The 70,396-nt window shown below is 47.7% G+C and overlaps 3 protein-coding genes across 8 annotated transcripts; 2 read left to right on the top strand and 1 right to left on the bottom strand.

The window, feature by feature from the left end:
- The first annotated feature begins 34,410 nt into the window (after positions 1 to 34,410).
- LOC136465793 (probable helicase MAGATAMA 3) lies at positions 34,411 to 57,250 on the top strand. 5 transcript variants are annotated; one of them, XM_066464480.1, is made up of 29 exons: positions 34,411 to 34,887; positions 34,985 to 35,056; positions 35,452 to 35,636; positions 39,248 to 39,312; positions 39,579 to 39,642; positions 39,743 to 39,993; positions 40,106 to 40,144; positions 40,853 to 40,970; positions 44,958 to 45,065; positions 45,944 to 46,074; positions 46,171 to 46,306; positions 46,433 to 46,572; positions 46,950 to 47,147; positions 47,253 to 47,450; positions 47,550 to 47,585; positions 47,792 to 47,877; positions 48,051 to 48,098; positions 53,410 to 53,518; positions 53,607 to 53,712; positions 53,897 to 53,994; positions 54,065 to 54,169; positions 54,246 to 54,338; positions 54,462 to 54,515; positions 54,878 to 54,936; positions 55,016 to 55,100; positions 55,178 to 55,537; positions 55,689 to 55,811; positions 56,488 to 56,574; positions 56,659 to 57,250. In XM_066464480.1, exons 10-29 carry the CDS (start codon positions 45,967 to 45,969, stop codon positions 56,878 to 56,880), a joined length of 2,451 nt encoding a protein of 816 aa, XP_066320577.1. In that variant the 5' UTR covers positions 34,411 to 34,887; positions 34,985 to 35,056; positions 35,452 to 35,636; positions 39,248 to 39,312; positions 39,579 to 39,642; positions 39,743 to 39,993; positions 40,106 to 40,144; positions 40,853 to 40,970; positions 44,958 to 45,065; positions 45,944 to 45,966; the 3' UTR covers positions 56,881 to 57,250. The 5 variants fall into 5 exon arrangements, 4 of the variants coding, with proteins under 4 accessions (XP_066320577.1, XP_066320508.1, XP_066320545.1 ...); XM_066464411.1 differs by lacking the exon at positions 39,248 to 39,312; XM_066464448.1 differs by having other exon boundaries at positions 39,579 to 39,993.
- On the top strand, positions 34,842 to 40,332 carry LOC136453532 (PHD finger protein ING2-like). The gene is made up of 7 exons (XM_066454094.1): positions 34,842 to 34,887; positions 34,985 to 35,056; positions 35,452 to 35,606; positions 39,579 to 39,642; positions 39,743 to 39,993; positions 40,106 to 40,144; positions 40,324 to 40,332. The coding sequence occupies exons 1-7, from the start codon at positions 34,842 to 34,844 to the stop codon at positions 40,330 to 40,332; spliced, it is 636 nt and encodes a 211-aa protein (XP_066310191.1).
- Positions 57,251 to 57,356: 106 nt separating the features above from the next.
- On the bottom strand, positions 57,357 to 59,655 carry LOC136466330 (protein NDH-DEPENDENT CYCLIC ELECTRON FLOW 5-like). Of its 2 annotated transcripts, XM_066464790.1 has the most exons (5): positions 59,635 to 59,655; positions 58,470 to 59,051; positions 57,922 to 58,377; positions 57,629 to 57,819; positions 57,357 to 57,595 (listed from the first exon to the last, which is right to left on the bottom strand). In XM_066464790.1, coding segments are annotated over exons 1-5 (1,236 nt in total). In that variant the 5' UTR covers positions 59,641 to 59,655; the 3' UTR covers positions 57,357 to 57,594. The 2 variants fall into 2 exon arrangements, with proteins under 2 accessions (XP_066320887.1, XP_066320822.1); XM_066464725.1 differs by having other exon boundaries at positions 57,357 to 57,819.
- Between the last annotated feature and the right edge of the window lie 10,741 nt (positions 59,656 to 70,396).

The following is a 70,396-nucleotide window of genomic DNA, read 5'->3' as shown; positions in this document are numbered from 1 at the left end:
AATGTGCAAGAGTTACCCCTTGAGCCAGCCATGGGGCTATAAATAGAGCCCCCATCAAATAGAGCCGTTATACCCCTTCACTAGGCAAATCACGGGCCGACCAGACGCTGCAGTCCAACTGACCGGACGCGCCGGTCGTGAATACCGGACGTGTCTGGTCGGCATACCGGACATGTCTGGTAGCCTCAGACTACCACGTGTTCGGTTCAAATCATCATAGCCGTTGCCGCGCATACTGTCGATGACCGGACGCTCACACCGGACGCAGACACTCAATTGACCGAACGCTCCACCGTCGAGTCCGGTCGAGTCTAGTAAGCCACCAGGGCCAACCGGACACGTCTAGTAGACACTGACCGGACACTGAGCCTCAGCATCCAGTCGAGTACAGTAAGCACCCATGGACGACCGGACACGTCCGGTCACACCGGACCAGACGCTGCCAGCGTCCGATCGACTTCACTACGGAACACTGTTTTTCTGAGTCATACCAGACGTGTCCGGTGTGGCGACCGGACGTGTCCGGTCATCATACTGGACACGTTCGGTCACTCTGTAACCAGCGCGACTACCTCCTCTTTGACTCTATCTTTTTCACCCTTGCTCAAATATGCCAACCACCAAGTGCATCACCATGTGCACATGTGTTAGCATATTTTCACAAACATTTTCAAGGGTGTTAGCACTCCACTAGATCCTAAATGCATATGCAATGAATTAGAGCATCTAGTGGTACTTTGATAACCGCATTTCGATACGAGTTTCACTCCTCTTAATAGTACAGCTATCTATCCTAAATGTGATCACACTCACTAAGTGTCTTGATCACTAAAACAAAATGGCTCCTACATTTTATACCTTTGCCTTGAGCCTTTTGTTTTTCTCTTTCTTCTTTTCCAAGTTCAAGCATTTGATCATCACCATGCCATCACCTTTGTCATGATCTTCGTCATTGCTTCATCACTTGGAGTAGTGCTACCTATCTCATAATCACTTTGATAAACTAGGTTAGCACTTAGGGTTTCATCAATTAACCAAAACCAAACTAGAGCTTTCAATCTCCCCTTTTTTGGTAATTGATGACAACCCTTATACAAAGATATGAATTAAGGTTCATTTGAATCCATGTTGCTTGCCCAAGCATATTTACCATGTGTAAAAGAATATGGACAAGTTTCATGAACTCCAAATGGTAGTAATTGCTCACCCTACATATGTGCTAAGAGTTTGAATTGTAGCTTGCACATATGCCTAGATTGGACATATAGGAGTCAATTTCTACCAAATGATGCTAAGGTATAAGAGATGGACCTTTGAAGCGTGATACCAATCGGAGTGCACCAATATACCATCCTTAGCACCATTAGTAGCTAGACATTCACAAAAACTAGAATACCCTGTGAGATCAATATTAAAAACAAGGGTCTAGTTTTCATAATGTGAGCATGAGTCTAGTTACTTTAGCCTATGCATGCTAGTTTTTCATTTCAACATTCAAACCTACAACTAGCATACATCACACAAACATGGATATTAAAAATTTATGCCATGCAAGCAACCATATGAGTTCATGAGCTTGCTCCCCCTATTTAATTGATCCCCTTCCTTTGTCATAATTATTTCTTCCCTTTGTTTCACTATCTTTGTACACTATTTCTCCCCCTTTGTCACCAATGACCACAAAGGCTTAAAGTATAGATAGGGTAGGATTATTAATGTCAACAATTTGCCCAAAAGGTGACCTCAAATTTTGGATATGTTGGGGTGAAACCATGTGAAATGAGGACCATTTTCTCAATTTGGATCAATCTAGATTACTTGCAAAAGATATTTAACACGGTTTGATCCAAGGACAAGCTTCGTCACACCTCCAAATAAGGGTTATCTTGTACCATGTTGAGTTAAACACTTATAGCTCATTTTCTAAATCAAACACTAGGTTTACAAGCCCACAAACATGTCATATGCTACCACTAGATCATTTCAATCATACAAGCAATAGTGGTACCATATAAGCATCAAATTCATTTGTTTTTCATGAATGAGCCTATTTAAATGTGAAATATGTCTAGATGCTCTAATCATGTCCTTAGCAATGGATGGATGACATGTCAATCAACTTTACCTTGCTTTGCTCGAAGGAGAGGCATGTCATATAGTGGGGGTGCATCAACACATATTGGAGAAGTCAAGTATGTTCAATTTATTCCTTAGCTTGCAAAACCTTTTCTCATCAAATGGCTTGGTGAATATGTCGGCAAGTTGATCTTCGGTGCCCACACTCTCAATGCAAATGTCCCCTTTTTATTGGTGATCTCTTATGAAGTGATGACGGACATCTATATGCTTTGTTCTTGAGTGTTGAACCGGGTTGTTGGTGAGCTTTACGGCACTTTCATTGTCACATAGCAATGGCACTTGCTTGAACTTGATTCCAAAGTCACTCAAGGTAGCCTTCATCCAAAGTAATTGAGCACAACAACTACCGGCTAAAATGTACTCCGCTTCGGCGATTGAAAGTGCAACACTATTTTGCTTCTTTGATGACCAAGACACAAGTGATCTTCCCAATAGTTGACATGTGCCCGATGTTCTCTTTCTCTCAACTTTGGATCCCGCATAATCAGAATTCGAATATCCAATCAACTCAAATCTTGCTCCTTTGGGATACCATAATCCAACATGTTGTGTATGCTTCAAGTACCTCAATATTCTCTTTGTTGCCTTCAAATGACTTTCTCTTGGTGAGGCTTGAAATCTTGCACACATGCATACACTAAACATCACATCCGGCCTTGATGCGGTCATATAGAGTAGACTTCCAATCATGGACCGATACATCTTTTGATCCATCATGTTGCCACTAGCATCACTATCTAAGTTTCCACTTGTCCCCATTGGTGTGCTAATAGCTTTACTCTCATCCATTTCAAATTTCTTGAGCATGTCCTTAATATACTTGCCTTGACTCATAAATGTGCCATTCTTCATTTGCTTGATTTGAAGACCAAGGAAGTAACTAAGTTCTCCAATCATAGACATCTCAAACTCACTTGCCATCATCTTGCCAAACTCCTCACAAAATTCTTGATTTGTTGATCCAAAAATGATGTCATCAACATAGATTTGCATTACAAACAAGTCATTTCCAAGCTTCTTGGTGAAGAGAGTGGTGTCAACTTTTCCCATCTTGAATCCCTTAGAGAGTAGGAAATCCCTTAATCTCTCATACCATGCTCTAGGTGCTTGTTTCAATCCATACAAAGCCTTTCTCAACTTATAGACATGGTTGGGTTTCTTTTCATCTTCAAAACCAGGAGGTTGCTCAACATACACAAGCTCATTGATGTACCCATTTAGAAATGCACTTTTCACATCCATTTGGTACAACTTAATGTTGTGGGCACAAGCATAAGCTAGCAAGATCCTAATTGCTTTGAATCTTGCAACCAGGGCATATGTTTCTCCAAAGTCAAGGCCTTCAACTTGAGTGTAACCTTGAGCCACTAATCTTACTTTGTTCCTTATTACTATCCCTTCTTGATCTTGCTTGTTCCGAAAGACCCACTTAGTTCCAATCATATTATGATCCTTAGGCCTCTCAACTAAATCCCATACATAATTTCTTGTGAAGTTGTTTAGCTCTTCATGCATAGCATTGATCCAATCAACATCCTTCAAAGCTTCATCTATCTTCTTTGGTTCAATGGATGACACAAATGAGAAATGCTCACAAAATAAGGCCAATCTTGATCTTGTTTGCACACCTCTTGAAATATCACCAATGATAGTGTCCAATGGATGATCTCTTGCAACATTGGTTGGTTGAAGCACTTGCACTTGATTGCTTGCATTAGATTGATCACTTGGTTGAGATGATGAACTAGCCATTTGTTGATCTTGCACATTGCCATTACTAGTGCTTGCTTGGATTTGATCATGAGAACCACTAGATTCCATATTTGAGTTAGAGAGCACTTGATCCTTGTCATCTTCACCATCAATCACCTCTCTAGGCCTTAACTCACCAATGTCCATGTTCTTCATTGCATTGACCAACTGAGTGCCTCTTACATCATTTAGATTCTCATCTTCCTCTTGGGAACCATTTGTTTCATCAAACTCCACATCATGAACCTCTTCAAGAGTACCACTAGCCAAATTCCAAACTCTATAAGCTTTGCTAGTAGTGGAGTAACCAAGCAAGAAACCTTCATCACATTTCTTTTCAAACTTGCTCAATCTAGTGCCTTTCTTCAATATATAGCATTTACAACCAAAGACCCGGAAGTATGCTATGTTGGGCTTTCTTTCATTCAATAGCTCATAAGGTGTCTTCTCCATCATGGGGTGACAATAGAGTCGGTTGCTATAGTAGCAAGCCGTGTTGATTGCTTCGGCCCAAAATGAATGACTCACATTGTACTCACTCAACATTGATCTTGCCATATCAATTAAGGTTCTATTCTTTCTTTCAACTAGCCCATTTGATTGAGGAGTATACTTGGCCAAGAATTGATGTCTAATTCCAAATTCATCACATAACTCATCAACTCTAGTGTTCTTGAATTCACTACCATTGTCACTTCTAACTTTCTTTATTGTTGTTTCAAACTCATTGTGAATGCCTTTGACAAATGATTTGAATGTAGCAAACACATCACTCTTATCAACAAGAAAGAACACCCATGTGTATCTAGTGAAATCATCTATAATCACAAATCCATATTTGTTTCCACCAATGCTAGTGTATGTGGTTGGTCCAAACAAGTCCATGTGCATCAACTCAAATGCCTTAGATGTGCTCATCATGCTCTTCTTAGGATGTGTGTTACCAACTTGCTTTCTGGCTTGACATGCACTACATAGTTTATCTTTCTTAAAAGTGACACCTTTCAAGCCTCTAACTAAGTCATGCTTGATTAACTTGTTTAATTGTTTCATTCCAACATGAGTACATGACCAAGCCTTCTATGCCATAACCAACCCATGCTAGACTTAGTGATCAAACATGTTGACAATTGAGCTTCTCTAGCATTGAAATCAACTAAGTATAGATTCTCATATCTAAATCCTTTGAATATCAAGTTAGAGCCATCTACACTTATGATCTCTACATCATCCACACCAAATATGCACTTAAAACCAAGATCACATAATTAAGCTACCGACAATAGGTTGAAGTTCAAGCTCTCTACTAGTAGCACATTGGAAATGCTCAAATCATTGGATATTGCAATCTTACCAAGCCCTTTGACCTTGCCTTTGCCATTGTCACCAAAAGTGATACTATCAATCCCATTGCTCTTGCTTTCATTGATTGAATTGAACATTCTTGGATCACCGGCCATGTGTTGTGTGCACCCACTATCAATCACCCAATGCCTTCCTCTGGCTTTATAATTTACCTACAAAAGAAGATCAATTCTTTTTAGGTACCCAAACTTGCTTGGGTCCTTGTAGGTTAGTCACCAAGGTCTTTGGTACCCAAATGGCCTTCTTCTTTGGGCCCACAAGTGGTGTACCAATGAACTTAGCCTTCACATCATTAGCACCCTTATAAAGCATGTAACAAGAATCAAATTTGATTGAGGATACATTAGGTAGCTTGTTCTTGTTAGTCTTGCAATTTTGCTCTATATGCCCAACTTGCTTGCATCTATTGCAAAACCGACCATTGCCCTTCACAAAGCTAGCTTTGGGAGTGACAAAGGCCGCCTTGCCTTTCTTGGGGGTATAGCCTAATCCCTCTTTGTTGAGAGAAAATCTTTGGCTACCCAAGCACTTTAGCAAGTGGGCTTCTCCACCATAGGCATTGCCTAAGGCACGAGTGAGCTCGTTTACCTCCTTCTGAAGGTTCTCATTTTCCATCATTAGTGAAGTATCATTCATAGGTGGAGTAGAGGTGGTAGTGCTACAAGAAGAGTTAGTGGGAGCAACTATAGTGGGCATACAAGAATCATCAATAATATCACATGTTAGTCCCACATCACATGTAATCATCACTTGCTCCTTCTTGGCCTCCTCCTTCTTGACTTCTTCCACTTTGACTTGCTCAATGAGAGAGGAGTGAGCTTTTTCAAGCTTAGAGTGAGTTTTGCCAAGCTTCTCATGGGCTTCCATTAGCCTCTCATGAGTAGCATTTAGCTCATCAAAGGATTGCTCAAGAGATTTTAATTTCTTGCGCAATTCTTTGCACTCCTTTCTCTTCATCTCATTGCAAGCATGCACTTGCTCACACATGTCCAAGATCTCCTCCTTGGAGTACTCCTCATCATCATCATCACTCCTACAAGCATCACTTTCGCATTCATCATCATCACTCACATCATATTTTACCTTGGTAGGTTTTGCCATGAGGCACGTCGATGGAGTGTCGAAGATGGAGGGCTTGTTGTTGATGGCGATGCTTGCTAGTGCTCTCTTGATAGATTTCTTGTCATCATCACTAGAGCTGTCACTATCCGAAGAGCCATCACTATCCCATGTGACTACATAGCCTCCACCCTTCTTCTTTTGGAAGGTCATTCTCTTTTCCTTCTTCTCCTTCTTTTCTTTCTTATCCTCCTTGTGCTTCTTCTTCTCATCCTCATCATTGTCACTATTGTATGGACAATTTGCTACTACATGATCGGGGCTCTTGCAATTGTAGCATCTTCTCACATACTCTTTCTTCTTGGTGTGATCTCTTCTCTTTCTTGCACCATAGCCCTTCTTCTTCATGAACTTGCCCATCTTGCACACAAAGAGAGCCATAGCCTCATCATCAATATCACTTGGATCTTCATCATCACTTGATTCTTTCTTGGACTTGCCCTTGTTTTTGTATGATGATGAACTAGCCTTGAATGCTATGCTTTTCTTCTTCTTGTCCTATTCTTCCTTCTTGTCCTCCTTGTCATCCCCCTCCCTTTCCACACGGTATGTCTCTTGTGTCATGACATCACCTAGTACTTGGTTGGGGGTAATGTCCTTCAATCCTCCTCTTATGATGAGCAATCTTAACATCTCAAATCTTGGAGGTAAGCACATCAAGAATCGATGGGAGACATCATCATCCTTGATCTTCTCTCCCAATACCTTCAAGTCATTGACAATGACTTGCAATCGATGGAACATCTCCGGGATGCTCTCATCATCCTTTATCTTAAAACTTGTCAACTTGTCCTTGAGGATGTACAACTTGGCACTCTTCACCACCAGTGTGCCCTCATATGTTTCCTCCAATCTCTTCCACACCTCATTTGCTCTATCACAATCCTTGATTTGCTCAAATACCTTGGAATCAATGGCATTGTATATGGTGTTGAGAGCCATTGTATTGCATTGCTTGTTGATCTTATCTTGATTTGTTGGATCATCGGGATCAATGATAGCATAGTCATTCTCGGTCACTTCCCAAACTTGATCATTGATTAAACCTAGATACATTCTCATCTTTCTCTTCCAATAACCATAGCATGTGCCATCAAAGAATGGTGGTTTGCCCCCCACATAGTTGAACACTACTTGAGCCATAATTTGACACCGAGGTTGTTAAGCCTTTAATCAAATGGTGACCACGGCTCTGATACCACTTGAAAGGTCCTAGTATGGCTAGAGGGGGAGTGAATAGCCTATTTAAAAATCTACAAATCAACTAGAGCAATTTGATTAGTATGACAAATAGCATAATGCAAACTTGCTCTAGCTCTATAAGGGTTGCAAGCCACATATCCAATAGTTCTAGTTGCAATGATTACTTAGGCATACAAACTTACTACTCTAAAGATCTCAACTAGATGAATGTAAACAATAAAGCAAGCTCTCAATTCTAATTACTCTAAAGAGCTTGTATCAACTAGTTTGCAAGAATGTAATCAAGTAAGTAGGGTGATTATACCGCCGTGTAGGGGATGAACCAATCACAAGATGAAGATCAAGCCAATCACCGGGAGAATGCAAATGACAAGAGACAATCGATTTTCTCCCGAGGTTCACATGCTTGCCAACACGCTACGTCCCCGTTGTATCGACCAACACTTGGTGGTTCGGTGGCTAAGAGGTGTTTCACAAACCTCGTCCACACGATAGGACACCGCAAGAATCGACCCACAAGTGAGGTAACTCAATGACACGAGCAATTTACTAGAGTTACCTTTTGACACTCCACCGGGGAAGGTACAACTCCCCTCACAATCACCGAAGGCAGCCACGAACAATCACCAACTCATGCCGATCCTCCACCGCTGCTCCAACCGTCTAGGTGGCGGCAACCACCAAGAGTAACAAGTGAAATCCACAGCGCAACACGAATACCAAGTGCCACTAGATGCAATCACTCAAGCAATGTACTTGGATTCTCTCCCAATCTCACAACGATGATGGATCAATGATGGAGATGAGTGGGAGTGCTTTGGCTAAGCTCACAAGGTTGCTATGTCAATGAAAAATGTGCAAGAGTTACCCCTTGAGCCGACCATGGGGCTATAAATAGAGCCCCCATCAAATTGAGTCGTTATACCCCTTCACTAGGCAAATCGCGGGCCAATCAGACGTTGTAGTCCAACTGACCGGATGCAGCACCGGACGCGCCGGTCGTGAATACCGGATGTGTCCGGTCGGCATACCGAACATGTCCGGTAGCCTTAGACTGCCACGTGTCCAGTTCAAATCATCATAGCCGTTGCCGCGCATACTACCAATGACCGGACGCTCACATCGGACGCAGACACTCAATTGACCGGACGCTCCACTGTCGAGTCCGGTCGAGTCCAGTAAGCCACCAGGGCCGACCGGATGCGTCTGGTAGAGACTGACCGGACGCTGAGCCTCAGCGTCCGGTCGAGTACAGTAAGCACCCATGGACGACCAGACGTGTCCGGTCACACCGGACCGGACGCTACCAGCGTCCGATCGACTTCACTACGGAACACTATTTTTCTGAGTCATACCGGACGTGTCTGATGTGGCGACCGGACGCATCCGGTCGCTCAGTCTGCCGCCAAATACCGGACGTGTCTGGTCATCATACCGAACGCGTCCGGTCACTCTGTAACCAGCGCGACTACCTCCTCTTTGACTCTATCTTTTTCACCCTTGCTCAAATGTGCCAACCACCAAGTGTATCACCATGTGCACATGTGTTAGCATATTTTCACAAATATTTTCAAGGTTGTTAGCACTCCACTAGATCCTGAATGCATATGCAATGAATTAGAGCATCTAGTGGTACTTTGATAACCGCATTTCGATACGAGTTTCACTCTTAATAGTATGGCTATCTATCCTAAATGTGATCACACTCACTAAGTGTCTTGATCACTAAAACAAAATGGCTCCTACATTTTATACCTTTGCCTTGAGCCTTTTGTTTTTCTCTTTCTTCTTTTCCAAGTTCAAGCATTTGATCATCACCATGCCATCACCTTTGTCATGATCTTTGTCATTGCTTCATCACTTGGAGTAGTGCTACCTATCTCATAATCACTTTGATAAACTAGGTTAGCACTTATGGTTTCATCAATTAACCAAAACCAAACTAGAGCTTTCCATCGGCTAGCGGTCTAGAGACGCACTCCAGGAGTACTAGAGGGCTTCTCTAGTGGGTGCCGGGGCCATTTGATGGGCCTCGGTGGCTTGGTGCCTCCCTACGGTGGGATCCCATTCGGAGACTTCCCTACCGGTCTCGGACACGACTTAGGGCATCACAAGCGTTTCGCTTGCTTGGGCCTCGGCCCCGTATGAGCTCGCCCATAGTCGTCCCTGACTCTGTTGCCCTAGGGCAGCTGTCAAAACCCTCGGGGACCCAGCCTTCGAACCCCTGGACCGTAACAGGCTCGGCGCCCAGTTCCTTCGTCTGAAAGGAATCGGGTGGGGGATATCCCCCCCCATCGGCTTGACAACAGCGGGCGCGCCTTTTGAGGTGATTTTCTCAGGGAGGCAGAACGGCGCCTGCCACTGCTGTGGTCAGACACGACGCTCTGTCAGCGGATGGGACATAACTATTCACGCATAAAATATGGAAAAGGTGGGTGCATGGGCGGTTAAATCGGGTCTGGATTAACTATGCTGGATCTAAGGGAAACTTTCCTGATTTCGTCGCTCGCCCATTTCGCCTTCTTCCTACATAAATACACAATGAGCCTCGCCCCTCCCCTCCTTACTTTGCCTACATTTGCCTTTGTCACCCTCGAGCTGTTGCTAGGAACAGAGAGCGTCGGGGAGAAGAAGGGAGAAGGGCGAGGTAGAGAGAGAAAATGAGGGAGGCTTACCGCCGTAGTCGTATTCTCCACGGCACTCATGGCTGGCACTGTTGTCATCGAGGCGAATGCTTTGGGTTGGTCCGACGTATCCGTGGAGATGCTCCAGTCACTCATCGACGACGGCCTTCTCCGTCCGGTTACCGACCCCAACAGGCCGGAGTGGATTGCTCCGTCGGGCGAGCCAGAGCCGAGGCCATGCGATGGCTACATTGTGAGCTTCATGTCCTTCCACGAGCGTGGTCTCGGCCTGCCAGTAGACCGGTTCATGCGGGCGCTCCCGCACTACTATGGCGTGGAGCTCCACAACTTCAACCCCAACTCCATCGTGCAGGCGGCCATCTTCGTTGCTGTCTGCAAGGGGTATCTGGGGATTGTCCCCCACTAGGAGCTGCGGCTCCACCTCTTCCAAGCAGGGCATACCACCAAGTCGACGTGCATGACGGGCATTAGGAAGGCGGTGAGGGCCGGCGGTTGCACTCTCCAAGTGCGCCAGGACCGTCAGCACCTTTACATCCCGGCCCAGCTCGCGTGACTTCCCCCCTACACCAAGCGGATCGTGGAGAGCTCTCTAGAGAAGTGGAGGTATGGCGTCCCAAAGGAGGATCAGCCCAAGCTGTAGCCACTCCTAGAGGGACTAGAGAGGCTGCACGGCCGTGGCCTCACCGTGGCTTTGGTTGTGGCGGCCTTCCACCGCCAGAGGGTGCTACCGCTGATGGCTCGGTGGCGGCGCCTATTTGAGATGAGACCAGATGAGCTGATCAAGGGCATCTGTTTGTCCACCTCCGCCCTCTCCGATGAGGAGATTCTTCGTCGGGAGAGAGAGACGGTGGAGGGGCGGCTAAAAATCAGTGGTCTGACCCCGTTCGCGATACGCCCATTGCAGGGGTACCTTTCTTTGGTAAGTCATGCGCTGCTGTGGCCCCCGAGGCCTCCTCGTTCCTTCCTATTTTTTGGTCCCTTATTTGCGTTCGCCGTTCCTATAGGGGATGAGAGACGTGCGAGCCTCCCCGATGCCCGTTCCCGAGGACGAAGCGCGACGGGTGGTGAACCGGGCGCACGCCGAGGCGTAGAAGAGGTGAAAGGACACCAAGGAGGCAAAGCGCATGAGGAAGATCCTTGCGCGCGAGGGACTGGAGAAGCGTCGCCGGTAGTAGAGGCAGGACAGTCTCCCGGTGGAGTTGTCTTCGTCGCCGTCACTGTCGACGGATGCTTCGGATGGAGATGATAAGAGCGAGATGGGGCGGGGTCCCCTAGACCATCTCCCTGACGTCGGGGAGACAGTGCTCGGGGCGTCAGTGAGCAGCCCGGCGCTTCCAGGAGGAGGAGGAGAGGACGCCTCGGGGCCGGCGATCGCCCGCCCCGGGGCCGAGGCCGACACACCCGAGGCTCGGGCGTTAGGAAAACGCGTCGTTAGCCCAGTGGGCTCGACGGCAGAGGTGGAGCAGGTGGCGGTGGGGGCGACGCAACTGCCCCCGTAGAGGACCGAGGGGGTACCAAAGCCCGACAAGGGCCGGCCGGCACCAGCGGATACGGAGGACGTGCCACCGCTGCCGCCATCGCCATTGTAGAGGCGGGTCGTAGTGCTAAAGCGGTTGCACCCCCGCTTGAGGTGAGTGTTTTTCAGCAGAGTCCGTATCGTTTCTCGCTTGCTTTATGGTCATATGCTGACCAAGTGGGTGTTTTTCCTTTAGCCGAAAGCATAAGGCGGAGGTGCCTGCCCTAGTGCCGCGTAAGTCGCTCAAGGTGAGCACGGGCTCCGCCGCTCAACAGGTGGTGGAGGTGCAGGCCGTCGTACAGCGTGGCGGGGCATCGGCGAGGGCCGACCCGAAGGAGCTGGTCGCCCAGGGGGAGGTTACCTGGGCGGCCATGGAGCGAGCGGGGGAGGAAACGCCTATGCCCTGCGAGGCCGAGGCCCGCAAGTCAGATGGGGCCAAGACGCCCTCAGTTGCCGAGGCCACCGAGGGAGAGACAGAGGTCCCCCAGACTTCCAAGGCTGAGGCGATAGAGGCCGGGGCGCCCAGAACTGCCGAGGCCGAAGTGGCGGGGGACCGGAGCCCCCGAGACCACCGAGGCCTTGGTGGCGGGGACTGGAGACCCTGAGACCACCGAGGCTAGGGTGGCAGGAGTCGGCATGAGTGCGGTGAAGCCGGTGGCCTAGGAAGTGGAGGCGGAGGCAGGGCAAGCCTCAATACCGCCGCCGGTCCAAGGCCCACCGCCATTGCAGGAGAGCGCCTGGGAAGTGGAGGTCCATTCGATCTCCTTCGACGATACTTCCCAGGTGAAGGAGGTGGTCGATGTCGAGGCGGCCGGCACAATGGAGCAGCCGGCTCCGACCTCAAGCGAGGGAAGCTCGGCCCTCGTGCGGGTACGACCCGAGCCCCGCGGGTGGGATCACCCACGTGTCTTGTGGCAGAGCCGAGATGACCCTGAGGGGGAGCCTCTGTTCGCCCTCGAGGATGCGGCCGAGGGGGGGCGCTGGGACACCTTCGAGCAATACTGCCAGCTGGCGAAGCAGTCACTGCGGACAGTGCTGTCCGTCATGGCCGACGATCTGCCCGGGGTCGCCTAGGTTCGCGCCATCTTTTCTCATGTGGTGTCGTCTTTTTTTGAGTTTTCTCATAGTGAATGACCCCTGTTTTGCCTATCTAGGAGCTCGAGACCCGGTCCCTCGGGAAGTCATTGTTCCTCCAATGGGAGAGGGACATCTAGGACTAGTTCCAGCGGCAGAAGGACTTGCTCGCTGACGCCAATGAGCTTCTGTCAGCGTGGAGCACGGAGGTGGAGGACCTCCGCCTTCGCTGTGCCGATATGAAGGCTAAGGCGGCCATGGCTTAGGAGCAGGTCGCCCCTTTGGCGGCGCGGGTCAAGGAGCTGGAGGAGGAGCTAACCCGGGTGGCCGGCGATCGGGACGCCTTTTGGTCTCAGGCTGAAGAAGCGATGGCCTCTGCCAAGGCCCTCGCTGGGCAGCTAGGGGTGGAGCAGGGTGCGCACCTGCTGACGAAAGGCTCCCTGGCAGAGGCCCTCAAGATGGCCGAGGCCTCCTGGACCGAGGCTGTGGTCTAGAAGGGAAAGGTCGAGGGTGAGTCCTGTTCCCCTTGTTTTATTTGTTTTTCTTGTGTTTGACCCCTAACTCCCTGGTGTGATGCAGAGCTAGAGAGAGAGGCTTCCAGGGTGGCCGAGGCTTCTCAGGTCGAGGTCTAGGGCTAGAAGGAGAAAGCCGAGGCCTCTCGGGTCGAGGCCCAGTGCTGGAAGGAGAAAGCTAAGGCCTCTCGGGTCGAGGCCCAGCGCTGGGAGGAGAAAGCCGAGGGTGAGTCCCGTAGGCCTCCGCCCCTATTTGGCTTGTTTTCCTTTGCGCTTAACCCCATTCCATTTCTTTTGGCACAGAGTTGGAGAAGGAGGTCACCCAGGTAGCCGAGGCCTCTGTCGTAGTGCAGGCGGTGCGCGAGGCCGAGATCAAGGAGCACAACGTGCTGTAGAGTGCCGCTCGTACCGTGTGCGAGGCCCTAGAGGTTGAGGGGGCCCAGTCGGGTAGCTCCCTTAGGAGCCACTTGGTCGCGTTGAGCAGTCAAGTGCGCGAGCGACTTCGGGGGGCGCTGCACATGGGCGTCAAGCACGCCCTGGCCGTCATCTCCTCGCACTACGTCAGCATCGACCTCGAGGCCGTCAGTGACGGCTACATCTTGTCGGAGGCCGACGAGGAGGTCGCGAAGCTGATGGAGGCAGCTGAGGGCCCTAGCACGGTGCTGGCCAAGCTATTTGAAGAGGAGGTGGTCCCTCCCCCGCCGTCCACCGATGCTGGAGACCCTAAGCCCTGACCTAGGCCCAAAAGGCCATGTAAATAAATTAGGGATTACGTTACTGTATCATAACGCTGGTGGCCTATCGAGGTCTTTTTGAAATACTTATGCGTCTACGCTTCTTAATCATTTTTCTTTATTGTATTTCTGAGCCTCTGCCCTCTGTCTTGTTTCTGAACATATCATTCGCAAAAAACTTCCTCGGAGCCTAAGTTGTCCCTAGGGCAAAAAGGTGGTGAGGGAGTGCCATAGCCCGAAGGCGTAGGCCGTCTCGCGACTCGTCCGGCCTTTTGGCCCTGAGACAGACTTTTGGTCCTTAGGTTCTTTACAATTGATTTGTCAGAGCGTGCTAGAGGGTTTGGCATGGAATTTTTTTCGAAAAACGACTAAAATGGTGCGTGGGACTTAGGGGGAGTCCCCCCTTCTAGCCCCCGAGGGAGGCTCGGTTCTATAGAGGCAGAGCCGTGTCTCCCTAATGGAGTTATCGTATCGCTGAGGCCCTTGATGGGCCCGGGGGTTTCTCGAAAGATTAGAACAACTAAAGAACGTTTCTTAATTGTATTTTGAGAAACAATATATACAATGCTTGGAAATTTAAGGGTAAAAGTGACGTAGCTGTTCTATGTTCCAAGCGTTGGTGAGGATTTTGCCCTTCTCGTTAGCTAGCTTGTAGGTTCTGGGCTTCAGCACTTGGGCGATGATGTATGGTTCTTCCCATGGTGGGGTCAGCTTGTGGCGGCCCTTGTTGCTATGCCTTAGCCTCAGCACTAGGTTGCCCACTTTCAGGTCTCGACTTCGAATGCGCTAGGCTTGATAGCATCATAGGGCTTGCTGGTACTTGGCCAAATGTAGAAGCGTAACATCTCGGGCTTCCTCCAGTTGGTCAAGGGCGTCTTCGCGGGCGGTGCGGTTACTTTGCTCATTGTAAGCCTGTAGCCTCGGGGAACCATATTCCAAGTCAGTGGGGAGGATGGCCTCGGCTCCGTAGACCAGGAAGAACGGTGTGAACCCTGTGGCTCGGCTCGGGGTGTTCCTCAGGCTCCAGATGACCGATGGGAGTTTGGCAAGCCATTTCTTGCCAAATTTCTTCAACCGGTTGTATATTCTTGGCTTAAGGCCCTGTAGGATCATGCTGTTGGCACGTTCTACTTGGCCGTTTGTCCTAGGGTGTCCTACGGCCGACCAGGCCACACGGATGTGGTGGTCATCACAGAACGTCAGGAATTTTTGGCCGGTGAATTGTGTCCCATTGTCGGTGATGATGGTGTTCGGAACCCCAAACCTATGGATGATATCAGTGAAGAATAGCACCGCTTGCTCGAACTTGATTCGATTGATCGGACGAGCCTCGATCCACTTGGAGAACTTATCGATTGCTACCAGCAGATGGGTGCAGCCCCTGAGGGCCTTCTACAGAGGCCGAACCATGTCGAGCCCCCACACGGCGAACGGCCATGTGATAGGGATGGTTTGGAGGGCTTGAGCCGGGAGATGTGTCTACCGTGCGTAGTACTGGAATCCTTCGCAGGAGCGTACGAGCTTGGTGGCGTAAGCAACCGCTGTTGGCCAGTAGAACCCTTGGCGGAAGGTGTTTCAGACGAGCGTCCGAGGTGTCGCATGGTGCCCGTAGGCTCCCGCGTGCAAGTCCCAAAGTAGGGCTTGACCTGCCTCGGTAGTGATGCATCATTGAAGGAGGCCAGATGGGCTTCGCTTATACAATTCGCCGTCGCTAAGAATGTAAGTCTTGGCTCATCGAACAAGCCATCGGGCTTTGGTCCTGTCAGTGGGAAGCTCTCCTTGGACGAGGCAATCAAGGAACGGGACTCACTAGTCCGTGCCCTGGTTGGCCTTAGGAGGCTCCGTGTTGACTTCCATGACCTTGGGCTCGGCCGAAGGAGTCTCGGCGATAGAAGGGGCCTCGAGCCCTATGGGGGGCTCGACCGCTGTGCCCTCTTCTGCCACTGAGGCACAGTCGATGGAAGGTTTGAGGAGGTCCCTGGCGAAGACGTTTGGGGGGACCAGGGCCCATGCCGATGCCATCTTTGCCAGTTCGTCTATGGCCTCGTTGAATTTACGCATGATGTGGTTGAGTTCGAGACCGTCGAACTTGTCTTCAAGGCGACGTACCAGCTTGTAGTATGCCTCCATCTTGGGGTCATGGTAGCTCGACTCCTTCATCACCTGATCGACAACGAGCTACGAATCGCCCCATACATCGAGACGCCATACTCCAAGTTCGGTGGCGATCTGCAAGCCGTTGACGAGGGCTTTGTACTCGGCTACGTTATTGGAGGCGGCAAAGTGGAGCCGAATCATGTAGTGCATGTGTACTCCGAGGGGTGAGATGAAGAGTAGACCCACGCCCGCCCCAGTCTTCATCAGGGACCCGTCGAAGTACATGGTCCAGCATTCCGCCTGGACTTGGGTAGGTGGCAATTGGGTGTCGGTCCATTCTGCCACGAAATCGGCCAAGACCTAAGATTTAATTGCTTTCCGAGGTGCAAAGGACAGAGCTTCCCTCATGAGTTCGACAGCCCACTTGGCTATCCTACCCGAGGCCTCCCAGTTATGGATTATCTCCCCCAGGGGGAAAGACGACACCACAGTTACCAGGTGGGATTCGAAGTAGTGACGTAGCTTGCGTCGAGCCAAGACTATGGCGTAGATCAGTTTTTGGATGTGGGGGTAGCGTGTTTTGGTCTCGGAGAGTACTTCGCTGATGAAGTAAACAGGTTGCTGGATGGGTAGAGCATGCCCCTCTTCCTGCCTCTCGACCACTATGGCCTCGCTGACCACTTGGGTCGTTGTGGCAACGTAGAGTAAGAGAGCCTCACCCTTGGTCGGCGGTACTAGGACGGGAGGATTGGTGAGCAATGCCTTGAGTTTGGCAAGGGCTTCTTTGGCCTCGGGGGTCCAAGAAAAGCATTCCAATTTCCTCAAGAGGCGATACAGAGGCAAGCCTTTTTTGCTAAGGCACGAGATGAAGCGGCTCAGGGCCGCAAGGCATCCCATAACCCTCTGTACTCCCTTGAGGTCTCGGACCAGCCCCATGTTGGTCATGGCCGAGACCTTCTCTGGGTTGGCTTCGATGCCGCGTTCCAAGACGATAAATCCTAAAAGCATGCCTCGGGGGACCTCGAAGACACACTTTTCGGGGTTGAGCTTGATGCCCTTTTCCCTAAGGCATCTAAAGGCTATTTCCAAGTCGCTGACGAGATCACTGGCCTTCCTAGACTTGACCACGATGTTGTCCATGTAGGCCTCGATGGTCTTCCCGATGTGCTCACCAAAGACATGGGTCATGCACCGCTGGTATGTGCCCCTGCGTTTCTGAGGCCAAACGACATAGTCACATAGCAGTACATGCCAAATGGTGTGATGAAAGAAGTCGCGAGCTAGTCGGACTCTTTCATCTTGATCTGATGGTAACCGGAATACGCATCAAGGAAGGATTGGGTTTCACATCTCGCAGTGGAGTCGATGATTTGGTCGATTCGGGGTAATGGGAAAGGGACTTTTGGACATGCTTTGTTTAGACCAGTGTAGTCTACACACATTCTCTACTTCCCATTTTTCTTGTTAACTAATACAGGATTAGCTAACCACTCCGGATGGGACACTTCTTTGATGAATCCAGCCACTAAAAGCTTCTGTATCTCCTCGCTGATGGCTCTGCGCTTTTCCTCGTCGAATCAGCGTAGGCGCTGCTTCACCGGCCTAGAGCCGGCCCGGATGTCCAAGGCGTGCTCGGTGACTTCCCTCGGTATGCCCGGCATGTCCGAGGAACTCCACGCAAACATATCGGCATTCGCATGAAGAAAGTCAATGAGCACGGCTTCCTATTTGATGTCGAGGGTGGCACTGATCCTCAGCGCCCGGTCATCCGGGCAGGTGGGGTCGACCGGGACAAGCTTGATGGCCTCCGTGGGCTCGAAAGTCCTGGCGCGACGCTTGGAGTCGGGCGCCTCGCTACCAAGTCGGTCGAGGATGACGATGAGGGTCTTGGCCTCTATGATAGCCTCGGCGTACTCGATGCAATCGATGTCACAGTCATATGCATGCTCGTACGTGGACTCAACAGTGATGACGCCATTGGGGCCCGGCATCCTGAGCTTGAGGTACGTGTAGTTGGGGACCGCCATGAACTTGGCGTAGCATGGCCACCCTAGGATGGCGTGGTAGGTTCCCTTGAACCCAACCACCTCGAAGCTGAGGACCTCCTTGTGGTAGTTGGAGGGAGTACTGAAGTAGATGGGCAGGTCGATGCGCCTGAGGGGCCACATGCGTTTCCCCAGCACAATGCCGTGGAAAGGCGTGGCGTCACCTCAGAGCTGCGACTAGTCAAGCTCCAGGAGCTCTAGGGTGTTGGCGTAGAGGATGTTGAGGCTGCTGCCTCCGTCCATCAATACCTTAGTGAGCCGGGTGTTGCCGATAATGGGGTCAACGATAAGTGGGTATAGCCTGGGGTTCGGGACATAATCGGGATGGTCGTCCTAGTCAAAGGTGATTGCCTCCCGAGACCAGTTGAGGTACCGAGGAGCGGCCACCTTCACCGAGAAGACCTCCCGGCGCTCCCTCTTCCACTGGCGTGCTGTGAGGCACACTGAAGGCCCGCCGAAGATCATGAAGGCATTGTGCACTTCGGGGAATCCGTCATCCTTGTCGTCGTCCTTGTCGCCGGTGCCCCTCCTCTTAGCATCGTCGTCGGGGAGCCCAAGCTTGGCATAGTAACGCCGGAGCATGGTGTACTCTTCGAGGGCATGCTTCACCGAGCCCTGGTGGTAAGGGTAGGGTTTCTTAAGTATATCGTCGAAGAGCCTGGGGCCTCTGGGGCCTTGGGGATTTTTGTGCTCTGTGGCCACGACTAGGCCGGCCTCGAGGTCTTCCTGCTTCCCTTGGTGACCCTTCTTCTTTTTCTTGGGGAGGTGGGGAGCCAAGGCCCCGGGGGCCTCGTCCCTCTGCTTCCCCTTGGCGTCATTGTCGGGGAAGATGGCCCCAACGGACTCTTCACCCGAGGCAAAGTTGGTGGCGATGTCGAGGAGTGCGGCCGCCAAGGTTGGCATGTTCTAGCCCAATTCTCAGACCAGGTCTCGGCAGGTGGTGCCGGAGAGGAAAGCCTGGACGATTTCTGAGTCGCCAACCATTGGCAACTCAGTGCATTTCTTGGAGAAGCGCCGGATGAAGTCTCGGAAAGACTCGTCTGGGCCCTGGCGACAACTTTTGAGGTCCCAGGAGTTCCCAGGGCGCACGTATGTGCCCTAAAAGTTCCCGATGAAGACCCTTACTAAGTCGTGCCAGTCGTGGATCTATGAGGGAGGGAGATGTTCAAGCCAGGCTCGTGTTGAGTTTGATAGGAACAACGGGAGGTTGCGGATGATGAGCAGGTCATCGTCCACATCACCTAGCTGACAAGCCAGGCGGTAATCGGCCAGCCAAAGTTCGGGATTGGTCTCGCCGCTATACCTCGTGAGGTTGGTCGGTTGTCGAAACCAGGCCAGAAAATGAGCAGCGCGGATGGCTCTACTAAAGACTCGAGGATCAAGCGGCTCAGGAGAAGGACTGCAGTCCTCCCCACTGTCATAGCGGCCACCTTGGTGCGGATGGTAGCCCCGGGCGGGCCCCTCATTGTCGTGGCACCGTCGCCTGTTGACCACCTCGTGGTCGCCTTGTGCCTCGCGTCGGTTGCCAAGGCGGTCATGCAGCAAGGGGACCCTGTTGATTGTCGATGCCCGAGCGAGCTCGGGACAAACTGAGGCCTCCCTATCCTGCCGAGGCGGTGCCGTGGGAAGGTCTGAGGCGCCTTCGTGCCGTCGGGAGGCAGAACTCTCGGCCTACTGCACCACGGCGGTCTCGAGGAGATCCCGGAGCTCGCCGCGGACCCATCGCCCCTCCATGGTAGAGGGCTCGATCATCGTTCGGACTAGCATCGCCATAGCCGCGATGTTCTGGCTAGCGCGATTAAAGATTGGGGGTTGCTCACCCCCTTTGTCGTCGTTGATGTGGTGGTGGACGTCGCCGGCCCTCTGCCGGGCTCCTCTACCATCACCGTGACCTTGCTGCTCCTGCTCGAGAGTGTCTCGGAGCTGCTGCAGAAGGAGTCGGTCTTGTTCGACCTTGGCCTAAAGTTCACAGAGCTGCTCCAAGTCTGGGTGTCGAAGTTGTCTGGGGGAAAGGTTCTCGTTCTGCGCTGCCGGTGGGACAACGCATGGAGGTGTGGCGTCGCCTGTTCCCTGGTGAAGCGGGGAACAGTTGCCTATCCCGGCATCCTCATCGCCTATGCTCGGCATCTCGAGTCCGACATGGAAGCACTCGCGGGTGGGATCGTAAGTGCCTTCATCGTCATAGTTGGAGTAGCCGAAGCAGTAGTCGCTCGTGGCTAGGAAGCGGCGCATGGCTTTGGGGTCGTGAAGTCCGGAGAAGTTCGCTCTGGCCCACGCCTCGTCCTCCTCTGAGGAGTCAGCGTGGGTGTGAGTCGAAGTCGTGGTGCCAAAGTTGAGGGCGAAGCGTTGGTGTCGTCCTGAGGGCTCTGCGTGAGCAGAAGCGTAGGCGGAAGCATAGGTGGTGGCGGCATTTCTCAACCCGGAGGGGTACGGGGATGGTGCCATCGCCAGGCTTTGCTCCACCGAAGTCGACTCCTCAGGAGGTGGCGGGGCAGAGCTTGATGATGGGGTGTCGCCGCACGCCACCGGCATCTTTCCCTTGTCCAGGCTCAGGCTAGACAGGTCCCCAACCAGGGACCTTGTGCCAATAGCTGGGTGTGGGATACCGGTGGAGCGCGACGCGTCGCCTCGAGCTTGCGTGGTGTTGGGGTGGTCCTGCCCGTGCCGTGCTTGGCGAGCGTGATGAGAGCGGCGGCCTGGGCGCCGCCTACGCCTAGGCTGCTGGGGCGTGACGTCGTCGACGGTCGGTGGGATTCTAGGTGAGAGGAGTACCATATCGTACTCATGTCCTAGAGACATGAACTCTAGGCTCCCGAACCAGATTATCGTGCCAAGACGCAGTGGTCACACGGGGTCTGCCATCCAGAACTTGTTGGGATGACGAAGATGACACGCAATAGAACCACTACCTGGCATGCCAACTGTCGGTGTTTTGGACCGGCGGACCCTCAACCAACTAGTAAAAATGTACTGCGTGCCCCTAATCCCGGATGGTGATGCAAAGAGACACAAGGTTTATACTGGTTCGGGCTGATGGTGCCCTACGTCCAGTCTGAGAGATCTATCTTGTATTCCTTGCACCAAAATGCTCATAGTAGGGGGTTACAAGCAGGGCGAGGGAGGGAGCTAGTCCTAGGTCTCTGTGTGGAGCGGCGTGGATTGCTTGAGATGTTGATCTCAGGCGGCGGGGAAGCATGCGTGTTACAGAGTATCGAGCGTGTGTTCATCTACCTCATGAACCTGTCTATGCCTGGGTGTGTGCGAGCGTGAGAGTAAGCCTATCCTCGTATATGTGTTCGTCTATCTGGTGCCCTCGGGGTCCCTCCCTTTTATAGTTGAAGGGGGGACAGAGGTGATACATGTGTTAGCTACGTGGCGTCGTGCGAACAGAGGCGGCATGTCCGAGCCCTGTAGCTTGTTACTGTGGCGGCATGGCCGATGGAGTGGTCCTGCCCTTGAAGTGTTGGAGCAATGCGCCGGTCACATCTGATCCTGTGCGACGTGGGAGCTCTAGTGATAGCTTGACGCAGGGCCTGGCGGGCGACGTGCCGGTCGCTGTGTGTTGACCATGTGAAGGGCCAAGGCTCAGTTGGTGCTGAGGCCGAGCCATCGTGGGAGGCTCGGTGGGCGTGAATCCTGAGGTTGCCGAGACCCTGAAGTAGATTATTGAGGCGTGGAGGGAGCAGTTGGTCCTGTACACTGATTCCGAGGCTATAGTAACCCAGACTTGACTCCGCACGTCGCGTTGTTCCTAGAGCAGAGGTTAGGTAGCACAGTGCAGTGCGGGCGCCGGTCGTGGGCACAGTACCAAGCATAGCGGCCAGTAACCCCTGTCCTGCCCTGTCTTGTCTCGGACGGTATGGTGCTGATGCGACTTCCCGTCTCATCGGCTGCTCTGCTGTGTCAAGCCATCGTTCGTCTGACATTGCGGGAGTGGTTGTTCGCATTAATTTGACACGACGCTCTGTTGTGGAGATCGGTCGAGGTAGAGGCGATGGGGTTATTGCCGAGCTGGACTTGAGCGAGACGGAGAACCGGCATCTCGTCCGAGGCTGTACGCGTGGGGCCTCGGGCGAGACGGAGAATCGGTTCCCCGTCCGAGGCCTTTCGTGCGAGGCCTCGAGCGAGGTGGAAAATCGGTAGACCGTCCGAGGCCCCTCGTGCGAGGCCTCGAGCGAGGCGGAAAATCGGTAGGCCGTCCGAGGCCCCTCGTGCGAGGCCTCGAGCAAGGCGGAGAGTCGGTGGCCTCGGACAAGGCCGAGGGTTAGCCAATAGTTTGTCTCTTGGCCTTGGTTTTGACGGGGTCTAAGCGATTTTTTCGGTTGTTGCTTAGGGGACCCCTTCTTATGGTACCCGACACTAACCAAAGGAACTACACTTTCTTAAAAAGAAAACGTATTCTTGGGATACGCTTTGGACCGTGGGTTTGAACTTAGAAAATTGCAAAGGCTCTTTTGCAAAATGGTTGGCCGAATCGGTATTGCGTGATCCGAGCCGTTGGATCGTGACTGGTTGGCTCAGATCAGACAGGAGGGGGAGAGGCTGTCGGCGGTGAGCTAGCAGTGGCGCCATGGCTGGAGACGGGCGACGCACGTAACACGGTCTACGGCTACGATTGGATGAATCGAGGGCACATGTAGAAAGAGCAGAACAAGGCGAATTCAACCAGGCCACTTACAGCGGTCGACGACGAAGGGAAACAGCGTGGCTCGACGGGTGGACGATGATGGCGATTCTAGGGTTCGTTTGGCGCAGCTACTCGGCGCGACGGCTGTGGCTCGGAAGCAAGATAGGGAGGCGGCGCGCGGTGTAGGCCACTATTTATGGCGGCGGGTGGCTTGGGTGGCACGACAAGGGTGATGTGTGGCAGCGGCGGAGTCAGAGGCGGTAGACTCTAGTTCGGTAACGCTGCGGGGAAGAAGACGCTGTCGCATGGGACCAGCTGGTCACCGTCACGTGGGGGAAGAAAGGAGAACGGTGCGGCGACGAGCTGTTCAGCTGGGCCGGCCTACTGCGGAGAGAATGGGCCGCTTGCGGGGAAAGAAGAAACAGGCCGCGCGGAAGGGAAACCGGGCTGCGCGGGAAAGCCTGGAGCGGGCCGCGGCAGGAGAGAAGGCTGAGTTGGGCCAGATCCAAGAGAGGGAGAAGAGAGAAAATAAAATTCCTTTTCTAATTTTGTCAACACAATTTCATATCCAATTTAAATCCAAATTTAAATCCTTTTGCAAATTTTGATCAAACCAAAGCATCACAAATAAAATATGTAGCAGCATGTATGCACATACATATATGTAGACCTTATATTTAATTTTAATTTTAACAAAGTTTTAATTTTTCTAAATTTAAATGCTCACAAAAGGTATAATTAAATCATTTTCTCCTATTTTAAATCATGCAATTTTTAGGGTGTTACACGCCATTTCCCGGACCTGCGCAGCGACCGGGCCCAACAGGCAACGGGCCTGCTCCATCTACGCTCTCTTCTCCATCTCTACACAGCGACAGCCGGCAAATCCCCAACTCCCCACTCACTTCGCTCATCACGGCTCACCGCACTGTCCGCCTGCCCCAAACCGCCTCACTGCCGCGCGGCGCCCCATCCCCGCTGTCGTGCGCCGTGCCTCGTCCCCCGCCGCGTCGAGGTGCCACCGACGCCGCTGTTCCCCTGACCGTTGGAGGAGCTTTCATGTGACGCTGCCCCGCAAGTTATCTGTGCCGCTGCCGGCACCGATGAGCTCCATACGCCGCCGTCGACCTTCGTGCTGGCATCGAGCTCCACAACGATGAGCCTCCATTCCTCCTAGCCGCAAAGTGACATTGCGTTGAAAGCACATGTTACAAGCGTATGTTTCAAGTGTTTCACATGTCTCATCTGGATGTTGCATGTGTTTCATCTGGATGTTGCAAAAATAGATCGAGATGTTGCACATGTTGCACTATTACACGTATGTTGCAAATGTATGTTCCAGATGTTTCATCTGTTTTTCAAACGTATGATGCAAGTGCGTTTATTTGGATGTTACATATGTTGCAAGTGTTTTATCTCGATGTTGCATATGTTTTGCAATGGCTTTTCACGTGTTTTCAGGTGTTTTTGCAAGTGTTTTATCTGTTTACGAACGTATGTTGCAAATATTTCACCTGGGTGTTTCAAAAGTAGTTCGGGTGTTGTACATGTTACAATAACGCTGGTGGCTGGCGAACAGCAGCTTGCCGTAGGGCTTCGGCTCGTACCTCGTGCGGCGCGCCTCGCCCTCTCCTCTCCCTCCCCTCCCTTCCCTTCCCTCCATCTCGCCTCGGCGTTGGCGTTGACGTTGGGGTGGGGGTCGTCGAGGGTTCTACGTTTCGGACATAGGCGCTGGCGTGGGATGGGATGCAGGGTGCGGGGGCGTGGAATGCGATGCGGGCGCAGGTGCGGTAGTAGCGTCCAGACGAGTCCTGCGGGCTGGACATCCGGGCGCTAGCCCCTCCCTTAATTATGTGTAAAACTTTTAATAAATATGTGCTTATATATGTTAGAGATTAGGTTTATGTAGAAGGGATAGGTTGATCGGTAACACACTGAACTGGTTGTCGTTTTACCTTTTCTTCAGGCTCCGCCGCCGCCACTGATCGATATTGTGATTTGTGAGGACTGAGTGACGTGAGGAGACTTCGCTGCTGAATGGATTCCACCATATGAAAGATATAGTCATAATGATATCCGGTCCCTCACGTCGTTACAGCCATATATATGCCCATATATAGGTAAAGTGGCCACTATTTTTATTAGACAATTGATTACTGCATTGGGTGGCCATCATACAGAAAATTAAGCCTCTACTAACAGATTGTGACACTACTACTAACAGATTGTGTTGTGACACGTCGCCGAAGATTAATGTGTGGTGCCGCCGAGCCGTGAGCCCGTCTGCCCATGATAGCTACGTTTGCACGGAACGGAAGTCCACTATTGGCCAGTCGGTGCATGAGACAGCGGTGGTGGAATATACATGCAGCTACTGTGTGCAACTGATAAGGGAGATGGGAGATGGGAGATGGGAGATGGGAGATGCATGAGCCGTGTGAGGTCATGTGGTCGGCTAGAGGCAGCGTATGTATGCAGTGGCCAAGAACTGGCGGTCGAGTGAGTGGCTAGAAGTAGAACTGAACATCCATGGTGGCCGACAAATTAGATCTTCTTCTGGTGTTGCATACAACGGGAGCTTTAGAGGAAAATGGTTGGTCCACGAAATTGCCGTGGGAAAATGTAGCGAGTGATGTAAAATCGTCCTTGCTCATGGCTAAAATTGTTAATCCTCTAGCTCTTTGTTTTTTTCTCATGTGGAGCAAATAAACAGCTCGACTACTGATCATCTCGTTTCAAGCATTGATGTCTAAACAATGAAACAGATCCAGAAGGGAGGCTCGGGTGGTATACCCCAAAAGCCGCCGCCGCCGCCACCCCTTACTACTTATCCCTACTTCCTTCGTGGCCAGAGAAGCCGGTCGGAAGCCCAGCGGACTGCAAGGATGGCGGTGGAGGGGCCATCTCTTCTGGTGGTATCCGGTTCGTGTGATTTGGTGGAGCTTCGCGATGCAAACGTGGCGTTTGAGCCATGCTGGTGGGTGACGTGTGGATCTGGCATGAGCTGGCCAGGGACGTTTAGATCTGATCCGCCAATGACCTTCGGCGACTTGTCTCGCAAGCTGGCAAGTTGGTGTCACAATGGTGGTCCATGTTATAAAACATATTGCCAGCAGTTAGGATCTTCTTCTCTTCGTCTCTCATGATCAATATAGTAGATGAAAATAGTAGAACAAGTAGACATAAGATAGGGAGACTTTTTCTTTATTCCTGTGAAAATTGGTGAGTATAACATAGATGTCCCACGTATATATAGTCCTGCCAAGGCCTAAGAGTTTGGTAAGAGCCCACATACAAATGGATTAGGATTATGATTCCTCCTTCTCCTTTTCTTTTAGATAGAGTCCGAATGTTTGACAACACTCCCCCTCGGGCGATTACCACGATGTGCACATGCCTCATTAAAAACTTCATCCGAAAATCCAGTGGGTAAAAACGGTTCTTGAAGAAAAGAGTACATTGCATTCGTTAATTACATTGCACATGTTGTCTCGTTAAAAACCTTGTGTGAGAAACCTTCAAGTAAAAACTCACATAGGGAAAAAGAGTACAACATTTAACCTTCTTGGTCATGTATATTTCAGAATGTTCTGTTCTTCATGAATAGATTTTTATCTTCATGATCAATGCATAAACTTCAATGTTTTAGCAAAAATGATCTATTTGATCTTTGTAATTCTAGTGGTTTACCTTCAAGGTAGATTTAATAAAAATATGCTCCACCTCATAAAGCCAAAATTTGAACTTCATTGTTCAAACCACACTTTTCATAAATGTGTGCTTAATTAATGGTATGCAGCACCTAGTACTATATCTTTCAAAAAGTTAGCTCATAATTCTTCTATGAATTATATGGGTATAAACAAGAGCAATATGCTTCATGCATAATAACAAATTATTAGTTGTGCAAAACAAATAAATTTTATCCGTCAAGGTAATAAATTCTTTCAGAGGATTATGGGGGTAAATAAGTTAATATTCAATATCTTCTAGATAGTGTATCAAATTTATACAAGAGTTTGAATACTGATAATTCTTTCTTAGTGGATTTTCAAATTATAAGTTCTACAAATCTTCAGGACTTTAATTGTATCACTAAACAATAAATCTAGTCTTGCATTTGGCATTAAGGGGATAATTCAATTGCTAAAATCATCGTTATTCTTATACCTTCTATGGTATTTAGAGGATATCAACACTTCATTGCTAGCTTTCAATATGCACTTTCTGAGTGTTCATATGACAAATTCACGGTGTTTAGGATTCCTCATTTTCTTTCACTCGGGTCTATATTCACTTCAGGGATTAATGGTGTTTATTCAAGAATCAACTGGTAAATCCTTCATGGATTAATTCCTTCAAAGATATTCTCATTTTGATGAATTATATTACTCTTCTATGAGATATATTCTCTATTGCATGAGAGATTATTATGAGATATACACAATGATAGTGTTATTCACTACAAAGTCATTCAATGACTCTATTCCTTCTAGGACATGTCCTTCTTGAGACTTCAATATTCATTCAGGAATATATTCTATCTTAGACTTCTTTAATACTTAGTATGAGATTTAGCCGGGACGTGAGCCTCCTCGCGGAGGTGTAGTACGCCGAGCCGATCGGCGACGAAGTCCAGGCTTCCGAAGAGGAAGGCCTGTGATGGCTCAAAGACGGGTGGAACCCGCACCCAACCGATGGGGGAGGGGCGGGAAGTTTGAGCGAGCCGAAGTGAATCGTATCGCCTGAGCCCGCCACGGCGAGGGTGGCGGAAAAGTGGGCCATCCGATGACTAAAAAGTGTTGAACGTACAGCGTCCTCCCCACGGACGGCGCCAACTGTCGGTGCAAAAAGTGAGCAACACGTAAATATTTGTAGTTTTACCGTACGTTGTGATCGGAGGTAGCCTAGCACTCAATGACACAGGGTTTATACTGGTTCAGGCAACGTGCCCTACGTCCAGTTTGAGTCGGTCGGTGACTTTATTCCTGAGCCCAGGTGCTCGAAGTCTGTAGTGGGGTTATAAACGAGAAGAAGAAAGATGGGGTGTACAAGAGGTCCGGTCGGCTCCGGTCGGAAGGGCCGAGAGCGATAGGAGCTCCACTATGGGCTAAGTGTTCAAGCGTGTGCCTGAGGTCCGAACCTGGCGGTTCTGTGGTTGTGAGCTAGTGAACTTGATCGATCTAGATTAACTTGTATCGATTTGAATCAACTTGGTCTATTGGGAGAGAGCGCATCCCCTTTTATAGATGAAGGGGATGACCTTACAAGTGAGAGGGAGAGAGTATGAATGCTTCTAAGCCTTGTTGCCTACGCCAACGGGTACGGGATGATGGTAGGCGGCCACAATACTGTTGGATGTCAGATGCACATGGGAGGTCCCGTCGTCCTTGTTTGGGTATGGCAGATGTCGAAACCTGTATATACTGTTGATGCCCGGAGGCATGTGAGGAGTTTCACCATGTGCACTCGGTACGGTAAATCTCGACGCCCACAACACTGTCGATGCCCAGAGGCATGTGGGGGGACCTTACCGTATCGGAGTTTAATGGCGCCCACAGTACTGTAGGGAAAATATAGGGGCCTACAACACTATTTATGTCAGGGCGGGTGCAGAGTACTGTTCCGTGCAGGGTACGGTCCCTGGTACCATGGTTTGACTTGTGCGCCTTGCCTTACTTTTCTCCGCACGTCTCCTGGTCCCTACCGAGCGGGCGTCCCCGGTCGGTTGATCCCAGTCGGCTCTGACCGTGCCAGTTGGAGAACAGCGGTGAGCAAGGGCCAGACGTATCCCCGGTCGGAGAGTGCGGGGTCAGAGTCAGAAGCGATGCTTTTGGCCAAGCCTTCCGGTCGAAGAGGCCGTCCGGAGGCGGGTTGGCGACCGAATCGAGCTCGCCGGTCGGAGAGGTGGGCCGGAGTTGGAAAACAGGAGCTATTCCTCCTCGGCCTGACCTTCCGGTCGAAGATTGGATCACTCCTCCGGCATGTCGCTTAGGTATTTGGGCCGGCCCATGAGTTGCGTGCTGTCTGCTTGGGCCAAGCTTTTGCGGGAAAGCCGGTCCGCGAGGGACCCCGGGTTTACGAACCCGACATATGGTCTTTCACTCAATTCCATACTAAACGAGTTAGAGCAAACAAATTGAAGTGCATGGCACGGTCACTGATAAAACTTCAAATTTCTCATGCACATACGAGTTAGAGTGGCAAACGTTCAAGCATATTGTGGATTGTGATTTTAAGATGAATTGAAATGCACGACGTGATCGTCCGTTGCAATGCACCGGCAACAAATTGGAAGGTGAGGTTTTTTTTTGAGGGAATGGGAAGGTGAGGTTGATTTGACATCTGACGGTCGATGACTCGCTGATGGCCTGTTGCAGTGCTGCTTCCCCGAAAACGATTTGTTGGCCCGGTGACTATTGGGCCATGTTCCATGACCTTCAGCCCAGTTCGTGGACTCCTTGCCCCCCAGGGCCATCTTCTCACGTATCGTGACCTCGCGCGGGTAGATTCGCCACCGCCCACAGCCCACTAGGTCGCTGGGGCCTCCCCGCGCCGTCGAGGAATTTTACATATTTACCATTATTAAGATCATCACTCATCCGTTTCTCATCTTTACGATAGCTCTTACAGATTTAGCATCTTTAAAAATTGTGCATCTTCGTTTTATCATATTTGCTCGTCTGGCACGCCATGGCGACATGTCATAGTCAGCAGTGCCCTGCAAAAAGACTTGGCTGCCCCTACCCATTTGCTCGCCCGCTCAAAGACAGCAAAACTGGCCGGCCCAGGTGCTCGCTCGCCCATTCTGTTTCCCCAGGCCTGGAACTGTCATGTTGTCTGTGTTTGAATGAATCATATGGCAATAAAAAAATAAGAACATTTTGGCCATGCTAATTAAGAGAGGCAAATTGTGGCCATCTAAAATAAGAGAGGTACATTGTGTCCATGCAAAGTAATAGAGGCACATTACATAGTATCACATGTGACAACCAAATAAGATAGGCACATCAGCTATGGAAAAATTAAGATCACTACATAAAGTACTTGTTTCTGACAACCAAATAGGGGCACGTTGTGGCCATACATATAGAGTTTTTGGTCTTTGCCCATTACACGCGATAGCATGCTGATAGTTATGCCCATTTGATTACAATAGAAGGCCATGCAAAATAAAAGTTCTGGCCAATTACACATATTATCAAGAGTTCAAGCTCTTAGCAAAATAAAAGCAATGTTCCGGTTCATCTTAAGTTCCCAGTTCATCCTTAGTCCTTCCTCATTTTCTTTGCCAACTTCTTCTTCCTAGGTGTCATTTTCTTGATAAGCTCAATTTGTAGTTCATCTTCTGAGAATAGGTTCCTGTTCAAAACAATAAAAGTCATGGTACAGTAAGGGACATGAACTCCTAGCTGTAGACTCAATAGCATACCTCCTAGCTTTTGTAGTTTCTGGGGCATCAACTTCTAAAGCCAAGGCTTCTAGGACATCTTCCTGTGCATGAGTTGCAGATAACTCATTTCTTGTAGCCTCAATTTCTTCCCTAGCTGCTGCTTCTGCTGCTTGTCCTGCTGCCGCAGCCTTGAGTTCAGCTTCTTCAACATCCCTCCTTGCTTTTGCTACAGCTTCCCTTGCTAGTGCTCTTCTGGTTCTTGGAGTGACTGCTTCATCACCAGCAGCACCTTTGTTTGCTTTCTTCCTCCCAACCTGAGCATTACTCTTCTTAGTTCTTTTCATGCAACAATAACAAAACAAGTTAGTAATTACAACAGCTAGTAAACAAATTAAATACATGAGTTAAGAAATCACCTTTTCTTGGTTCCAGTAAGGGAACATTTCCAGCTACCACCCCTATGACCATACTCATTGCAGTTAGGGCACTTGACTTGCCTAGTAGCTTTTCCACCTGCCTCCCTTGCTAATTTAATCCTATTCTTCCTCAGCCTACATGCTTCTCTTTTTTTGTGCTGGAGGGTACAACTTGAAGCCCTTGTCCACCTTAGGCCATTGATTTCTATCAGTTATGTTAGGAACTATACCTGCATATGCTATCTGAAACTTTTGCACTAAGTAGTAGTGAAACTTTTGCACTAAGTAGTAGTGGTGTACAAATGCTCCCATGTCAGGTTGCCTCATGCTGGTAATCACAGCCAAGGCATGTGGACATGGTTTACCAGTTATCTGCCACTGTCTACATGTGCATATTTTCTGAGATAAATACACAACATGTCTTCGAACTTCTTCATCCTTGTAGACCTCTGTAACCTCAGCTTGATTAGGGTGGCCACTGGAAATGTTCAAGTGTCCTAGACCTCTTGATGCTGCATTAAGTTGATGGATGACAGCATGCAATATACCAGGAGACAGGGCTATAGAAATCTTTCTTCTTTTGGCAAACAAAACCATGATCTTCTCTCTAATAGCATCAGCCATCATATACACAGGCAGGTCCTTGTGTTCTTTGATCCAAGCATTCCAAGATTCTGCTAAATTGTTGTTGATGTAGTCACATTTGATGTCATCACAGAATTTACTTCTTGCCCACAGAAAGGGATGGTGCTCTGTTAGCCATTTCTGCACATCTGGACTGGATACCAAGACCTTGTCAAAAAAGAACTTGAACTTGTGTGCTGAATAAGCTCTTGTTGTAGGCCACATATTCTTCCCATACACATCACCACTGTAGTACTTCTTCATGTTTTTCATTAGGTGCCTAAAACATTCTCTCATCTCAGCCTGTGGAAACACTATTTTAACTGCTGACTCTAACCCCTTGCATGCATCAGTGCAGATAGCAAGCTTTTCCATAGGTCTTATGGATTTTCTAAGTTGTTTCATAAACCAGACCCAGTTATCCTTTGTCTCAGAGTCAAAAAACCAAAGGCCACAGAAAACATCAGTTGTGGCCATCTAATGCTAATGCTGCAGGCATGTGGCCATTCCACATGCCATTCAAAGCTGTGGAGTCTACACTGATATAAGGCCTACAGCCATTCACAAATCCATCTATACTAGCTTTGAATGCACAGAAAAATCTGCTAAACCTAACTTTACCATCCTCATCGGTGATAGTGTCTATCTCTACCACAGTACTAGGTGATCTCAATTTTATCTCTGCCTTGAATCTATACAACCAATCGAAAGAATCACTCCACTTACCAAATAGCTTGTCTGATGCTCTCTTTGTCCCATTGTACCAATCGAAAGAATCTATACTTCAACTCCTTTTTTTACCTCTGTAGCCCCCATTGATGGCTTCTTCTTTAGCAATGGAATTGCTCTCTCTGCCACCCAGCTTATAGATGCCATCTTGTTCACAACCCTTTTTGTAGATGAACATTTATGGACCCCCCTTATTGATTTGTATCTGCATTTTGCAAACAGAACAAAACATCAGAACAAAAGAAGGCAGTAAACACAAAAAAGAGTAAAATGCAGAAAGTAACAATTATAAAACAAAAAAACAACAGGTTCATAAACAATTCAGAATTTATACCCTGACACTGCCATCTTGTTGGGTTCTAGCTCTAATAAACCATGGACAGCCCAGAGCAGCACATTTACCCCTAAACCTTTCTTTGTCTGAATGCTCAATATCAAGCTCAAACTCCTTCCTTATAGTAGGCTGCCTGACAGCTAGCCTAAACTCATCCATGCTGGGATAGCATGTGCCAACACTCATATCTAGATTGTCCCTATCCCATTCATACATCGGCTCTGCATCAATTGTGTCATCAACATTGGCAGCTGCTTCATTCATATCTGCTTGCATCTCTGCTGTGATAACTGGAATGGAAACCTCTTTTCTGCTGGCTTCTTGTGCCTCCACTTCCTTGAATCCCATTGCCTCATATACCTGTTCCTCATCAACAAGCTGTGTAGCTAAGCCATCATCATCAGGATTCTCTTGTATGGTTAGTGTATTCCAATCAACTGCTACAGGCTGTTTAGTAGGGAGTGGGGGTGCTGGTGGGGATCTGCAAGTATCACTACACCCCTCAGCATCATCAGGCACATGACTTGGTCCAACATGAGATCCATTGGTGACACCAGAGACACATCTTGCTGTAGAACTGTCTTTGTCTGTACACCCACCTTTGCTCACAACATCTACTGCAATGAAAGCCATCCTCTCATCCCATCTGTCCTTAACCATCTGCTGTAAATGCTCATCCCTCCTAATCTTTCACCCAGACCCAGTATCTTGGTCAAGAACCCACACTGAAAGTGTTTGAGATGACCCCCATATAATCCTAGTGGCTAAATCCTCATAAAACAAAGCCAGGGTATACTCACTGTTCCTGTCAAACCATAAGTTGTGTTGCTGCTCTGCCATCTCGACTAGTCCATACTCACTATTAGCAACATATTTAGCGACTTTAACTAGTCTAAATGCAGAGCTAGGATAGATTCTGGCATAATCAACCACAATGAACGAAATACAGAGTCAGAGAGTATCCAACACACTGCACAGCTTAAGTTGGTAACACTTACCAAAGCGGACAGTCACTGCTTGCCATTGTGACCTCGATTGATTGACGCCATCTACTACATCAGAATCCTAAGAAGCAAAAAATGGATGGAGATAAAGTGAGCAACCATTAGTGGCGGAGCCAGAACCAAAATATGGGGGGATGAAAAGCAGCAGCCAGCTCAGACTTGTTCAGAGCTTATGGCGAGGCAGTGATAGCAGCCATCAGCATATGATTTTTTATCTGTATGTATGTTGATAGATGCTAACTTGCATTTTTTCTGATAGCTCATGAATGGGGGGAAATGTAAAAAAAAAATCAGACACATATTCCTAATGATACATAATATTTTCTGTAATTTACGTATATTTTTTAGCTAACATACGGATCACTAGAAAAATTTGTGAAGTAAATTAAAAAATGAACACGGACGTACACAACCAATCACTAGCTTCTCGTTTCTACGCGGGCAGTAGCCACAAACAGGATTGCGGGCTTGCGGCCGCCGCGTCAAAGGACGCACTCACGTATGCGGCTGAATACGGCCACCCTAGAAGCCCGCGAACGAGGACGCGACGCTTGCGGACGCAGGACGGTCTGCCCGCCATGCGTACACCCATGCACCCTAACCCTAAATGTCGTGGAATGTGGGTGCAAAGGGGGCGGCAGGGGCCACATACCTTCGATCCGTCGCGAGCAGCAGCTGGCGGCCGTGGCTCAGGGACAGCCGGAGGGGAGCAGGCGTGGCGGCGGCGGGCGAGCTAGAGAAGAAGGGGACCGAGAAGAAGCAGGCGGCGACGGTGTTCACGGGGGAAGAAGAGAACGCGTCGGGCATCGACGTTGCCCGCATGAGAAAATAGGCGAGCGAGCGACTGGCCCGGCCCGTTTTCCCTTCTTCCAAATAGCCAGGGGCAGGCAGGTCATTTTGCTGCGCCCTGCTGACTATGTGCCACCGTGTCATGTCGCCGTGACGTGCCAGACGAGTAAATGTGGCAGCACGAAGACGCACGATTTTTAAACATGCTAAATATATAAGAGCCATCGTAAGGATGAGAAACGGATGAGCGAAGATCTTAGGTAAATATGTAAATTCCCGCGCCGTCGTCGTCGTCGGGCGTTCGAGCTTCCCCGTGCGGGTCCGCGCTTCCGCTCCCCAGCGCTTCCCTGAGTCGCTGCCGGCTCGCGTTTCCTCAAGCCAGCGGTCGAAGGTCGATTCAGCGCCCTCACGGGAGCTCGTCCACGCCCCCTTGTCCCTGCGCACCCACACCTTCGCCGGAGACCGCCACGCTGTCCTCGAGTTCGACCTCTCGTGAGACGGCGCTTCACGCCCTGCAAACGGGACGACCCCGTCCCGCATCTACGGTGGATATTCGCCTGTGGGACGAGCCCATCCCACTTCTCCCCTCATCCAAACGCCAGCGAGAAGAGGACCGTCCCGTCCCGTTACGGTTCGTCTCTCCACCCCTAGTTCCCCAAATCGAGGCATCGATCCATCGAACCCTGCCCGGAGACGCGGAATCCGCGAGCCATCATAGACAGGCATGGCGATCGCTCGGACCGGCGTGTACGTCGACGACTACCTCGAGTGTGAGACTTACGCGCCCCTATTTTACGGATTATTGAGTTTGCTACCCCCTCCGATTGTTCGTCCGTACCAGTTTATTTTGTGTTTCGAATTGTGCAGACTCGAGCACCCTGGCTGGCGACCTGCAGAGGATTCTCTCCACCATGCGCGAGCTGGATGACAGGGCACATGGTGATGATTTCTTCCCCATTTCTGTTTTTCTTAGTATATATATATAAGGATACCAGTTCGAAATTTTGCATATCTTATGTTTGCTTATTGTCCAAGACAGACTAATTTAAATTTGACTAAGTTTGTAGAAAATAGTATCAACAGCTGAGCTATGAAAATATGTTACATGATGAATAATGATACCTATTTGATGTCATAAATTTTAGGGATACTAGTTTATTGTACAATTTTTGCTCAATTTAAATATGGTCTGACTTAGAACTGTAGCTAGAATTGCACTCCTTTCGGGACGGAGTATGACAATTTCTTTTAGTGTCAATTGATGCTAAGTTGGCATTTTCGTGATGTGATGATGAGTGGATAATTGTTTTTGCCTATGCGATTTTGTGTTTCAGGCATTATGGGTCAGACCAAAGAACAGATAAAGTATATTCTGGGAGTATCATCCCATGGGTATGACAGGTCAAACATGGATGATGATGAGTCGGAGAGGATGAAGAAGGATATTGAAGCTAGCCAGGACAATGCTCTGAATCTTTGCACCGAGAAAGTCTTACTGGCACGCTAAGCTTATGACCTGGTACTGCATCCTTCCTGTTGTTTCCCTGTGGTCCTAGGTTCAAGAAACTTATGGTATGAGTTCTTTTCAATTTTAAATGCTCACCTAGTGCAACAATATATTTATTCCATATTTAATAACTATCTTAGTTGCTGTTTCTTTCTATTCTACGGTCAGGTCCAACTTTTTTTTTATCTGAAATCCAAAAAGCATTATTGGAGTATGCATTTGTAATGTTATACAAACTTAAACTAATTCTAGGGTCAAGTCTTTGCAGTCATTGATATGTTCTGAGTTATAAGCTGCCGCAAATTCAAATATGAGTACTAACTAGAACTACTGGATAATGGTCACAACAACAACAACAACAACAACAACAACAACAACAACAACAAAGCCTTTAAGTCCCAAATAAGTTGGGGTAGGCTAGAGTTGAAACCCATCAGAAGCAATCAAGGTTCAGGCACGTGAATAGCTGTCTTCCAAGCACTCCTATCTAAGGCTAAGTCTTTGGGTATATTCCATCCTTTCAAGTCTCCTTTTATTGCCTCTACCCAAGTCAACTTCGGTCTTCCTCTGCCTCTCTTCATGTTACTATCCTGACTTAGGATTCCACTACGCACCGGTGTATCTGGAGGTCTCCGTTGCACATATCCAAACCATCTCAACCGGTGTTGGACAAGCTTTTCTTCAATTGGCGCTACCCCTAATCTCTCACGTATATCATCGTTCCGAACTCGATCCCTTCTTGTATGACCGCAAATCCAACGCAACATACGCATTTCCGCGACACTTAGCTGTTGAACATGTCGTCTTTTCGTAGGCCAACATTCTGCACCATACAACATAGCAGGTCTAATCGCCGTCCTATAAAACTTGCCTTTTAGCTTCTGTGGTACCCTTTTGTCACATAGGACACCAGACGCTTGCCGCCACTTCATCCACCCTGCTTTGATTCTATGGCTAACATCTTCATCAATATCCCCGTCCATCTGTAGCATTGATCCTAAATATCGAAATGTATCCTTCCTAGGCACTACTTGACCTTCCAAACTAACATCTTCCTCCTCCCGAGTAGTAGTGCCGAAGTAACATCTCATATACTCAGTTTTAGTTCTACTGAGTCTAAAACCTTTGGACTCCAAAGTCTCCCGCCATAACTCCAGTTTCTGATTCACTCATGTCCGACTTTCATCAACTAGCACTACATCGTCCGCGAAAAGCATACACCAAGGGATGTCCCCTTGTATGTCTCTTGTGACCTCATCCATCACTAAAGCAAACAAATAAGGGCTCAAAGCTGACCCTTGATGTAGTCTTATCCTAATCGGGAAGTCATCCGTGTCTCCATCACTTGTTCGAACTCTAGTCACAACATTGTTATACATGTCCTTAATGAGCCCGACGTACTTCGTTGGGACTTTATGTTTGTCCAAAGCCCACCACATAACATTCCTTGGTATTTTATCATAAGCCTTCTTCAAGTCAATAAAAACCATGTGTAGGTCCTTCTTCTTCTCCCTATACCGCTCCATAACTTGTCTTACCAAGAAAATTGCTTCCATGGTTGACCTTCCGGGCATGAAACCAAATTGGTTCATAGAGACCCGCGTTATTGCTCTCAAGCGATGCTCGATAACTCTCTCCCATAGCTTCATAGTATGGCTCATCAACTTAATTCTCCGGTAATTCGTACAACTTTGAATGTCCCCTTTATTCTTGTAGATCGGTACCAATATACTTCTCCTCCACTCATCAGGCATCTTGTTCGATCGAAAAATATGGTTGAACAACTTGGTTAGCCATACTATAGCTATGTCCCCAAGGCATCTCCACACCTCGATTGGGATACCATCCGGTCCCATCGCCTTACCTCCTTTCATCCTTTTCAACGCCTCTCTGACCTCAGATTCTTGGATTCTCCGCACAAAGCGTCTATTGGTGTCATCAAAAGAGTCATCCAACTGAAAGGTTGTGTCCATATTCTCACCATTGAACAATTTATCAAAATACTCTTGCCATCGATGTCGGATCTCATCCTCCTTCACCAAGAGATGCTCCCTTTCATCCTTAATGCACTTAACTTGGTTGAAGTCCCGTGTCTTTCTCTCACAAACCCTAGCCATCCTATAAATGTCCTTCTCTCATTCCTTCGTACTCAAATGTTGGTAAAGATCCTCGTACGCTCTATCCTTTGCCACACTTACAGCTCGCTTTGCAGTCTTCTTTGCCACCTTGTACTTCTCTATGTTGTCCACACTCCTGTCATGGTACAAGCGTCTATAGCATTCTTTCTTCTCCTTAATAGCCCTTTGGACTTCCTCGTTCCACCACCAAGTATCTTTAGCCTCGCGTCCCCTTCCTTTGGTTACTCCACACACCTCTGAGGCTACCTTCCGAATGTTGGTTGCCATCTTGTCCCACATGTTGTTTATGTCGTCTTCTTCCTTCCAAGAGCCCTCTTTGATAACCCTTTCCCTAAATACCTCTGACGTCTCCCCTTCCAGTTTTCACCGCTTTGTTCTTTCAATCTTAGCTTGTTTATCCCTACGGGCACGCACCTGAAAACGAAAATCTGCCACCAAAAGCTTATGTTGAGAAACAACACACTCCCCTGGTATCACCTTGCAATCCAAGCATGCTTGTTTGTTCTTTCTTCTTGCGAGGACAAAGTCAATCTGGCTACAGTGTTGTCCGCTACTGAAGGTCACTAGATGAGATTCTCTCTTTCTAAAGAAAGTGTTGGCTATCATCAGGTCAAAAGCTACCGCGAAGTCCAGAACTTCCTCCCCCTCCTGATTCCTACTACCATACCCAAAACCTCCATGAACTGCCTCGAAACCTGCGCTTGTAGTACCTACATGCCCATTAAGATCTCCTCCTATAAAAAGCTTCTCACTACTAGGTATAGCTCTAACCAGGCCATCTAAGTCTTCCCAGAACTGTCTCTTAGCACTCTCGTCGAGGCCTACTTGGGGGGCATACGCACTAATTACGTTCAAGACCATATCACCAACGACAAGCTTGACTAAGATAATCCTATCTCCTTGCCTTCTCACTCCCACCACACCATTCTTGAGGCTCTTATCAATCAAAACTCCTACTCCATTTCTATTCGCGACTGTCCCTGTGTACCAAAGCTTGAAACCTGTATTGTCCACCTCCTTCGCCTTCTGACCCTTCCATTTAGTCTCTTGAACGCATAATATATTTACACGCTTCCTAGTCGCGGTATCAACTAATTCTCTTAACTTACCTGTAAGTGACCCTTCATTCCAACTACCTAAACGGATCCTAGTTGGTTCGACTAGCTTCCTTACCCTTCGCACCCGTCGACTCAGATGCGAAGACCCTTGCTCATTTTTCACTACACCCGGGCGTCGATGTAGCACGCCACTAAGGAAGCGACGACCCGATCATTGGTCACTTGACACCATGCCCAGATCACGACACGGCGCGTCACGGGGGTGACGACCGGCCCTTGCCCATTTAACACCATACCCGGATTCCGATATGGCGCGTCGCTAAGAGGGTTACGCCCCAACGATTTTCTTTCGGGTTTCATCTCCATTAAAGTGGCTAAGTTTTTACATTGGCTCGCCACGCCTAACACAACCATCCTCTTTTATCAGGGCTTGGGACCTGCTATGCTGGGACACCAAAGGCGCCCCACCATAGGCGGAGTTACTAGATAATGGTCAGCAAGAAGAAATTGAAGAAATTGAATTTGAATGTGAAGAGCCTGATACGATTTATATTGTTTGATATGCCTCCATATATCTAAGATTAGATGTTTATATTAGAAGCCTAACAGGTGTTACGCCCACTGGAAGTAAAGAGATTTTGGTGAATGTGGATCAATCTAGAAATGAAATACCAACTTCTATAGTCTTACCACTTTATTCAGTGTCACTGGCTTTGCATGGATATCTAATTGCAAGCACCTTGTGCATTATTGTACAGATAGAGAGCCATATAAAACGCCTTGATGAAGACTTGGGCCAGTTTGCAGAAGATTTAAAGCATGGTATTAGCAGTCGTGGCAGATGCTAGGCATTATTGTGGGCTGCCATCCTTAGATCTTTGTCAAACAGATTATTATTATTATTTTTCTATTTTAATTGCAGAAGGGAAGATACCTTCAGATGAACCTACAGTCCTTCCTCTAGTTCCGGTGGTTAGCAGGGATGAGAAAAGGAGGTTTGGTTTTAGTACGCCTCAAGCATCAAAGAAATTTAGAGAGAGGGAATGGGACAGGGAAAGGGGTATGGACTTTGACTTAATGCCCCCTCCAGGTAGCAGCAAGAAAGCAGGTACATCTATGGATGTGGATCAAACAATTGGTCCAAATGAACCGACATACTGTATATGCCACCAGGTCAGTTTTGAAGATATATATGTGTTAATATTTCCTGAAACTTATTTGCATGAAACAATTTTTATGTCGCAATCACTTTCTGAATAAGATTTCTTTGCTATTGCTATTTCAGATTTCATATGGTGACATGATTGCTTGTGACAATGAGAATGTAAGTCATCTTGGTGCCAAATAATCATGCCTCATGAGTTATCTTTCAGAGTAAACTTATAGTTTCCTTTACGTTTTAGTCTAATCAGAGGATAAGCTTTAGATCTTTGCTGTGATTTTAGGATTTTCTTTTTCCCATTTCAAACAACAGAATGTAGCATTCATTATGCTTTGTTGCAGCTTGACTGATAATCTATGATCTTATCTTCAAGTTTGTAGTTTTCTTCTGTTGCCATTGTGCACAGCAAAAAGAAAACCCTGTTCAATTGGTTTGCTTGATACATAGGCCATCTTACGTCGTTGAGCATTGCCAGTATTTGATGTTTGATAAACTGTTATTACTTATTATCAATGTATACACCTTCGAAGAAAGAAAATAGAGAAACAAATAATTCTTTGTAAACCAGTTAAAGAACCTACATGGTGTATCTGAATATTTTTTGTCAACAATTCATGGTCATATGCTTACATGCATGGTGTATGACTCTTTGTGATCATGCTAAAGCCTGCACTATAATAAGTATGATTTCCAAACATCATTACTAAAGAAAAGTTTCTGACGAACAAATGTTATGATTCGAATCCACAGTTGTGTTGAACCATCACATTAGAAACACCAAAGCTTGTTATGTTACAATACAAAATTTCTTTTTTGTGTGAGAGCAACCTCTCTCTTATAGATGCTAACTGTTTCACCTTGATGCTACAGTGTGAAGGAGGTGAATGGTTCCATTACACGTGTGTGGGTCTGACACCAGAAACGAGATTCAAGGGGAAATGGTTTTGCCCAACATGCAGGAATCTTCAGTAAGAGGTTCTCCAAGTAGGTATGATGATGCTAGTAACCACTGTTGATTTCCAGAAATCTGAATTTTATAAAACCAAGTCCTTTGTCAATATAGGACATAGTAATTTTTAAAACCATGTTAAGCCGTTCCTTTTGTACAGCCTTTCCTCATTACAAAAGAAAATTGTCATTTAAATATTAGCTGTTAGCCTACGAAAAGACGACATATTCAACAGCTAAGTGTCGCGGAAATGCGTATGTTGCGTTGGATTTGCGGTCATACAAGAAGGGATCGAGTTCGGAACGATGATATACGTGAGAGATTAGGGGTAACGCCAATTGAAGAAAAACTTGTCCAACACCGGTTGAGATGGTTTGGACATGTGCAACGGAGACCTCCAGATGCACCGGTGCGTAGTGGAATCCTAAGTCAGGATAGTAACGTGAAGAGATGCAGAGGAAGACCGAAGTTGATTTGGGTAGAGGCAATAAAAGGAGACTTGAAAGGATGGAATATACCCAAAGACTTAGCCTTAGATAGGAGTGCTTGGAAGACAGCTATTCACGTGCCTGAACCTTGATTGCTTATGTTGGGTTTCAACTCTAGCCTACCCCAACTTGTTTGGGACTTAAAGGCTTTGTTGTTGTTGTTGATTAACTCCAAAATTTTGTAATAGGTGCTAATGTAAGGTAAGGGGTTGGTCTTGGAGAGGCCTCTTGATCTCTCCTTTTATCCGGTTGAACACATCTTTGCAAAGGCCTCTAAAGATGGTGTTTCGAGCCTTTGCATTCCATTTTTCGTAATTCACCTCATCGCCTTGTAGGTGTGTGGCATCCCGAGGTTTTGAGAAACCTTGTGAGGCGGCTCTAAGTATTCCAACATCTGGAGCTTCTAGATGCGTCTCCATGCGGATTCATCCTCCTTAAAGATAGGAGGTCCATCCCCGTGAGACATCTTTCTCTAGGCGGTTAAGCCTAAAAACGTGAGCACGAGGCTTTGATACCAATTGAAATGATCAAGATGCCCAAGAGGGGGGGTGAATTAGGCTAATTCTAAAATTCTTTGCAATAATTAAACCCTACGGTTAGCCCAATTAACCCCTTGTGTCTAGAAAGTGTTTCTATTGATCTACCGCACAAAAGTTTAGCAACCTATGTTCTAATCCTATTCTAGCATGGCAATTCTATGAATTTAAATGACAAGAATTGAATTGCTCAAAGTAAATGCTCAAAGTAAAGAGAGAAGGAGGAACGCGGCGATATTTTACCGAGGTATCGGAGAGTCGCCACTCCCCACTAATCCTCGTTAGAGCACCCGCGCAAGGGTGTAGCTCCCCCTTGATCCGCGCAAGGATCAAGTGCTCTCCACGGGTTGATTCTTTGACACTCCGTCGCGGTGAATCACCCACAACCGCTCACAACTCGAGTTGGGTCATCCACAAGCTCCGCCGGATGGTCACCAAACTCCCAATCACCACCAAGCCGTCTAGGTGATGGCGATCACCAAGAGTAACAAGCACGAACTCTCACTTGACCACGACAAGCCTAATGAGAAGGGTGGATGCACACTTTGCTACTCTTGCTTTCACTAATGAGGGCTCTCTTTGGGATTCTCAAATCTCAATCACCTCACTAGGACCTTGCTTTTCTTGGCACTCACAAGGGTGTTTCTCAACTGTTGGAATGAGCAAAAATATCTCCTTACACGAATGGAGGAAGTATTTATAACCTTGGTTGAAAAACAAACCGTTATGTGCCTCTGCGGGGTGACCGGACGCTCCGGTCATGTTGACCGGACACTCCGGTCAGTTCTCCCCGAACTCTAGTGATTAATTTGTGACCGGACGCGTCCGGTCACGATTTTCCCTCTCTGGAACCTTACTGGAGTCGACCGAACGCTGAGACTCAGTGTCCGGTCACTCACCTCTCAGCGTCCGGTCGCACCAGACGAAATCACCTTGATCAAATGAACTGACCGGACTCTGCGCCAGCGTCCGGTCACTCCGGAACTAACGTCCGGTCAGCATTTGACCCCCCATTCACTTCCAACTCTCGATCATACGTGAATGAAGTTTGCTCCAATTGATCTAAGGGCTTTTTAGAAGTTACCTAGTGCTAGATTTAGCAAGTGTGCACCACAGCTAACTCACTAGACTCACCTAGGTCAAGCTACCCGTCCATACCCCCCTTAATAGTACGGCCAAAAAAAAAACAAAGTCCTAAATTACTCTAAGTGTCTCTTCAACTCCAATCGACACTTAGAACTAGTCCATCCTTAACTTTGTCGTCCATCCTTTGAAAACCTAAACGATTTCCATCGTAGGGGCATGACCACCATGATTGCCCAATCGATCTCCATTACTATGACCTAACTTAATTGCCTCTGCAAAACACACGTTAGTCATAGTAATCGCGTATTGTCATTAATCACCGAAACCCAACTAGGGGCCTAGATGCTTTCATATATTATTGCCTTCTACCTGTCTTCCTAAAGGCATTTTTTTGGATAATACAAAACACATAAATCAAAACTCTAAGCACTAACTTGCTAAAGGTCTCACCGGACTTCACTTGAGGCCGACAGAGGACAGAGTGATAGCCATAGACTTGAGGAAGGGGTGGGTAGGGAAGGGTGCCAAAATGACGAAGGGTGTGTTTCTCTAGCAAGCTTGGCTAGCAAGCTACTTTGGCAGGTCCAAGTTAATCAACATATACATTTGTTTGGTTGTCATATGCTAGCTAAGCCTGTATTGACTAAATTCTTGTTTGGTTGCTGGTTTATCTGACTGTTACCTCTTCTTTTGCTATGGTGATCTTACCTCAACCACATTCGTCTTGGTTTGTCATCTTTGTCGCTGTCTCGCATGGTCATGCCGTCATCACACGAACTTGCCTCCGTCTCACGCCAACGCGATGCAGACATTCCCCCTCCCCCTCCTGTGTTGACGTGTGCTGTCTCTCGTGTCCTAGCATGAGCCCGCCACTGTCCCGGGCCACCGGCTCATGTCTACTAGCAGATCTAGGTGGTTGTAGGTTGGGGGCGAGGTGGACATTAGCTAGAGAGGGTGGCGTCCCACATCGACGACGTCTGGGTAGGAGCCCTTGTCCTCTGTGGCTGTCATCCTCCTCGTCCTTGTCCTTTGCTTCAATAGATGACGGTATTGAATGAACCAGAGAAAAAGATGAGAAGTTATATCAGCCTAGGCCACTGAATCGCTAGCAACTAGCCAAGCTAAAACGGACCTCCTCTGTTTTTCCTTTAAGGCCCCGTTTAGTTCCGAAATTTTTTGGCTTTTAGCTACTGTAGCACTTTCATTTTTATTTGGCAAAAATTGTCCAATTATGGACTATTTAGGCTTAAAAGATTCGTCTCACGATTTCTCGGCTAACTGTGTAATTAGTTTTTTTTTCGTCTACATTTAGTACTCCATGCATGTGCCGCAAGATTTGATGTGACGGGGAATCTTGAAAATTTTTGGTTTTTGGCTTGGAACTAAACGGGGCCTAAGCCTGGATAGTTACTTCCTTTTATATTACCTACTAGATCTAGCTAGATGACTTGAGTAGCCAACCAAACATGACTCAAACACAATATAGTCATCCAACCACGAAGGGGCCTGTAGCTCAGTGGTTACAAAGAACTTTAGTAACACCTGAGGTCCTGGATTCGACTCCTCATGGAAGTGAATATTTCAAAATTTAATGGCTTTGCTCTGTCAGTGGTAAGCAACGTTCCCGTCGATAGTGAAACGCCTATGGTGACTTCGTCAATCTCGTATCGAGGACTTGTCGGCCCAATCTTCGAAAATGCTCATAGGGGTAGAGATTACGTGCGTGCATTCATAGATGGTGAGTGTGCGTGCATTGTAATCGGCTACGTTATATTGTGTAATTAAAAAAAAAAAGATATACCCACGTGCGTGAAAGGCAAGCACGGCCCCTTTGCCTTAATAAAAAGAAAGAAATATTTGTTTTTGATGAGAAACAGAAAGAAATAAAAATAAAAAATATATACTGTAATGCGTAGAAGGAGAAGGCTGTCCGGTTGCGCTCCTCCTGGGCCGAACAAACCTGCTGGGTTACCGCCAGGTGCCGTCATTCGGTGGTCTCTTCGCCGGCGACGAGCACCCACCAGGTATTCTCACCCCTTCTCTTCCTTGGTTGCTGTGCGAAATTGAGCTTTGGCTATTTGATTCCTACTACCTTCCAACTTTTTGCAAAAACCATCGGGTGTACATGTGTACACCCATGTCCCTTTACTGGGTCCGCCCCCGGCAGCAGCGCTCCGGTCTGATATCGGTAGTTATCTTCTTTTGTGTTGTTTGTTACTATGTGTGTGGTGAATGGTAACTGGCAACATGATCTATGACTATGCCTTTAGCTGAGTTAGCAATTCAGCATTCTTATCTGTAATGTACTTACTGTGGTATTATTAAGTTCTTGAATATCGCTTAGCCGCTGCTACTATTTTATTTGATTTAATTATTATCGCTAAAAGATCCTAGCTATATCCCTGTATCATTTGTGTGTGTGTGTGTGTGTGGAGAATTTGCATATTCGGGTGTCCGTTACACATGACATATCATAAGTATTGAAGCAACATAGCTCTTGTGTCTATCTGGCACTCCGGCTGCCTCTCCTATTTGCCACTTTGGTTTGTAGATATGGGATGAAAATGAGATGTGGAGAAATTTTATGTATTTATGTGAACCACTTGCTGGTTGATGTACAATAGTACAAACTATAGTGTAGAAAAGAAATGCAATGTTAACAAACTGATGTACAGCCGCTCCTCTTTGGTAATTGTTTCAGACTTCATTGTTGATTGCTGATGCTCAGCAGTATACAAATTATATATAGAAGTACAGACTTCAAACTAGTTATTAAATGATTTACTGCCTCCCCTCGTTGGTCTTTGATGCACTGTTGATTGCTGATGCCTTGCGTTTTTTGTATTCGTGGTGTTATTATGTTAAGAGTCTTGGCATGGCATAACCTAAGCTAAAATTCTAGGTACACCAGTGGCCGCCCTTCCAATGACGGTGGAGAAGTCCAGCGGCGGCACGTCAACTTCCTCCACCATGGACCATTTCCAAAAGATTGTCCTAAGCTGGGATTACCTCCGCCTCATCACCGAATCTAAGGTACGCACATCAACCTCACCACACCCACCACCCGCCCGCCATACCATCCATAACAAAATTTTCTAAATCCCTAACCTTCTCCGGCTCGGGGGTCAGGGCGGCAAGCAGGCCAAGGTGCTGCAGCGTGTGAAGAACACATATGACTCGGTGGCCGAGTACCTCGGTGTCTTTGAGCCACTGCTCTTCGAGGTCAAGGCGCAGATCATCCAGGGACGCAGTGATGAGGAGGAAGGTTAGGGCGTGTGCTCCTGTGCTTTGCTTCTTTCTCAACGCAGCATGTTGCTTGCTCTTATTTCGCTGGTGAGTTGCCAATTGGGATTTTTTTAATTTATGTTTTGACCTTGTGTGGTGTGTGTAGAATCTGGGATGGACTGGCGGAGGGGGGCAGTGGGATCTTGCACAGAGTCTGTGGGGTTCCACAAGCTCTCTGTGGCGGTGGAAGACAATTTTCAGGATAATGTGTCAGAGAATGACCTACTGCTTCTCTCCAAGGAGAAAGTAAGTGTTGTGCAAGTAAATTTTGTACTTTAGCTGGTCCTGATATGAAAATACCAAGGTAATGACTGATTGGGACGAAATGTGTAAACTTTTATTTGGTAGGTGGCCATTAGCATAATATTTAATAACCGAAACCCATAAAATATCTAGATGTATTTCCTGAGTTCTTAGTTCTTACATTTTGGACATTTTGTCTAAGAACAGAGCAAAATGTGCCATATAGTTATGGCTGTGATATCATACTTAGATCAGTCTGGCAAGTAGTCTGTAGCCGAGTACATTATGTGATGAACTATTATACTGAAATAAATCAATCTGGCAAGTAGCCTGTAGCCGAGTACATTATGTGATGAACTGATGTGCCTGCACTCTTGCAGTTTGAGGAGGGATCAACCCCTAATGCATACGCCTTTGCATTGGTGGAACAGCGTGGTGGTGGCTTACATATTTCGCTTAGAACTTTTGTGGCAGGTGAAATTGTAAATCTGAATGTTGCAAAGCCTGTGAACTCTACAAGGCTGCAACATTTTGCTTCCACCATTGCAAGTGAAAATAGCTTGCTGTGGATACTGAAGGCAAGTCTCAATTGTTCTAAAACAAGCACCTGAGTCTTTCATGGTTGCATCGTTTATTGATGGCATGTACTGCTTGATATGCCATTTTCTTGTCTAAATTTTCAGGTCTGCAGCTTGTCTACAATAATGCAGGAGTTCACAGCTATGCATTCTGTAGCTTCTCTACCTTTTAAGGATTTGATTCTTTCAGCTACTGAGAAGCACAAGGATGGTGATGGTCAAAGTCGTGCGTGGAATGTTCCTGAGCCACTTATGGATTACCTCAAAACAAATCTTAACGATTCCCAGCTAGAAGCAGTCAATGTGAGCATCCTTTGTGATTTTCGCATTGTTGGTGTATGTATTGTGTTCCTAATATTTATTTAAAATCATGGCTCTGATAGTTACTGATTTTTTCTCTAGGCAGGTCTTTCACGCAGATCCTTTGTTCTTATTCAGGTCTGTTATTTTTTTACCACTATTAATTTGCATTGTTATTGTTTACCTGTCTTGATTAGTTATGTGAAAGTATTGCAAATACCTGAGCTGTTTTAGCTATATGTTTTTCTTTTGAATGATGTGCAGATCGAACACATAACACTATTTAAGAGTAATGCGCGATTTGCTGATTTATGTTCTTCTAAGTTCTATCTGCTTATTTGCAGGGCCCTCCAGGAACAGGAAAGACACAAACTATTCTTGGACTCCTTAGTGCTGTTCTCCATTCTGCTCCTGCAAGAATGCAGATCAAGTAACAAACTCACTTGGTTATTCTTTATATTTTGGTGTATGGAATAGTAATTCCAATTGTGAGGATAGAAAAGCTCCATGTTTATCATATATGAGAGATAGTAATTATACTGCAGTTCTTGAAATCTTAAATTTCACGCATGCATCTCATATGCTTTGTGATGCTTAATGCAGAGGACTTGATGTTCTAAAGCATGGGCCAGAACTGGACATTGATGGCAAGTACGTTAAGAATGCAGACCTCCTAGTTAGTTTCTAATATATTTATTTGATTTTGGGCTGGGGTATGGAAAATGGGAAGGATATAAAGCTGATTAATAATATCTAGCTGCTTCAAATTGTGAGTTTCCCTTTGAAATGCTCCATCCTTAACTGGTTTCTCTTATAGATCTGCATGGTTATGTGTTGGTTACTAGAAAAATAAAATATCTTAGTTTTGACATTGCTTTTGTTCCTTTGATATTGTAGAAGGTAGGCATACATGGAAGTTACATACATGGGAAGCTATTTCCTGTACAAGGAAACTATCCTAGGCTATACATGGCAGCTAGCCTATCTAGGAAAACACCAATCAATCGTTAATTGATCTAGATATATACATATCCTAATACCCGCCCGCAGTCGTAGCGGAAGCATCACGGACGCATAGACTGGTCCGAAAATCAGTGAAGAGCTGGACGGGCAGACCCTTGGTCATGATATCTGCGAACTGATGCGCAGATGGGACATGGAGAACACGGAACTGTCCCAGAGCGACCTTTTCGCGGACGAAGTGGATGTCGATCTCGATGTGCTTCGTGCGGCGGTGGTGGACGGGGTTGGCAGCCATGTAGACGGCGCTCACATTGTCACAGTAGACAACCGTCGCAAGCGGGATGGAGATGTGGAGCTCCTGTAAAAGCTGACGCAGCCAGCAGCACTCGGCAACAACATGGGCCACTGCTCGGTACTCTGCTTCGGCACTGGAGCGAGACACGGTCGTCTGACGCTTGGAAGACCAGGACACCAGGTTGTCACCGAGGTAGACGCAGAAGCCAGAGGTAGAACGGCGCGTGTCTGGGCAGCCAGCCCAGTCGGCGTCGGAGTAGGCTGTGAGCTGGTCAACGGCACCGGAGCCCAAGTGCAGACCGGCGGACAGAGACCCCTTGACATATCGCAGGATGCGCTTGATCAGCGCAAGGTGCGGCTCACGGGGGTCGTGCATGAAGAGGCAGACCTGCTGGACAGCATAAGCCAGGTCCGGCCTTGTCAGAGTGAGGTACTGGAGCGCACCAGCAAGGCTCCTGTACTCCGAGGGATTGGCAACTGGGGCGCCCTCTGAGGCGGACAGCTTGGTCCGGGCATCCACAGGAGTAGCTGTCGGATGGCATTCAGACATGCCAGCACGCTGGAGGAGATCAGCAGCGTACTGCCGCTGGGAGAGGAACAGCCCGCTGCTGTCCCGCGTCACCGAGATGCCGAGGAAGTGGTGTAGGTCGCCGAGGTCCGTCATGGCGAACTCCGAGTGAAGGCGTGAAGTGACATGCTGGAGAAGTGCCGGTGACGACGCGGTGATGATGATGTCATCAACGTAGAGGAGGAGGTAGGCCATGTTGTCGCCAGCCTTGTAGACGAACAGGGAGGCATCCGACTTGGAGGTGGTGAAGCCGATGCTGCAGATGAAGTTGGAGAAGCGCTGGTTCCAAGCACGCGGCGCCTGCTTAAGTCCATACAAGGACTTCTGCAGCAAACAGACAGAGTTAGGAGCAGCGGGGTCGACGAAGCCTTTTGGCTGCTCGCAGTAGACAGTCTCCTCGAGGTTGCCGTGGAGGAAGGCATTCTTCACGTCGAGCTGGCGTATGGGCCAATCTCGCGACGCAGAGATGCTGAGGACGGTGCGGATCGTGGCCGGCTTGACGACGGGGCTGAATGTCTCGTCGTAGTCAACACCGGCCTCCTGGGAGAACCCGCGGACGACCCAGCGTGCCTTGTGCCGGGCGAGGGAGCCGTCGGAGTGGAGCTTGTGCTTGAACAACCACTTGCCAGTGACGATGTTCGCACCAGGCGGCCGAGGTACGAGGCGCCAAGTGCCGTTGTCGATCAGCGCCTTGTACTCTTCCGCCATCGCAGCGCGTCAATTGGGATCGGCGAGTGCACTGCGATAGTTCACCGGGACCGGCGAGGCGACGGAGGCAGAGAAGCCGTAGCGCTGGACGGTGCGGAGGTTGCCGGTCTGTGAGCGTGTCACAGGCCGGGCCACTGGTACAGCGGGGAGCGCGGCTGGTGGCGCTACCGGTGCTGCAGCCGCTGGTGGCACAACAGCAGCGGCCACGGAGGCAGCCGCAGGAGCCACCGGCTCGGTGGTCGGCGCTGCAGGAGTCCGGGCACGGCGAGTGTAGACGGCACCGAAGCGCTGGCCTCCCAGCTGTGGCCCGCCCGCAGGAGGAGGAGCTGGAGTGTGCCCGCCCGTAGGCGTAGCCAGGGGGCCCAGCTGGAGTACAGCCGGGTCCAGGAGCGCCGGGAACGGATCCTCGCTGGTGGCAGCGAGTGGCGGAGTAGTGCTCACTGGTGTCGGCGAGGAGAGTCCCTGCATCAGAAAATCAAGTGAAGACGGCATGGAAGCCGCCGATGGTGCTGCTGAGAACGGAAACACGGACTCGTCGAAAATGACATGGCGAGAGATGATAATGCGACGAGTAGACATGTCGAGGCAGCGGTAGCCCTTGTGAGAGGATGGATATCCTAGGAAAACACAAGGTGCGGAGCGAGGGGCGAGTTTGTGTGGGGAGGTGGCAGTGAGGTTTGGATAGCAGAGGCACCCGAAAACGCGAAGTGAGGAGTAATCTGGGATGGTGCCGTGGAGGAGTTGGTGAGGTATTCTGTTGTGGATGGAGGAGGAGGGACGCCTATTGAGGAGGAAGGTGGCTGTGGTGAGAGCCTCAGCCCAATAGGGAGGTGGCATGGACGCATGGAGGAGCATGGTGCGGATGGTGTTGTTGGTGTTGTTGGTGGTGCGGAGCATGCGTTCAGCCTTGCCGTTTTGTGGGGAGGTATAGGGGCAGGAGAGGCGGAGCATAATGCCATGGCTGGTGAGGAAAGAGGTGGTGGCGTGGTTAACAAACTCGGTCCCATTATCTGCTTGAAAGGATTTAGGTGTGGTGCCAAACTGTGTCTGAGCGTAGGCAATGAACTCGACAATGTGGCGGTGCACCTCGGATTTTTGGCGAAGTGGAAAGGACCAGCAGTATTGAGAAAAATCATCTACTAAAACAAGATAATATTTGAATCCGGAGTTGCTAAGCACGGGAGATGTCCACACATCACAATGAACTAAATCAAACGGAGCATTGGTTACAGAGGTGGAGTGACTGAATGGGAGTCGCACGTGCTTGCCAAGTTGACAAGCATGGCATAGGCATGGCGAGCTCTTATTGTAGGAGATGACCGACATGCTCCGGAGAGTGGCGAGGCTGGTTGGACCGGGGTGGCCGAGGCGGTGGTGCCACAGAGACGATGTGGTGGCGAGGCTGCAGGAGTGAGCTGGTGTGGAGGGGAAGGTGTAGAGGTCGCCACCACTATTGCAGCGAAGAGTCACGCGCCCCGTCTGTTGGTCCTTGACAGAAAAACCACAAGTGTCAAATTCAATTGAGCAAGCATTGTCACGAGTGAATTGACGGACGGAAAGAAGGTTGCGCACTAAATCAGGAGCAACCAGAACATTGTTAAGGTGAAAAATAGAATTAGGAAAAGACAGTGTGGATGTGCCACGGCAGGTGATAGGGATTGTAGTGCCGTTGCCAACCGTGATGCCGGAAGAGGGTGGGGGAAGACGGGACAGGAGTATACCATCCGAGGACGACATGTGGGCAGTGGCACCGGTGTCGAGGACCCAGGGGGAAGACCCCTGGAGGGACATCTGGTTCAGGGCGGCAATGAGGCCGACCTGATCCCAGCTGCCATGCTGCTGCGGGGGTGGAGAGGCGTCGGAGAACTGGGCGGGGGTGAACGCCGTGTGCGCCTAGGTTGAAGGAAAGGCGCCGAGGACCCCAGGGCCACGCCAGGCTGGGTTCGGCGTCGGCGGACGCCAGGGCTGCTGCTGCGCCCCACCCGTACAGGGCTGCTGCTGCGCTCCGCCCGTCCAGGGAGCGTAGCAGTACCAAGGGCCCGCTGGCGGAGCAGAGGACTTCTGCCCGCCCCCAGAATTGGAGCCGCCCCTGCCCTTCTTCTTCCAGCGACCGCCGCCGCTGCCCTGGCCGCCGTCGCCGTAGCCACTGCCAGAGCCGCTGTTGTGGCTGCCCTGGCGACCGGCAGTGTAGCCACTGCCCGTGTTGCCGGAGGTGATGCGGCAGCCTGTGCCGCACGAGGCATGGAACGCCGTCTGGGCAGCGACGGAGCCCTCGTTGGCGAGGCGGAGCTCCTTCAACACGAGCTTCTCGCGGGTGGGAATCGGCGATGTTGTCGGCGGTGGTGGCAAAGCGGGGATTGAGGCCGCGGAGGAAGTTGAGGACGAGCTCCGAGTCGGTGATGGTGCGGCCGACATCGCGCAGAGCATCGGCTGTGGCCTTCATCCGCTGGGCGTAGTCGTTGATGGAGGAATCGCCCTGGGTCATGGAGTGGAACTCGTGACCCAGGAAGATGGCGCACGGAGCCTTGTTGGCCTCGAAGAGGCGCCTGATGGCAACCCAGAGCTTGCGCGCAGTCTGATTCGGTGCCGCAGCAAGGCCGATGACGTCCGTCCCGGCAGAGCCGAGGAGCCAGCTGCGGACGCAGGCGTCGGCAATGGCCCAAGCAGGGTCAGTGGGGCTGGCCTCCGCCGTGCCGTCGACGTGCTGAAGGAGACCGAATTTCCCGCAGAGAGAGGTGAAAAACGGCTCCCACTGGTTGAAGTTGGGCTTCGTCAGTTCCAGGGTCACCGGGATGTCGTTCTTGACATTGATCGTCGCGTAGGGGGCGACGAAGACGGCTGGGGCAGGGATTGAGCCCATAGCAGCCGAGGTGCTGGAGGGTGTGGTGGAGCTGGTGACAGAGGAGGTCGACATGGGCGACCTGGGAGGGGGAGCAACGCAGCAGGGGGGGGGGGCTGTGCGGGGGGAGGGAGGGAGAAGGAGGATCTAAAGGCCTGATACCATGTAGAAGGTAGAGAATCACCACACACCCAATGTGGGTGGGGAGCCTTTCATATATATAGCCAATAGGCATACATGGAAGTTACATACATGGGAAGCTATTTCCTGTACAAGGAAACTATCCTAGGCTATACATGGCAGCTAGCCTATCTAGGAAAACACCAATCAATCGCTAATTGATCTAGATATATACATATCCTAATAGATATCTCAAATCCTCCACACGAACTAGGGAGTGCTGGGAGGAAAAGGTTGTTTTGTTTATGGTACCATATTTTGTAGCCTTTTTATTTTCTAGCTTTTCTGTGTGGGAAGTGGAACAGCTAAGAATTTTATGTTATTTTGATGGATTACTGATTCTAGTTTTTCAAACACCATGCGACTGCAAATTTCTGTTGGCACCGATAACCGGGGAGTTCACATGACAGGCGTGCACACTGGATGAAGGCATCTCCTTGGTTACTTGGTGCAAATCCTCGAGATTTGATTATGCCTGTTGATGGTGATGATGGATTTTACCCAACAGGAAATGAACTGGTACTCTTTTATATGGTATACTTGCTAAATTTTACTCAGGTTCCTGGACTATTTTATCCCTTACATGGCCAAAAAAAAATCTTTACAGAAACCTGAAGTCGTAAGTTCCAATCGCAAGTATCGGGCCCATGTGTTGGTCTGTGCTCCATCCAACTCAGCACTTGATGAGATCGTGTTGCGTGTTCTTAAGACAGGTAAAGGTTTTCGGTGCTAAATATCCAGTACAGACACAATGCTCCCCAACCCTTCTCTCTCTGTTTTTCTTTTTGTGCATCTGATGTGCTCATACATTTTTAGACTTATCACTCATGCTATCACTAGGAAGCATCATGCACAAATTAAGTAATGAAATGATGTTTTTTTTTTTTGTTGTTTCAGGAATCCGAGATGAAAATAACAACACTTACAACCCTAAAACTGTGCGCATTGGAGCGAAGGCCCTTCATTCTGTTAAAGCAGTTTCCATGGATTACCTTGTAAGTGACATAAAGTTGCAGTACATTTTCTTTATAACTTCTGTCAACTACAATGATTTCAACCTTGCAGATTCAACAAAAACTTTCTGGTGTAGATCGCAAATTAGATGGTGGGAGACGAGGTGCTGGTGAATATGATCGGATTAGAGCTTCAATACTGGACGAAGCAGCCATTGTACTCTTCTGATTAATTATAAATGTCTGCTGATTATACCTATTTTAGTATTCTCACTTTCAAGCAAAATTTGTAGGTATTTTCTACTCTGAGTTTCAGTGGATCCTCAATTTTTAGCAGGATGACCCGTGCTTTTGATGTTGTTATAATTGATGAAGCTGCACAAGCGGTGAGGAAACTTTTAAACATTGCTTTCATCATGGAGCATTGACATCATCAATTTGGATAATAGAATTTTCTATGCCTCTGTTTAATTAAGTTCCTAAGCTTAGACTTATCCCCTTCTTTTCAGGTGGAACCTGCAAATCTTATTCCATTGATCCATGGCTGCAGACAATTTTTTCTTGTATGTTGTCTAATTTTCTCATTTTTTGTATATTGTTTTGTTTTTCCTTTTCTTTAAGCATCTTGCTTTCCCCTGTGCAAGATGTATATTATTTATTTATATAGTACCTTGTTATGTGACTGAGGTCAGGCCCAGGTGATATTTTGAATATTTTCTCTTCTCTTTAGTACCTATAGTAGCACTTGTCTATCTGGGCTTACGTTAAAAGTATACTTTTATTTCTTGGTGTGCATGTTTGCACAGTCTCACCATTTCTCTTGACTGTATATCTCATAATATATCCCTATCAGGTTAATCTGTGCACATGAATACAATCACTTTAGCTTTTGGTAATGATAACTATCTCATAATATTCCTATCAGGTTGGTGACCCAGTTCAGTTGCCTGCAACTGTCATTTCACAGACTGCTCAGAAGTTGGGGTAAGATGATCTTCTTTTTATACCGGCACACATTTTCCAGGTGCTGTAATATGCTAAGACAATGCTCATTATCTCTTAGATATGGAACAAGCTTGTTCAAAAGATTTCAAGCTGCTGGTTTTCCGGTGCAAATGCTTAAAATCCAATATCGCATGCACCCAGAGGTGAATCTCTTATCTTCAGCATATCTGAAGCTGGAAACTGGAATGATTGTTGTAATTCATTATCCATTCCCATACAGATTAGTATGTTCCCTTCAAAAGAATTTTATGAAGGTGTACTACAAGATGGGGAGGGCCTCAGCAGGAAACGTCCATGGCATTCCTACAGCTGCTTTGGACCATTTTGTTTCTTTGATGTTGATGGTATTGAATCCCAGCCATCTGGAAGTGGTTCTTGGGTAAACCAGGATGAAGTGGAATTCATAACTCTCCTGTATCACCAATTGGCAATGCGCTATCCAGAACTCAAATCTAGTCCTGAAGTGGGTGTTATATCACCATACAGGCATCAAGTAAAACTATTGAAGGACAGTTTTCGATCAACCTTTGGGGATCAATCAAAGGAATTGATAGATGTAAGCACCGTTGATGGATTTCAGGTACTAGTTCAAATGCATTTTGGGATTTCTGTACAAATCACCTCTATGCCCCAATACTCTTGCAAGTACCAGTGATTATGATGTTATATCTCTTTCTCGCTCTTTTTGTGACCACTATGATTTGATGTTATATCCGACAGCTTGTATGTAGGGACGTGAAAAAGAAATAGTAATTTTTTCATGTGTAAGATGCAATGAGGAGCAAAAGGTTGGCTTTGTTTCTGATTTTCGACGAATGAATGTTGCCATCACAAGAGCAAAATCTGCTGTACTGGTAAGCCCCTGTTCTCCATGTTTCAAATTTCATCATTACTATTTGTTTTTGCATTATGGTAGCTTCAAAGTTTCCATTGTTTGCATGACACAGAATTCAAATATGCACTCTAGTCTGAACTGAGAGGTAGAGGTAGGTGCAGGCTATAAATTTAATAAGGAACTCTGTTGCCTAACAAGATGTACACAAAGTTTGAGATTCTCTCATGCATCCATACATGCAAGTAGATACGATTGTTCAAGGATGCTGCTTATAGTTATGGTATCTAAGATGAATGGTAGAATGCCTTTTTGAGATCAATGTCCTGTGCAATATGTAACTTCACGGCTCCATCCAGTCTTCAAGATTTAACTGACATTTGGACACCCATACCCCCCCACTTGTACCGCTATTTGTTCATGTTTTATATATACTTCCTCCAATCACTATTGTAAGTCCATTATAAATTTAGAACAGACATAGTCTCCAATATGACACTTTGACTGGCAAAATCTATTCTCTTTTGGAAGGAGCTGTGTGTGTGTGAGTAATGCCAATCTTGTGTTGTCAGTCCATATAAAATGTTAGTTGATGGTCAAAGTTTAAAAAAAAGCTTAGGAAAAAATCTCAATGTGCTTTATTTGTGATTGGAGGGAGTACTTAGTTGTAAATCTAAATAATAATCTGCATGTCGCAGGTTGTAGGTTCTGCTTCAACATTGAAGCAAGATAAACACTGGAACAACCTTGTCGAGAGTGCCAAGGAGCTGAACCGCTTCTTCAAGGTGTGTTTGTGACTTGCTATCTTGTTTCCTTAGCATGAAAGAGTACACATCATCTGGATGGGTCACACTATGCACATTTTGCAGGCCCCGAAGCCATTCACCACATTCTTTGGAGAGGATAACCTGAAGGCTATGAAGGTGGAAAAGTATCCTCTGCCAGTGCCGAATGCTCAAGTACTGGAAGAAATCAATCAAGAAGTTGTAAGGCAGGAGCTCATGAATGTCGATGATGCTTGCGACCATGCAGATGCAGGGGATGACGATGCTGCTGCTATGGATGCTGACGATGGAGGTGGCGATGATTGATTGTAAGATTCGAAGGCTTGAATGGCTTGGGTAGAGCAGTTATGTAGAGTATTGGTATTACAAAGAGGAGTTGGCATTCTTGGATGGACGGAGGTTGCTGAGGGTTGAAAAATAGAAATTTGAAGTAGTGTTTCTTTCCTCGTATCTAATTTTTAGAGAAAGTGATTATCTCAGAGCGCACTACGAAAATTGTTTATTGTGAAACTGCAGAGGTGATAGATATGTCTCTTATGTATGTTTTCCATGGTTGGCAGTTAAATTTCACAGTGTGATGCGTCTTTCGCATGCACTGGTTTAGGTGAAGTAGGAGCATACTGACAGAGAAGTTTCAACTGAAGCAAATGCTGCTATTCTCGATACTTCACTGATCAATATATATGTTTTTTCCCCTAACTGACACAGACGGTTGCTAGTCACTAGTCAATCAGGTCTGATGTGAAATTAACGTTGTGGTGGTGTTTCATTGATGCTGTTCGGTCGCGGGTCACCTTGCATTATCGAATTCGGCATCGACCAATAATTCTAATATTGAACACTGTCATCAGCAATTCACTATGGACAGCATTTCTAACATCTGTAGACCATTGTGGTTGCTAATTATTTGGATTTCCATTTATTTTGCGTCTCGCCTGGCCTCATCTGCTGATCTGGATACACGTACACGAACATGTGACGTGTCCAGGGTCACCAGTTCTCCCAGCTAGCAAAGCATGCCGGTCATCAGTTCTCCCAGCTAGCAAAGCATGCCTAAAGATTGGGGTTGCGCAGGTACTGAGCCCCCTGCCACGTGTCTCCGGGCCCCAGCATCACAGGCTCCAGCATGGCAGGCCCTACGACCACGTAGGCGTACTTGCCGTACCACTGGTACTGGGATCCCGGGCTGAAGACGTACAGCTCCTCGAACCCCTTCCTGTGCAAGCTAACGGAGTTTCTCCTGCCCTGCAAGCAATTCCCGCGCAAAAGCTCTCATCAGTCTCCCTGCCCTGCATTTCTAGTCAATTGAATAAATCGACCAATGCCCAATCTCCGAAGGTTTTATACCCTGTCGATGATGGTGAATTCCTTGGGCGCGTTGCTGTACACACGGCACATCGCGTCCGTCATGTGTTTGTAGTCGTCGTCCTCCTCGCCGTCTGGCTCGTCCGCCGCGCCACGGCCCTGCCCGCCCGAGAGGATCATGTCCAAGCCTCTGTTTGCCCACCGGTGCCGGGCTGTCGTCCCTGCTGCGGACTGCTGCACGGCCCCGTAGTCTGGAGGGATGACGCTGAACACCGACAGCGCGGGCTCCACGCTGCGGTAGTCGGAGCCCAGGAGCCCCAGGGCGTAGGTGGCGTCCGGGGTGCTGACGCGCAGGTGGCTAGGCACGGCGCACGTCAGTGCCATCGGCGACGACGCGCCGTTCGTCACCGCGAGCTCCGTGGCCAGCGCCTCAGGGTGCAGCGTCACCACGCACCTCGCCGCGGCCGCGTTCCCCGGCGCCGCCGACGCGAGCTCGATCTGCAAGGAAACGCAACGTGCCATGACGAATGACCTTTCTGAATCTGAAGCTTGGGAGCCTTATCACTACTGTATGTACTGTTCTGGCGTACCTCGATGGAGGTGGTTGGGTTTCCCCGGACGTCGCGGAGCGACCACGCCCCGCTCGCACTCGGCGACCATACGCCGTCGGCGCCAGCACAACGGAGGTCCACAGACACGCCGCCGCGGATGACGGCCCGCCCGCCGGGGCCCTCGGCGACGTTCGTGTGGAGCACCTCCGTGACCGTGCCGTGCCACATGGCGGGCTTGTAGGACGTGACGAGCCCGCTGGGGAGCAGCACGTGCGCCACGCTGCCGTTGCGCAGCGCCATCTTGACGGCGCAGCTGCTGCCCACGGGCTCGAAGCTGACGCCGTGGCCGGCGAACTCGGCGGCCAGGTACTCCACGTTGAGAGGGGCGGGGGAGGGCCCCGCCGCTTCTTCCGCCGCGGTCGCCGGCGCCAGCGCGCGCACCTGAGGAGCTGCGCCTGTACTCGCAAGCCGCACCGTCTTGCTTCCGCCGCCTCCACCGCCGCTTGGCTTGGGGGAGAGGCACATGACGATGTGCTTCCTTGAGCTCGCCAGAGGGGTTGGAGTGGCATGGGCAGCTGCAGTGGCAGCAGGAGTGCAGAAGCCCGCCATGCCTGCCAGTTCCTGTAGGAACGTGTGATCAGTGAGTGTAGCCTTATCTACAAGGTCTGGGAAATATTCCGTGCTGGATTAACGGTGTCCTTTTCCACTTTTCAGCTGGATTTAGATATTTTTCAAGCTGTTTTTATTTCAATTTTGGAGCACACTACCAATCATTTTCCGGGGCAAGACAAGATTATTTCCGTGCGAAAAAATCACATAAAATCGTTTGTCCTAAGCATATGAACGGATAATTTTTTTAGCCAGTATAATTGAATAATTTCCAATTATATCAAGAAGGGATTGTATTGAACCATTCCTAAGAAAAAAAATTAAAATATATCACCAATTTAATTTCTACGACATATAAAATTCGAAAGAGCCTTATTCTACGTCACTGCCTCGTCATTTTGACTCTTTTTTTTTTGGGAACAGCCAATTTGACTTTCATAGTTTCATTCGTAACATTGGTACTTGGTATCTAGTTTGTCTCAAAAAAGTAGAATTGAAACCTGCCGCATACATTCAATAATATATGCACAACTACGGTGGAAGTATAGCAAATTAAAATTAATATTTTTAATTAAAAAAACATCTTGATCCTAACCTTCATCCACCTCCCTCGCTTCCCACCCCGTCCCTTCTTCCGTTCGTCGCCGACACCACCTCCCTCGCTTCCCTCCCCCTGTTCCTTCTTACGTTTGCCGCCGACACCGCGTGCGCTCGCTCTCTCTTTCCCTCCCTCCCTCTCTGCCTGCGACGACTGGGTGTGCTACCGCCGCCGCCGCCCTACCCCTGGTCCGGATTTCTATCATTTTGTATTGGTACCATCGGTGGGTGCTAGTGGAGGAATATTTGTTGCATGAAAGCAAGCTCTTGGCACTGCTGGGAATTTTTGGGTGGACAATCATTGTGCTTCTATCCAATTTCTACCCACTGACAGCGAACCATGGTGGCTCACCTGTGTGTATGGGCCACAAGGGAATGAGGAGAAGATCAATTTTTTATAAGAACTCCGCTTGATCCGCACTCACTGTCATGGCCCATGGATGGTAGCCGGGGATTTCAACCTCATCTATAAGGAGGAAGATAAGAACAATGCCAATCTCAACCGTGCTATGATGGGTTGTTTCCGTCGGGCCCTGGATGACTTGGCTCTCAAGGAACTTCCCCTAATTGGGCGCAAATTCACATGGAGTGGTGGCGGTAATTCGCCCACTCTCAGCAGGCTAGACCAGGTTTTTCTCTACCATGGAATGGGAAAATTTATTTCCAAGTTGTCTGTTGCAAAGTATAGCCTCCATGGACTCAGATCATTGCCCTCTAATTATAGGGTTGAATGACATGTTGCCTGAAAAGGGCATATTCCACTTTGCATCTTTTTGACCTAAACTGGAGGGATTCCATGAAGTGGTTGGTCAGGCCGGGGTTCAGTAGAAGCAAGGGCTTGTCCTCTGGAGACTCTGTCATTGAAGTTTAAATGTCTCACCCGAGCTTTAAAAAGCTAGAGTCGAAAATGCATAAGAAACATTGGTACTCAACTTGGTATTGCCAAAGAAATTATCCATCAACTTGAAATTGCTCAGGACAGCAGACAGCTATCAGAAGGAGAGCTTTGGTTGCTGCACTCTTTGAAAAAACATTCTCTAGATTTGAGTTCTATGTAGAGAACAATTGCTCAGGTCAGGTCAATGATTAACTGGTTGAAAGATGGGGATGCTAATACAACGTTGTTTCATGCTCATGTTCGTCATAGGAAGCGCAAAAATTTCATCTCACAAATAATAGTAGATGATCAGGTGCTGACTAGCCATGAGGATAAGGCTACAACAATTTTTGATTTCTATGATCAGTTGTTGGGAACAAGTGGCCAGCGGGATCTGACCATCAACCTTGAAGAGCTGAACTTAAGCCAAATTGATTTGGCCGACCTGGAATTGCCTTTTTTGGAGGATGAGGTGTGGAACACCATCAAGCATTTGCCTCCAGATAAGGCCCCAGGCCCGGATGGATACACAGGGCGTTTCTACAAGATATGCTGGCCAGTTATCAAATCTGATTTAATGGTTGCTATATCAGTGGTGTAGCGTGGGAATTTTAGGAACATGCAGCTTCTTAACTCAGCATTGCTAACCCTCTTGCCCAAAAAAGATGATGCTTCCTCAGTTAAGGACTTTCGACCAATCAGTCTTATCCATAGTTTTGCTAAGTTGGTCACAAAATTATTGGCAAACCGCTTGGCAGGAAGACTCAGTGAGTTAGTGTCATCCAATCAAAGTGCTTTCATGAAAGGGCATTGTATTCATGATAATTTCATACTTGTCCAGCAGACGGCCAAGTTCTTGCATCAACAAAAGTAGCCACACATTCTATTGAAGCTGGACATCTCTAAAGCCTTCGACTCGGTTTCCTGGCCGTTTCTTTTGGAGGTTCTTTAGAGAAGGGGTTTTGGGCGTAAATGGTGGGATATGATCAGTGGCTTGCTTGGATCGTCATCAACTAGGGTGCTACTCAATGGGGTCCCCGGTGAGGTTTTATATCACCGGTGTGGGCTTCGGCAAGGTGACCCACTCTCTCCTATGCTTTTTTATCCTTGTCATGGATGTCTTGAATAGATTGATTGAAAAGGCGAGCACTAAAGGGCTGCTGCAGCCAATTTCCACTAGGAATATTAATCATCGTGTATCCCTTTATGCCAATGATGTGGTACTGTTTCTTCACCCAGTCATCATAGATTTGCAAGTTGTGGATGCACTGTTATGGCTATTTGGCACATCTTCAGGACTGAGAACAAATATTCAGAAATGCAGTGTCTCTCATATTCAATGTTCAAATGAAGACTTGGCTGTGGTTCAGACTCATTTTCCATGTGTAGTTCAGGAGTTTCCCTGTAAATATCTTGGCCTTCCTCGCTCCATCAAGAAGATCTCTAAGATACAGTTACAACCTCTGATTGAGAAGGTGGCTGACCATCTGCCAGGTTGGAAATCTGAGTTGATGAATCGAGCTGGTCGTGCTACATATGTGCAATCGGTTCTCACCTCAGTTCTAATCTGTTTCACCACTGCCTTGGAGCTTCCTCCATGGTGCCTAAAGGCGGTGGATAAGATCCGTCATATTTTTTTGTGGTGAGGCAGGAAGGAGGCAAAAGGATGTCATTGTTTATTAGCTTGGCCCAAGGTGAGCCGTCCAAAGGAGCTTGGTGGCTTGGGCATTTTAGACCTTCAAAGATTTGGCTGGGCACTCAGGGTCTGTTGGTTGTGGTTGAGTAAAACTAAATCTGATAAGCCATGGGCGGCCTTCTCGGTCATAGTTCATGGGAATGCACAGGCCCTATTTGATGCTGTTGTAACTACGGAAGTCGGCAATGGGGCGAACACCAAGTTCTAGACTGATCGGTGGTTACAAGGGTCCTCTATTCAGCTATTAGCTCCCAATTTATTTACAACTGTACCCAAGAGGTGAGTTAAAAACGTACAGTTCAAGAAGCACTAATGGACAATCAGTGGGTACATGATATCCAAGGGCACCACTCTGTGGAGGTCCTATCAGAATTTTTGGACATTTGGAACTTGGTTCAGGAAACATTACTCCTACCAGAGGTTGAGGATGTTCATAAGTGGAAATTGGACATTTCAGGTCAATTCTCTACTAAGACAGCATATGAGGCTCTATTCCTTGGAGCAGTCCAGTTTGAGCCGAGCACTCTAATTTGGAAGAATTGGGGTCCCAGGAAGTGCAAATTCTTCCTTTGGTTAGTTGCACATAATCGATGTTGGACAGCTGATAGACTTGCTAGAAGAGGTCTCCCTCATCCTGAGCATTGCCCCTTCTGCGACCAAGAGGATGAAACCATTCATCACCTCCTCTGTTCCTGTGTCTTCTCTCGGCAATTCTGATTTCAATTACTTCGCACCTTTACACTCTCGGATATTGCACCTCAGCCATCTGCCACTAGGTTCTTTGACTGGTGGCAACAAGCCGGTAGCACTTTTGACAAAAGAACCAATAGAGGATTCAATTCATTGGTCATGCTAGGAGCCTGGATGTTTTGGAAGGAGAGAAATGATATTGTGTTCAATGGTGCCTCGCCTAGGATAGAGCGGGTGCTTCTCCTTGCACAAGAAGAAGCCGCTCTCTGGAGGTTGGCAGGCGCTAAAGGCATTAGTGAACTGGTCGCTGCTCTACCTGGGGTTTAGCAGCGCCTATTGAGGGAGGTCGACTTTTTATAGTTTTAACAAGCACGTATGTAACCTAGAGACGGTGTGTAAAGTTGGTGTGTGTGCTATTGTATGGCTATATAAGCCTTTTATCCCCTTTCTTAATGCAATGATACGCAGCTCTCCTGCGTATTCTAGAAAAAAAACTATTCTGGTAAGTGCAATCCAATCACTCTAAGATGATCACATATATGTCATATTCTCAGGGTCATGATAGTTTATGTATGGAATATGGATAAGCTTAACCTTGCACTAACCATGCCCATTTTTTCATATTCAAGAACCTAGCTGCGCTTGATGGACCCCGTGTATTGGTTGGACTTCGTAGCAGTGACCCTTTTCCTATAGAAGTGGTTAAGAGAGAAGGTAAAACTGGTCTTTGCATTAGCCATATCCCAGAGGACTTGCTTAACTTGGACATTTGTATTAATTATTTTGTACAATGAATGAAGACTTAATTCACATATACTGTATCCAGAAATTTGTTGGCTTGACATCAGTTTTGTAATGTGAATAACATGGAACTTTGGGAACTATAATGAATAAACTGTCTTGCTATTTGGCTTTTCAGTTTTACCAATGTTTGAACCAAACATCATTAAACGCTCGCCTAGATGCTCTTAAGCACGAGGTGGAACCCTAGTGACGAGGTCAGGATTGCAAAATTGTTTGTTGTGGTGTGATTCCATCCGTGCTTACGTCATGGCATCCTGTTGCTTGATTGCACCCACCCTCTGCTTGATTTCACCATGGGTTCATTCACACAGCCAGAGCAGAGTTACATCTCCTTATATGCAACTAGTGGGTTACTGCAACATAAACACCTCCCTTTGGAATCTTAGGTTTTACTAGTCATATTATACTTATACCTTGTGAAATTCATTCAAACTACTATGATTAGTGCATGTTCAACCTCCTGAACAAATGCCATGGCATTTTTATATTTATAGCCTAGTGCTCCATCTGTTACAAAGTACAAGGCAAGATGCATTTTAAGATTCAACAACAAAAGTGGTTACATTGGATTTGTATTTAGAAATACTTTCTAATGATCAATTTTTTGTTGCCACACATGGTATATTATGAGAGAAGTTAGCTATCAAAGTACGATTATGACGACTGTGCCAAGTTGAACCACACCTTATATTGTGATGCAGGGAGTATAAAGTTTTTCATTACTGTCATTTCACCAAAGAGTGGAAAAAATAGAAAGCCCAGTGAGATCATGTAGATGTATTATTTTTTTGAACTCAATGGCAGGAGCTCTGCCTTTCAATTAAGATAGGGAAATATAGTTTATGTACAAGCAAGGACACTCAAGATGAGGGTTTTAACCCCCCCAAGCATGTAAAGGAGGGAAACACATGCCCCAAAGTGGGACAACAGCTAAACATAAGCTAATGCTCTCTTCTTTTGCTCTATGTCTTCTTTTATCCTTGTGGCTACTTGTGGCACCGTTTCTATCTTGTTGTTGAAAATTCTCCTATTTCTCTCTTTCCAAATATTCCAAAAGGTGTAGATTACTACCCCGTTAAGTTGTCTACGCTCAGATCTTGGCACTTTCCTTGCCGCCTCTTCCCACCATAACCTGATATGGATGGGGTTTGCCTGGGGTTGTTGTTGCAGTTGAGTGAAGTTTTTCCATGAGAGGATTTGATCCCAAACCGCCTTAGCAAAAGGGCAACATAGGCATAGGTGGAGGTTGATTTCTAAGGGACCATTGCACAGCACGCATTGTTGTTGGTGTGGCCACCCTCTCTTTTGTAGGTTTTGCGCCGTAAGAATTTTATCTTACACTAAAATCTAGGCGAAGATCTTGCATTTGTTCTCCACGTGCGCTTTCCAAATCAATTCCGTATGGAAGGGGACGAGTGAAAGCTCTAGTTTGGTTTTGGTGAATTGATAAAACCCTAAGTGCTAACCTAGTTTATCAAGTGATCATGACATAGGTAGCACATTCCAAGTGGTGAAGCAAATGAAGATCATGACATGATGATGGTGATGCCATGGTGATGATCAAGTGCTTGGACTTGAAAAGAAGAAAGAGAAAAACAAAAGGCTCAAGGCAAAGGTATAAATGGTAGAAGCTATTTTGTTTTGGTGATCAAGACACTTAGAGAGTGTGATCACATTTAGGTTTGATAGCCGTACTATTAAGAGGAGTGAAACTCGTATCGAAATGCGGTTATCAGAGTGCCACTAGATGCTCTAACTCATTGCATATGCATTTAGGATCTAGTGGAGTGCTAACACACTTGAAAATGTTTGTGAAAATATGCTAACACATGTGCACAAGGTGATACACTTGGTGGTTGGCACATTTGAGCAAGGGTTAGTAACTTCACCGGCGAAGTGTCCGCCCTAGATAGAAAAGATGGAGGTCACTGTAAGTGACCGAACGCTGGTCTCTGAAGGACCAGCGCGTACAGTTAGTAGCAGCAGAAAAAGCGCGGTGTCGGTCATCAACCGGACGCTGGCGCTGAAACGACCGGATGCTGGCTGGCTGCGTCTGGTCACACTGACATGGTCGCGCACAGAGGAGTCGTCAAGTGACCGGACGCTGGCTGTGTCCGGTCAAGCATGACCGGACGCGTCCAGTCGAAGAAATTCATTTCTGGAACCTTACTGGAAACGACCGGACGCTGAGGTTCAGCGTTCGGTCACTTTGAACTGCTGCGTCCGGTCGTCACTTGACCGTTGAGATCGGACGATCAACATTTAAAGAGAGTGGACACGTGGCACGCATTGCGTGACCAGACACTGAGGTACAGCGTCCGGTCGATCTAACCGGAGCATCCGGTCACCCCGAGTTGTGCCTAGTGAAGGGGTACAACGGCTCTATTCGTGGGGGCTTCTATTTAAGCCCCATAGCCGGCTCAAGCTCACTCTCTTGGCCATTTACATTGACATAGCAACCTTGTGAGCTTAGCTAAAGTCCTCCCACTCATCTCCATCATTGATTCATCATCTTTGTGAGATTGGGAGAGAATCCAAGTGCATTGTTTGAGTGTTTGCATCTAGAGGCACTTGGTGTTCGTGTTTCGCTACGGGATTCGCTTGTTACTCTTGGTGGTTGCCGCCACCTAGAGGGCTTGTAGCAGCGAGGATCGTCGAGCGGAGGGTGGTGATTGTCTCCGGCTTCGATCGTGGTGATTGTGAGGGTTTCTTGACCTTTCCCTGGCGGAGAGCCAAAAGATACTCTAGTGGATTGCTCGTAGCTTGTGTGATCCTCATCTTGTGTTGGTTGTGCGGCACCCTATTGAGGGTTTAGCGTGTGATGCCAATTAGCTCGTGAACCTCCAAGTGAGTGAATCGCCACAACGAGGACTAGCTTGCCGGCAAGCAAGTGAACCTCGGTAAAAAATCATTGTGTTCATCATTTGATTCCGAGGTGATTGGTCTTCATTGTTATTCATTCTTGTGATTGATTGGCTCCTTCCTCGACATGGCGGTATAACCTTCTTGCTCACTCTCATTACATTACCGCAAACTAGTTATCAAGCTCTTTAGTGTAACTAGTTATGAGAGCTTGTTAGTTTGATTAGTGTGGCTCTTTAGTTAGCTTTTGAAAGCACACTAACTTAGTGTAGTGTCATAGCTATTGTGTGGATAGAAACTATATAAACTAGAATTGTGGTAGGTAGCTTGCTATTTTAGTAGGCTAGCGCAACACTTGCTTCGCCTCATAATTGTCTAACCAGTTTGTTAAGTGTTGTTGTAGAAAATTTTAATAGGTTATTCACCCCCCTCTAGCCATTAGGACCTTTCAACGAGCGAGCCTTTGAATTGAATTCTGTAAGCTAAGTGGGTGGAGTAAATCCCATCCTTGGTCCATCGCCAGATGATGGTGTCCTGGACGCCCTGTTGTAGGTACACATCTTGTATTCGTATCCAAAGGGATACAAACTCCTCTATGTTGACGTCATGTAGATGTATTAATTCTGATTGATCTAAAATTTTCAATTTATCAATATTTGCATATCTCTTGGAGCCATGTTTATTGTCCACTTCCTTAGCACGTGAAACTGAACCATGTGCCCGATCGATTTCATGGTCTCAACAAGCAGCCTATTCGGCTGGTTGGGCTGGATCGTGGATTATTTACTGTTGGCTGGTTTAACTGGTTTGATGTGAGAAAAAAATATTGTTCTAGCTTGTAATCCATGATCATATACGATCGTTTACGGCCTGCCGAACAGGCCGAAGGATTTGCAGCTAACTCCGGGTATACATACCTTTGACAGTCTAAATGATCTTCTCTAGGTGTAAGTTTTATGTACTAGCTCATCTGTTCATCCTACTGTACTTACATATGTTTATAATATGGTACAAGCTCATCTGTTCATCCTAGTGTACTTACATATGTTTATAATATGGATGGCTAATGTAGGTGTTTGCTGGCTGTTTGCACTGTGGATGGTCATGTGAAGCTTTACCGGTCACCAATTTGGGAGTTATGTGATGAATGGGTTGAAGTGAGCATTTTCTGTGCTATTTAAGCAACATTCAATTTATAATGAAATGGTTGACTAAAAAGTTAGTCTGGATACCAACCAAATGTCTGCTACAGTGATTCTTGTGCCAGATTTGGTTAGGGCCATTGTTCCCATTATCCATGCATAATGCATATAAGTAATATATCTTTTTTTATTACTAGGAGAATCAGATGAACATTAACTACATAACCTAGTTTTCAGCCAAAATTTCGTTCTGTACCACTTTCTTATTCCTGTTCCAACTTCTAATCAGAATAGAACTTGCAATTTAAGTTTGTTCTTGACTCCTTGGTTCTAGGACTAGCTTTTGTTTGCTCTTAGTTGTCTGTTATTAATTTCTAGACTATGCTTTTGTCTTTCGTTGCATTTGTTTGTTAGGAATGATCAGTGATCACCTGTTCTAGGTCACGGATATTTTGGTGCTTATTAACATTTCACCTGACCTAGGTCGCAGATATATCACAGTTGTTGTTTAACTACTATAAAACTATAAACTTCGGAGAGGATAATGGTTCTCATTTGACTTCTCCGGTATGATAACTTCTACTCTAGCATATCATCATACTTTTATCTGAATATGTGGCTAAAAGTATAATTTTTATAATCAGAAGAATACAAATACTGGGGAGACAGAGGTTTTAGGATCTACTTGTGAATTGCGAATCTCTTTATTTCAGGGGTCCTGGACAGAGAAAAATAAAACCACCAAGGTGAATGATATTTTCTGTTTCTACATCATAACTTTGTCATTGAGAAAAGTTTCCACATTTGAAATAATAAGATGATCAAAGGAAGCACCATTTAGCCATCATGCAGGATGCCAAGTGCTTATATGCAAGCACTTTGTACGAATTCATCTGTGGATGTCACAAATCTTTCCTTTTAATTTATTTTGTTGCAAGAAGACAACATTCTTAGCAATCTTTCTAACATCCATATGCTGTACCTGAATCTGTTTTCACTGAATTTTTATTGAATATAGAGTTGATGGTTTTATTTATGATGGCAATGAAGTTGATTTAGATGCTTCAAAGGATGCAGACTTCTCGATGGAACCATGCTCTAAATCAAAGAAGAAATCGTTGAAAAAGGTAGAGATTTTACACATTTATGCTGAAGTTTCGGTTTATTCTTTTACTTTGTAATAAAAGAGAAACCTAGTTGTTTCTTAACAAAAGGTAGAACCAATTATTCCCTCCGTTTTTAAATGGCACCGTTGACTTTTTACATCCATTTGACTTTTGGAGTATTTGTCTTTCCTTTAAATATGTGTGCAGATGGACAAACATACAAGGCATGCTTAAAGTGATTTGGATGACAGATCTAGTGACACTTTTTTCACTTTCCTTAGCTACTAAGTAATTGAATAAATATTGCCGGTCAAAGGCTGAGAAAAAAAATTAAATGGTATCATGTGTTTAAAAATGGAGGGAGTATCGTGCTAAAGGTGTTTCGTAGCATAGTACATGACTGTTTTGTGTTTTCTATTTAACATTACTGTGTTTGTGATTGCAGACTGTAAAATATTGGGCACGGAACCTAACTGTTTCCTCCTGCAGGATCGACGGATACTCTGATATGGAAAGCTGCCCCTACTGCTCTTCGCCCGTCCATTTCAAGTCGTCTGATGTAGCCATCTGCGGAGAAAGGCACACCCTATCGCGGTGCAGGGCATCGATGATCCTGTGCTCCGTTGTGCAGCCAGTGTGGCACTGCGTGTGCTGCGGAGGCACGGTAGACAAGCTGTTGCCGGAGTCGTTCTTCACCATGCAGGCGTCCACCGTCCATGATGAAGAATCGCTCGATCTGTCAGCAGCCTTCGTCGCACTCTGCCCCTTCTGCGGTATCCTGCTGCAGAGGTCGATGCCGGCGTTCCTGCTCTCCACCTCGCCGGCTTAGAGTCTTTGGATGCTAGTAATCAGCCTCCAGGTGTAGCATGCAGCGGTGATGTAATAGTAATATTGTACTGCAATTCATTAGAGATTAGTACCAACTACTAAGTTTGTTCTAGACTTCTAGTTGATGCTGTTTGCGCTTACCAAGTATTGCTGGGAGTGGCACTGTAGCAGTGCCCTTAGTGTGGCTCGAAATGTTTGTGATAGGTTCGGCGATGCTCAGCTCGCCGCCGGTATCTGGTCAGTTTTTATGGCTTTATTCTTAGGGACATTTTGAATATGAAACTGATGGACTCTTTGGTTTGATTTCTTTTGGACGCTGACGGTGCCTTTACCAGGCCCAATTCAGCTGTCTCGAAGCGGACTGTCTCGTTCGATTCATGTTGCGGACATGCAGCTCCGCCAGTTCCATCCAAGTGCATATATGCCATATATTTTGCTTCGAGACTTCCCAGAGCATAGCACGGATCAATAGATCTGGCAGCCGGCGAACGTAGACGAGGCAAAGCAACACCGAAAACCAAGCCCACCTGCTGACCACGCCAGCGGCCTTGGCAACGACGTGCTCGTGCACATCCACGAGCAATCGAGCTGGCCCAGCTGGGTGACCCACGCTCTCGCTCTACGTGTAGTCGTGCACAGCCATGGGAATGGGATAATAATAATTGTGAAATAGCTCCATTTAGTTCAATGTTGCTTATGGAATTAATTCCTATGTATAGTTTTTTTAAACCCATGCAAGATACGTAGAAGTAGGC

The sequence above is a fragment of the Miscanthus floridulus genome, chromosome 1 (genome assembly GCF_019320115.1).
Source record: "Miscanthus floridulus cultivar M001 chromosome 1, ASM1932011v1, whole genome shotgun sequence".
NCBI classification, from domain to species: Eukaryota; Viridiplantae; Streptophyta; class Magnoliopsida; order Poales; family Poaceae; genus Miscanthus; species Miscanthus floridulus.
This window is presented reverse-complemented; position numbering and strand designations above follow the sequence as displayed.

What these genes read in the sequence shown, in the direction of transcription:
- LOC136453532 (XM_066454094.1), top strand. Translation starts at nt 34,842, where the DNA reads ATGGCGATCGCTCGGACCGGCGTGTACGTCGACGACTACCTCGAGT. An exon ending in CGTCGACGACTACCTCGAGT is followed by an intron (nt 34,888 to 34,984) that starts GTGAGACTTACG and finishes CGAATTGTGCAG; the next exon opens with ACTCGAGCACCCTGGCTGGC. An exon ending in CATACTGTATATGCCACCAG is followed by an intron (nt 39,994 to 40,105) that starts GTCAGTTTTGAA and finishes TTGCTATTTCAG; the next exon opens with ATTTCATATGGTGACATGAT.
- LOC136466330 (XM_066464725.1), bottom strand. An exon ending in ACCCAACCACCTCCATCGAG is followed by an intron (nt 58,378 to 58,469) that starts GTACGCCAGAAC and finishes GTTTCCTTGCAG; the next exon opens with ATCGAGCTCGCGTCGGCGGC. An exon ending in AATTCACCATCATCGACAGG is followed by an intron (nt 57,820 to 57,921) that starts GTATAAAACCTT and finishes AATTGCTTGCAG; the next exon opens with GGCAGGAGAAACTCCGTTAG.
- LOC136465793 (XM_066464411.1), top strand. Translation starts at nt 45,967, where the DNA reads ATGACGGTGGAGAAGTCCAGCGGCGGCACGTCAACTTCCTCCACCATG. An exon ending in ACCCAACAGGAAATGAACTG is followed by an intron (nt 53,519 to 53,606) that starts GTACTCTTTTAT and finishes AAATCTTTACAG; the next exon opens with AAACCTGAAGTCGTAAGTTC. An exon ending in AATATCGCATGCACCCAGAG is followed by an intron (nt 55,101 to 55,177) that starts GTGAATCTCTTA and finishes ATTCCCATACAG; the next exon opens with ATTAGTATGTTCCCTTCAAA.